The sequence below is a fragment of the Echeneis naucrates genome, chromosome 13 (assembly GCF_900963305.1).
Source record: "Echeneis naucrates chromosome 13, fEcheNa1.1, whole genome shotgun sequence".
In the NCBI taxonomy this organism is placed as follows: Eukaryota; Metazoa; Chordata; class Actinopteri; order Carangiformes; family Echeneidae; genus Echeneis; species Echeneis naucrates.
Genome location: NC_042523.1, coordinates 4,428,419 through 4,500,507, shown reverse-complemented (window position 1 = coordinate 4,500,507; position 72,089 = coordinate 4,428,419). Strand labels below are relative to the sequence as shown.

Sequence of the window (72,089 nt, the reverse complement as noted above, 5' to 3'; positions counted from 1 at the left end):
TATTTTAGCAGTGTCTCTATCTATATGACAGACGAGGGAGAAGCAGAACCAATACATACAGAAACAAAAAAAGGAACAGCAGCATTATCGGTATCAGCAATAGCAAAAGGAGTGGCAGCAATGCCACAGCAGGATCAGCGATGCCACATACAGGAGTTACATTAATAGTAGGACTTAGATGCAAGTAGTTACAACTGGAAAAAGTAGTCTAAGCACCAGAGAAGTAAAACTACTACACTACTATACTTTGGTCGTGGATTTTTGTGCTTACTTGTCTGTTTATTTTATACATATATAGAAACCATACAGTTCAAGACGTGAAATGTATACAGTTTTCAGCCTGAAGCCACATGAATATAGATGCAAAGCATCTTTGAGGAAGGCTGATGTATGTGCTGTACCTCTACATAGCTAAAAGCAGCCACAGCGCTAGATCTAGCAATGTCAGTAAGTTGTAGTATTTGTCTAGTTGCACCGCAAGTTGAAGTCTTGAAGTACAGTGACTGTGCTGCATTTGTATAAATACAAGGATTGGATAACGCCGCAGAAGTAATGCTGTGTTTTATTGATCTCCAAGTGGGAAATTCACTCCCCCTGCTGAAATACCGTAAGTGACATAACACACAGAATAATCAGGGTGCAGATCCCTGCAACTGGAAATACTGGGACTGGACCCAGGTTCACTGTGGGAGTGGGTACTAAGTGCATGCACGTGGTCATCTTATACAGGTGTACATATGTGACAGTCTGTTACAGCCGAAGCACTCATTGTTATATAATAATTTTTATTGATTACTTGGATGGCTCCAATCAAGAGAGCTGGATTGTGAAGGTGATTCACATTGATCTCAGTGCTGTCAAGCATAGAAGTTTAGAGAGCACTGATAAGATGTCCTGAGAGTGACCTAAAAGATCGTTGCCATGACGCCCAGTGTCACCTTTAACCTCAGGCATTTTAGCTTGACTTCCCCTAACTAGACATGAGGGAGACAGATGTGTGATTGACACCAGGAATTTATTCAAAAAGGCGAAGAATTGAGGATCAGCTGATCTATAGAGGAACATCCACAAAATCAACAATAAATTAAACCTCTCCCACTGCACACACGAAGTGCTGCTCACACTGCACTGTCTCCACTGGATGTAATAAAAAAAACGAGATGTTTACAGCTCTGAATTACTTCGACTAGGTAACTTCAATAGATTCTAATGATGTGAATTCAAACTATTACTGCAGATTGTTACTTGAAACTCTCAGGTGGGCCAAATCTTGTTTGGCCAAACTGCAGGAACTTCACCTTCTTAAAACGCTTGTCTCCATGATGTGTTTTCCTTGAGTTTTAACTGAACAAAAGCATGCTTTTCACCCAACAATGCAGAAGAAATCCTTCGCATTCATGGTCAGGGTGTAAAGCTTAGGGTCAAAAGCTTGAAGGGTTAAACAAATGAGGATGTAAAGACCGACCAGAGGACCACCTCCCTCTTCTTCTTCAACTCCTCTTCCCACATGCAGACCTGGTTCGACCGGACTGGGTAATCAGTTACCTGCTTTAGCTGACCTGTACAACTCACGCAGCCTAGCACAGCTCCCCCGATACTACAGACACACATACACCCCAAAGTCCACTTGAAAACTCAAGCTGCTCACATTCAGTGGGAGATAAAAGCTCTTGGCATATCCAGTCATATATTATTTTGTGATTGGATTATAAATGTATTATCCACACCTAAATTTCATCCTTCCTAATTTCTTCAATCTTGTTGTTTTATGTAAATTGCCCAAATGTAGAAATCTAATCAATGAATAATGAATAATTTTCTCTAGCATAAACTCCATCACAGCTTCAAATATATTTTCTATAACTGCTTTGATGACTCCCCACCAACCCTCCAACTGCCACATTCACTTATTAATTGTAAGTTTTTTTTTTTTTTTGTTTGTTTGAAGAGATTTCATATGCTGTTCTTCCACCGTGACTGATTTGGTGTTGGTCTGTCTGATAGTTTAGATAAAATACTCACACTTTTATATTTGTTGTATATTTCCTCTCTGTGAGCGTTTTTCTGCCTTTTTGCCCTTACACATTTAAACCTTTGCCCCCACGTATGAGCTCCTTCCCAAACCTGACAATGTGTATCTATCAGTTTAAGGGCTGATGCTCTGGTGATATTTTGCAATGAAACCTAGCAAAAAAAAAAAAAAAAAAGTTCAGAATTACTACATTATAGACCTCCATAGCCCCTAGATCAGTATCTGGGCTAGATGTCAGCCTTCACCTGTGGTTGGACAGCCTGTTCTCTTGAGCTCTGCTCATTGCCCCTCAGCTCACCATTGTCCCACACATTCCTCCCCCATACTCCCCCGCCCCTGGTCACAGAGTCCAGCTCAGACAGCCGTGGGTGGAGGGACAGAACGAACTGGCCCCCTGTCAAAATCGATTTCTTTACTCATTCTCTACTGTCTAGTTAATCCACTGAAATATCAGGTCTTGACCATGAACAGAGTCGGACATGCAGCTTATATATAGTTGTTAGTCGCGAAAAAAATAATAAGAGTTTGTTGCTTTCATTTGTTTGGTGTTGCATTTATGTAAAGATTGACGCTACATCAGACAGAGGTGGAGATAGTGTATAATCTATAGAGGGAGGAGTATTTATCAGCAGGGCAGCAGACTGGACAGAGCACAGGTTTTCAGTTTTCAGTCTGTTCATAAAATGTTATCATGTGTTGAGCAATACTGCCTTGTAGGGCTGTTTAATGGAGACAGACAGCACTTGGAGAGCAAGGTGTGTTTCAGGTAATTCAGGCCTCTATATCCATCTCTGTGAGGACTTAAATTTGAGACACTGCGAGAAGGGACTATGGAAAATACAGATGTCCCTCTTTCCATAATTAGAGTTTGTTGATGGTCAGGCGAAGTGTTCTAAGGTTTAAAGTTAAAATTCGATTTAACTTTGGGCATCAGTTCCAGAAGATACGGTTTGAGTCAGGGACAAGTCAGAGAGAACCTGCTTCCCCAGCGGCCAGTTAACAAGTCAAACAGTAAGTCAGTTAGTTGCATAGCCTCTCAACCAGCCTGTTAGTCAGCCAGTTGGGTGGCGACTGGTTTATAGCAGCTCCGACAGTTGTTCCACTTCCTTCTCCACATCCTATAACTGCGCAGGTGACTGGCTCTCCTAAGATCCTGGAAGCTCTGTGTGTGCTGACTAACTGCCCATGTGAGAGAGAGAGAGAGAGAGAGAGAGAGCAAGCGAAAGAGAGAGGGAGCTGGAGAGAGAACAACAAATCAATAGCAAATGACTAATGAAACATCATGTACAGTCGTGAGTCACTGCAGTACTCAGGTACTAACCCGTGGGCGTACACCTGGAAAAGTAAAATAGAAATAATCTGTTGTCAACAGGCTCCTAAACCATGAAGTCAATCCCTCCACAATTTGGCTTAATGGGATCAAATCCCTATTTGAGACACCAGGATCAGGTCATAGGATGTATGTTCCTTCATAGGAGGTCACAAAAAAAAAAAAAAAAAAATAGAATATAAAAAAAGAATATAAAATCTGAGACAGAACAGCAGTAAATATTCACATATTCAAAGCTAGGACCTTTGGTTATGTTACATTTTCCCTGAAAAACGACTGATAGGATTCATGAATCATTAAAGCAAATGCTGATTGTTTGTTGTTGATCAACTGACTAATCATTTTACCCATTATTTATTTATCCATTAATCCAATAATCGGTATTTTACAATTCACTTAATTATTTGTTTAAGGTTGGCTACTTACCTTGTACTGTCTAACAAACTAATGTGTTTAATTTTACAAATGCAATAGGCACCAAATCCTAGAACACAGGAAGCTGGAACCAGCAATGAGCTTCCCTTCAAGCATGACCTACATGATAAGCAGATAAAATTTCAGACATTGTCTGTTAATGCCAGAGCTTTTTATGACCAACTGAGCCATAAATTAGCTGACTCAAAGAAGAAGAAGAAAAAAGAAGCATTCTTTGTATAATCTAAAATTTGAAGACAGGTGTGATACATTTTACAGGAAATAAATTGTTTTGATTTCTAGGTATTTGCTCAATCAACGTAATGAAGTTGAGACACTGAGCTCACATCACAAATGCAGGAAGACCCCTGATTTCAGACTGTTTCCGTGACCAAGGATATAGATGATCAAATGACGCACTGAACCTCCCCCAAGTACAGCGGTGGCCGCAATTTCACAATGACAGAGTCACACATTATACGCCACCTGTATTTCAACAAAATTGTTTTCAGTTTAAGTACGCGAGCATAACTGCAGACTTGTTGTTGGAGAACTAGTTACCCTGATGCAAAGAACAGAGTCATTTGGGTAAAAAGTTTCTCTGAGGGAAAAAGGGGAAGTAAGCAGTGACAGCAGAGGCACAGGGGAGTTCAGGTGGCTGGTCAGTGACATAAACACACCTACTCTGGGAAAGTAAGCAGAATGAAACCTTTATGGCACATTAATCCACTGTAAGCCCATCCTCTGTCATTCTGGAAGTTAATAATAAAGGGAAGGAAAATGGAAAATGTGGCCTTAATAGCTGTGCCGCGATATTACTGATGTTGCTAACATACTTGTTGTTAGGTTGTATTTCAAAATCTAAGCAGTTCAAATGCAAGGACGTTACTTTATTCTCCCTTTCATATATCATTTGGGGAAAAAAAATTTTGGATTAGAAAAGACGGTGCTCAAACATCCCAACTAAAACCTAAACCTTCAAGATGGGTCTGCTGTGTGCGCAGGTGACAGTGAAAAACACTGGTGAGTCAGGCAACTGATGGGTCCCCATGAACCAGTGAAGCATGGCAACTTTTTATAACCTCACCAACTCTGCCTCCGTCGCTGTAAAAAAAAAAAAAAAAAAAAAAACTATCCAGGATATTTTTGGGCTCGTCCACACAGACTCGCTTAATACACAAAGTGTGAACTGAACAAACACATTTGAAAATACATAGCAATAGCACAACTGTACTTTAACTACTACTACTACCGCTGCTAACGCTGTTTGATGGGGCAAAGGTTTATATTGGTCAATTATACAAACTAAAAAAATTGAGCTGCAACAGTGAGAGCGGAGGGGAAAAGGAGTGTGTGTGTGTGTGTGTGTGTGTGTGTGTCTAAATTCTTTCACTCAGTCTGACTCGCTCTGTCTTATCACACAGATTTCAGTGGTAATTAAAGGAAATATGATCAATAACCTTTTCATAAATGGCACAATTCAGTAATGGGTGTTATTTTATTGTACAGCATAGGTGGGAACATAATAAACAACAAACCATAAACTACACTCTCTGTTCCCCCTCTGTCATCCTGCCAGCCCAAGGTTGTGCTTGCACCATGGCGCCATCTCTTGAAATGTAACCTTACTACATATGGTTAACAGGCTGAGCAAACAGATCAACCTGGTGGAGTTTTGAGGGAAAACATATCAATTTGTGTATAGTGCACGGACAAAAAACCCTGATGATTCCTCTTGTCTGTACTGACAGAAGCTGCTCAGCTACAGAATCAGTTATTCAGTTATTCGTATCAGTTTTTCCACCTGTTCCACATGAAGTTCATAATTACAGAGAGGCATGCTCCATGTTGATAAATGTGTTATTCTGGCTTGTGAAGTTACAGTTGTAGTGCACATATTTTTGGGCAGACTAGTGTAAATCCACACTGTCACCACAGCAACATTTCACCTGCCAACCAGTGCAGTGTAGCTCACTTGTATCATCAGCCTGGGAAGAAAGCAATCATGCATCAGGTGCTTCATCCTCACATCAGCCATGGAAGATAGCGCTCACTGAACGCACAACTTTCTGCAATATGCAAAATATACCTACCCACCTCAAAGGGTTTGCATCTCCTCTCACTGTATTACATGGATAAAAAGAATGACAAAAAGCTTTTCACAAACATGTTTCAGTTCACGACACAAGCTAATGAAATGTAATTTTGACAAATAATGGGACTTCTTTGACTAATGGCATGGAAATATCTGAGATACATGTAAGAATTCTAATTCTATGAAGTTGCATAAATTTAACAATTGTCAATATGATATTTTTTAAACTAGAATATATAAAAGGAAAACTTTTGAATGTCAACATGAAAATACAGTCTGCGTGTATTGGTATCAATTGGAATTGCACATTTTGACACTACAATTTTATTCTATTCTATGCAAAACTGCTGAAGGTTTGAGAGGTTGCACAGGGATTGGGTGTTGACAACAAATTTCAGCCAAAAATTCTCTATTGGACTGGGATCAGGGCCTCACCTTGTTGTCTTTAAACCATTAGTCGCTACCACTGTGTGCCTCGGGTCATTATCTTGCTGGAAAATAAATCTCTCCTCCCAAAGGCCGACTCTATCTCAACCTGATGCTGCCACCACCGTATTTCATGGTGTATGTGATGGTGTGCTTGTGGTCATGGGCAAACATAGCATCTAGTCTAACGGCAAAAACTCTATTTTGTTCTCATAATACTGAAGAACTTTCTTCCGGTTGACCTTGAAGCTTCCTAAATGCCTTAAGGTGAAATTTCGATTTGACTGCAGTCCTTCCTCACTCTGTTGTTGGAGTTTCTTCAAAAGTAGCTTTCTCTTTTCCATTTTCCTATGAAGCTTTGGATGGTGAAGATCTCCTTCAGTAAAGTCACAGTTGTCTTGGTGGCCTCCCTCACTAGTCGCCTTCTTCAAGTTCACTCAGTTTTTGGGGACAACCTGAGGACAAGGCAAATTTATACATGTTCCGTATTCCTTCAATCCATTTCTCAATGATGGATCTAATTAAACTTCTCGGACTTGGAGTTGTTTTGTTTCCATCTCCGAACAACTGATGCATTCCAGCGACCTTTTCTCTTAGTTGCCAGGAATACTGCATAGAGAGTGACTGGTGTGTTCACTGTACTCAGGTGATCTCCATTTTGCTAACTGTGAGCACCAATTGGCTGGACTTCTGATAAATTAGGTCAGCCACTCTAAAGGTAAATATTTATGCACTTTTTTATTCTACATGATTCATTTTGAACTAATTCACATTACCACATTACTTAGTAGAAATCTGTTTTCACTTTGACATTAAAGACTTTCATTTAGTAAATTCTTGTCAAAGAGACAAGCAAAGACATCCAAGGTGATGGATAGTCCTTATAGGCACTGTATTTATCCTTTAAGAAAACAGGACTTAATTTTTCCTTCTCTTATCCATGAATTAGTACTTTTTCTCTTTACTCATCTGAACCAGCGGCGATTCAATGAGATGAACTCAAAGGAAAAATTCTGTTAATCAGACACTATGTAACAGGTTTATATACTCTCAGTATGTGCTCTAATGGAACACGCCATGAATTATGAAGATGCAGGCATTTAGAGCACAATGCAGAACAAAGTCAGCACGAGGGTAGGGGGATTTTTTCTTTAATCTATATCTTTTAGATTTATTCATCCATCCTTTATACTACCTATCTATCAGGGTCAGATCTCAGCTGACTTTACTGTGTCATTGTTGTGAACTCAGGTCATTTTTACCAGTTACATGGTCCCATACCACCTCAGGGGTGCGCCTTGTCACCTTTACTGTTTATGATCTACACAAATGATTGTAATGATTGAATTGGTTTGTTCGAATCAAGGTTTCTAATGAAATTCCCAGATGGCCCGACTGTCAGCCTCTTGCAGGACCATGAGGTGGGCCATGGACCAGTCCTGAACTATTTTGTGAGATGGTGTGGTGACTTCTACCTGCGACTTAAAATATCAAGAATGAAATAAATGATCCTTGATTTTCAAAAGAAACCACCTGCCACAGCCCAACCTTTGTGAAAGGACAGCTGTCAGTCAGTACAAGTATTTGGGCACCATCCTGGATGATAAACTCTCTTTTCAGACGTTAGTTGTGTCAGTGTTTCTGTGTGTGTTTGCAGTGCAGCCATTGTTACTCTGCCCTCTGCTGGTGTCAGGCTTGAACTGCGCCACCGAAACGTCTCGCTACGTCATGCGGTCAGCTGCCTTCCTATTGGCTGTTCGGCTAAGATCACCTGACCATACTTCTCTGATCATACTTGTTTTTTGTTGCTCGGCCGTATCGGCGGTGGCGATGTTACCGAGCCGCTCTTTTGACTTTTTATACATTTGGAAATGAAATAGTAACCTTTAACGTTATTTTGCGTAAAGTTCAGGCATCAGCACCTTTAAGCGTTGGATTTTGATCGGCCTGGACGCTTGATATACGGTGGGTTGAACGTTTTAGCTGGCTGAGAAGGACTGTTTTTTTGGTTTGTTTTTGTTTCAGACTGTCAGCGACTCTTCGGCCGCCCCGTTAGTTAGTTAGTTAGTTAGTTAGAGTTCGTTAACGGGAAGAGTGGAGCACTTTGTGTGTACTCCGTATAGCTGCTGTTTCAACGTTTGTTGAGCTGGCTGTTGCTGTAGCTGCTCTGAAGTCACTCATAAAACATCTTTAACATACTCTTCTCGTTCGTAGGTGCAGTCTGGATCATATGTTATTCTGAAGGTTTCAGACACAGTTCTCACTTTCAATCCAGGGTTGTCTCGTTTTCGACATCACACTGACTTTAAACGCTCATGTGTTTTGTTTTGTTTTGTGTGAGCATTCATGTGCATGTAACAGACTTCACTAGGATTTGTTTGTCTTCGTAGAGGTTTGAGAAAAGCAAACATGCTTCAAAGACAAATTCACAGCATTGACATAAATAGTCGGTATGGTCACTTTCTCCTCTGCACTTGTTGGTTGATGTAGCTGAATAACTAAAACCCAGTTTTGAGGAAAGCTTGACTCATTTCCTCTCTATGCGCAATCCAGATCATTTTTGTTATGACCCTCACCTGTTATGAGTCGTGTGTTTCTGTAAGCAGATGATGATTCTTGTGACTTCCTGCGGTCTGCTGCTGTCAGCAATTAATTTGCCAAACTTCCTCTGTCTGCGAATTATAAATCACAAGACGTCTTATGCCAGTAAAGTTGATTTCCCCCTTTTTTATTCTAAACATCTTTTCCAGGGTTTTGGGATCAACCCGTCAGCAGCTGGAGCCACACATGTCTTTGTTTCAGGTTATTCTCTGTCTCTGATGGTGAAAAAATCTAGAAGCCTCTCTTTGTCAAGATTGTAAAGGTTTAGCAGAGGTGTGTGTTTGTATGAACAAGAGGCAATAGTATTTGACATTGCCATATTTTTCACAACTGTGCAACTAAATTAAGTTAAAGTTTTATGATATATGATTCTATCTGAGCCACCAAGTGTAAGGCGGCAGTTTCAGTAAGTCTTTAATCCAGCCTTTATGTTTCTTTAAAACAGAAACATGAAGGCCTAATGTGAGTTTTGTTTCTCTTTTAGGCCTGTGAGCTGCAGACTGAACTGAGAAGACATGACTGTAAAGATGGACCTCACTTACAACAAGGTAATGTAATGGTTTTCCTTTTTGTTTTGTTTTTTCATGGGCTATTTAAATGAAAGAGTCAGTGTTCAATCATTCCTATCTTTGTCTTTGATTATTTACCTAAAGCTGTTTCCATGTGAAAATACCAACTTTTACTGGGCACATGAAAAAAAGGACTGATAAATTAATTAGGAATGAGTTCACAAGTTGCAGCTATCATGATTTTATTTATTAACAAAATAGTTCATGAAGAAGTTCAGAGAAATGAATGAATGAATGAAAGTTAAATAGAAACGGAGCACTTCAGAATAGGTGATAGTGCTGCAATTTAGAGAGAGCAGTTCTATATTCATGATACTCATTGACGAATGACTACATTAGATTAACAAATAGACACAATAAATCAGGTTAAGAGAAGTTCCTCACATGGTCAGTGAATGGCTGCTGTATCTGGTAAAGATCAGCCAATGTTCCCCCTTGTGTGTGGAAATCAGACTGTTCAGACTGTTATTTGTCATTTGACGTTGTGATAGGATTTTCATTTTAAGTTGAAAGACTTTTTTTCTTTGAATCACAGGTTTTTATATTCTGTCATTGTGCTAATGTATTCCTTTGATGTCTGTAGCTGGTGGATGTGGAGCAGAGGAGACAAGACAACAGAAAATCACAGCTGGTACATTACACGCACACATTAACATTGGAAATTAGTGGAGATTTTTACTGTGGAGGAATGCACAGACATATTCAGAGATAAACATGAATGGCTCAGCATTGACCAAGACTCTCTATCCAGTATTCCAGGTGTGCAATAGCTCTGGCTGGTGTAGCTGCCGTGTTGTTGGCTGCCATGGCTATCCATAACCTCCTGAGTCTGAGGCTTTCCTCTCCCACTCCTGACAAAGCCTTCTGCCGCATTCTGCCCCATGCCCCGTCCTGCTATGATCCTTGCAAGTAAGGAAACACAACAAGGTTTAGGTTAACTTCCATTTAAGGACTATGGAGGCCACAGTGCTCTTAGCAACCTTAAGTGCAGGAGAAATTCTTTTGTAACCTTGGCCAGATTTGTGCCTTGCCACAGTTCTGTCTCTGAGCCCTTCAAGCAGTTCCTTCGATCTCATGATTCTCATTTGCTTTGCCATGCATTGTAAGTTGTAAGGTCTTGTCAGTCTACTTAAACATAGCTGTACTCTAATGAAGCTGTAGAACCACCTGAGTTAAATATACAAGTGTCACAGCAAAGGGTCTGAAAACCTATGGCCATGTGATATTTCAGTTTTTGCTCTGTAATAAATTAGCAAAAATATCTACATTTCTGTGTTTTTTCTGTTTTCATCAGCAGACTCAATGCTTATATCAATCCAACTGATACAGTCAAAAGAGTTTTATATGTTAAAAAATTATACTGAGTGAGACATTTTACATTTTGACAATAAACATAATGATGTTGTCAGCTCTTAAATGATACACATTCGGATTCAACAGTCAGAACCAGGAGGACAAAAATAGTTTTGAATTGTTATCATCAAGACATCCCCTCTCTTCCCTGCCAGGATTGTTCTGGTGGAGAGCATGCCTGAAGGACTGGAGTTTAATTCCAGCACCACTCACCCCTCCATCTTCCAGGCTTGGCTCAATCTGATGAACGACGCTCACAGCAGTCTTGACATTGCTTCCTTCTATTGGACACTCACTAACAAAGACACCCACACTTATGAGCCGACAGCCAGTCAGGTAGGCTAAAGCTGCAAGTGGCAGGATATGAATTGGGAACACGTCAGTGCTTGATGAATAAATCATTCAACTTGAAGATCTTTTACTGATGTACATTGTATATTTTGTTGAGGATAAAATTATGCAATAGTAAAATGATCATATTTAGATTTATTTTGGCTTTAAGACTTCAGCTTTATTACTCTATTGCTATCCTGAAGAAAACAAGGATTGTAGGAGGCATCAAAAACACACAAAGCTAGCATATGGATGGATGGCACTGAAATTAACAATAACTAATATAGGAATTATTGAAAAAGAATGTGAAATTGGTGCAGTGAAATGCAGTGGCATGACAGTACAAAATATAAGATATGATGAATAATATTACAGGTATGATGAATATGAAAGTCAGTCAGTTGGAGCTAAACACAAACTCCTGCTGTAGGTGCTTTTATGTTACTAGATAAGGAGCGGCAACCAAACCAGGCCACAAAACAGTGTGTAAGGAATGATTGACTGAAGAAAATGCTTAAATGAAACATGTTTCTTTGTAATGGTATAATGTTGAAAGAGAGTTTTGTTACTGTGTTAATAGGGTGAAACTATTCTGAAGAAACTAGCTGAGGTTTCAGGGAGGTTGTCTGTTCGCATTGCAGTCAATGCACCACAGGAGAGTCAGCCTCAGCACGACCTAAGGCTGCTCAATGACTCAGGTATTTCTCTCTTTTATTAGTTGTAATTGATTGGGTTATACTGATTACAGTAATTTGTCTACTTTTTGTTAATTCTCTTGATTGAATGAAAAAAACTTTTTTCCATGTTTTTCTCAGAACTGTAAACACAAAACTCAATACTTAATCTAATGAAAAAACTTCCATCCAACCTTAGACCCTCGTAGAAAAAAGTACTGAAAGTCTTCAACTTTTGCAAACAGTAAAACTTCAGTGACACAAAAGACAAAAATGGGCTAAGCCAAATGAACTGCAAAACATTCATTATGCTGTAAATTTAACTGCTGAATAAAACTCGGATATAGAATAATTCTGCATAACATCCCGTCTCGGTACTGCGTGAAGTTGGACACTTTGTCTCGATAACAAATATTTGATTTGTTTGTGTGTGTGTATCAGGAGCTGATATAAGGACTGTTAATATGAAAGAGCTCACCTCAGGGGTCCTTCACACCAAGTTCTGGATTGTCGACAAGAAGCACATTTATATTGGCAGCGCCAATATGGACTGGAGGTCCCTCACACAGGTACACACACATAGGTTAGCAAGACTAAAGTGAAAATAAAGGAGCCTGTTTCAGAAACATAATTTTCAGTTCAAAGACATGGTGTAGGCCAAGATCAGTTAAAACTCTAAAATCATAACTATTACATTGAAAAAAATGTATTTGAATTAAATAGCTATTATTTATTCACATTATTTTGTCAAAAGTCACAGGGAGCTACAGCAGAGGGATGAAAGAGCCACAAGTTTCTGACCCCTGGTATAGGCAATGGATTAGACTGATCATTCATTCATCCGATTTGTAATTTCTGTGAAATCCTAGCTTTTTCTGTGTTTGCATCACCAAGGAACTTTACTGTCAGAAACCTGTTCCCTTCTTTGGATTTAATCCTTAGAATTACCATTTAAATCCCAAATTAGATATTTTTGTATACATCCTTTTTTTTTCCCCCATTTTGACAGCATTTTTCAAAAAGTCTGTTAGCAGTAAGAATGACAGGGAGAATAATGATCTGCTGTTTGTGTGCAGGTGAAGGAGCTGGGTGCGGTGATCTATAACTGCAGCTGTTTGGCGACAGACCTTGGTAAGATCTTTGAGGCCTATTGGCTGCTGGCAGAGAGCACAACGATTCCATCACCTTGGCCCTCCAGCTTCTCCACACTCTACAACAAGGACACGCCAATGCAGCTGCAACTCAACAACACACCAGCCAATGTTTATCTGTCGGTGAGATACACACACAGATCAAAAGTCTTGAATGTTAAATGCAATATTTTCTTTTTTTAATTTAGTTTAACAGTTGTTCTTTTCAATTTTATGTAGAAGTCTCTAGTGCTCTCCCCTCAATGCTTTACCACATCTACAGTGCACCTCTAATGACGACAACTTCCTTATATTCATTCATTCATCTTCTACCGTTTATCTGTTTGCGCTTCATGGGGGGTGCTGGGTCCGATCCCAGCTACAGTGGGGTACAGCCTGGCCACCATGCCGCCATTTTCATCTTAATGTTATAATCTTCATTTATAAAGGTCATCCTGCAATGATTGAAAAACAAACAAATCATTTGCGAGTCCTCTAATTGTCTCTTTTGAACACTTTTTCTATTACTATTTTTTTTTTATTATTATTTATTAGTATGTGTGTGAAGTATGACGTTTACTTTGATGTTTGTGTGTTTTTAAGCAGCCAGCGGCATGAGTAGCACATACATTTTGTCGTGTATTTATTATGCAATGACAAAAAAAAGGAAATCTTGACATTTCTCCGTCTTCCATTAGAGTTCCCCTCCATCTTTCTGTGCAGCCGGAAGGACTCCAGACCTTCAGTCCATCCTCAGTGTGATCGAGGATGCCCGGAGCTTCATCTACATAGCTGTGATGAACTACCTGCCCACCATGGAGTTTTCACATCCTAAAAGGTGCACAAGTATAGGTGTTAAGAAGTAGTTGAAAAGAGTCAGAATGGTGAAACGTTTAGCTGCCTGTTACCAGGTACTTTACTTGTTATCTTTGATAAACCTCAGGGATTAAGCATTTCCGTTTCATCCTAAAAGTTCATTTTAACCACAAAGTACTCCCAATGTATTTGTGAGAAACGTGAATAGAAGTGTGACTTAAGTATAAACGCTTGAGGAAAATTTGAGTAATCACACATCCATCTGTTCATCATCCACACTGCTTATGCTTATTGTGCCATAGTGGGCATAGAGCCAGCCCCAGCTGACAACTGGGCAGCGATTAAGTAGACCAGGAAGCTATGTCTATGGGCCTAAGAACTCTACACTAAAAGCCCCAGAGGGGTATACTACGAAGCAAGATTATTGCCTTAGCAAGCTATGTTGAGCCTAAAGCCAAGCTTTCCCATGTCACGAAGGTGGCTCTCTTTTAAGATGACTATATCACCAGGGTAATTTATGCTGCGAACAAAAACTGGTTGTGACCAGTTTTTGTTCTGACTTTCGGCTTAAAGTCCACAATTAAATGCGCTGTCCCTTCACCGATCATCCTGCTTGAACATGGTATCCCCATTTGTAGAGGATCCAGTGGATTTAGGTGCCCGAATTGTTAGAGGAGCTCTTCAGTAGGAGAGAGCTCTTCCAGACCGGAGTGACCCGTTGGCGTTTTCTAATGATATTCTCTATGAGCGATACAGATTATCAGCTCAGGGAATATGTTACATATGCAATGTTGTTGAACCATATGGAAGTAATGCAACCAAACAAAGCCATGAACCACCAATCACAGGATGTGTTTTATTATTTATTAAAGTTCTGCCTTTCCTGGGAAAAGGAAAAGTCATAAGTATAAAATGTCAATCATGCTTAACACAACATTTTAAAGTAGCATTTACTGCAGTACCCTTTCCCCTTTTAGTTTCATGATTTCCAGTGCTTTATCCAGCTCTAGATTCCTTTTGCTTTTGCTAACCCTCACATTGTCTGCTCCAACATGTATTAATAGGACATCAAGTAACAGAGATGAGTGAGATAAACTTTTATGTTGGTGTACTGTGTTCATCATTCACTTATGAGTTCTTGGTAAGGATTGGTTTAAAAAAAAAAAAAAAAAAAAACCTTACCCCTTGTGTTTTTTTTCTGTGAGCCTAGAGGTGGATACCAAAGGCTGAAGGGATGGCTGCACACTGTCCCCTCCCTGTGGAATTAATGAGCAAAAAACTTAATTATTTATAATTTTAAACGACGATATAAACGATATTATTAAAATATCTACCACAAATATATCTCTGAATACACTGAAAGTGTCTCCTAATCATCGATCTCCACCTGTGGAATAGTTTAACAGAAAGGAATAAAGCGGATTCAACACAGCAAACAAAGAAGAGTACATGACAACTTTCTTTGACAGTTAACTCTGTGTGGGGGTCAGCAAGGGTGCGTGTTGGTGGCTTGAGCAACTCTACAGTGTCTCCTTCACCCGTAAATTAGATTAAGACTTCTCTCATCTGATGAAAAATAAATATGCATTTAGTATTTTACCACCAAAGCACTTATACATGCCCTGGACAAAGAATAGCTGCTGGGAGCTGCCAGCCCCTTGTATCCCAGCTCCTCTGAGGCTGTGTAATCTGCTGGAGCGGCCCCCTCCAGTCTTTCTCCCCTCATTTTTCTTCTTGTTTGCTTCGGATAATATTACAGGTAATATGTTACACAGTGTATCATCCACATTACACTAAAAGAGTGATGACTACATACCACTTTGGATTATATTCTTGTGTTTGGTCAAGATTGAGCCACCGTTGTGATACTCGTTATCTCTGTTGGAGCTTTCAGCTTTGTCGAGCCAGCTCACCCAAAGAAAGTCCTGCTCTGCTGAGCTTCCTCGTAGTAGTACACCCCTCAGGTTAATTCTCAGAAGATTCTTGTTGTGAGGCAGTAGTGATGACCACTGCTCCTCAGTGCCATTCTGTTATTAGAAGACTCATTTTAGGAAGTGCTGGAACCAATCCCAGCTCACACTGGGTGAGGCAGGGTCACCATGGACACGTCACCAGTCAATCATAGGGCCAAAACACAGAGACAGTGAGAGACCAACAGCCACTCAATTTAGAGTCACCAGTTAACCCAAACGTGATGTCTTTGGATGGTGGGAGCAAACTGGAGTACCCGGAGGAAACCTACTTCCTTTACATAGTGTATAATGGAAATTTAAAGTAGCTGTAGCAGCATTGTTTTGAGAGTTTCCTTTGACAATGGATTGAGTGTTAATGAACAGAAATACATCTGAAAGGAGACTGATGTTGACCCACATCCTCATACTCTGGATGCTGTACCCTCTGCAGGTATTGGGCTGACATCGACACCCAGCTGAGGAAAGCGGCATATGAGAGGCGGATCGTGGTGCGGCTGCTGATCAGCTGCTGGGCTAGCACTCAGCCAGTCATGATTCCCTTTCTAAAGTCTCTGGCCTCAGTATATGACCCTAAAAGCAAACTAGACATTCAGGTGGTAAGTAGCTCTTCTTTATGCCTTTATGAAAAAAGAAAACACAAAAATGATATTTCCTGTATTCGAAACAATGACCCGATGACATTGTGTTTGTTTCATCCAGAGGCTGTTTGTGGTGCCTGCCACCCCCAAGCAGAAGGAGATTCCCTTTGCCAGAGTCAACCATAACAAGTACATGGTGACTGACAAGATTGCATACATAGGTGAGGCTACAGATGCTCTCATTGCCACACACTTGGCTAGCATATGTGCTGAGTAAGTAGCCTCTGGGCACTGACTGCATATTAGACTAACTAAAACCATGACTCCATAACTGAAAAGTGTAATCAAGCCTGAAAAGCCTTCAATCTTTATTGTATCTAATGACCATCGCGGGCAACTCCATTGGTTGTAAAAACAAGTCTCATGTAGTGAGATCTATGGAACAATAACACTATTTCTCACTTAATTTTTTAGCTCAGTAAGCATATTAAGTTCCTCAAGTCAATTTCAATACAACTTGATGGTTATTTTTTAAATTATCCTCTCATTTAGAGGAAATAAAAAAATAAAATTTTTTGTTTTAGGACGTGGCTACTATGATTTACAGACTGCCCCACATATGGTGTCCTGCTGGGCAAACAGGAGTGCAGAGAAAGTGCAGAGCAGGCGGGCTCCTCCCTCCCCTGCTCATTAGCTCCACCTTCTCAAAATTTGATATCTCACAGTTTCAAAAAACTGCAATGGCACCAGCCAGAGTACACACCGGATGCTTCAAAACAAAACTTCAAAAACTTCTACAAAACTTCTAAATCAGCTTCTCTTTAGCTTTAGCTAAATTCAGTAAGCAAATATAGAAAGAAAATTCATCAAAATTCTCACCACAAGTGTCGGTATTTGCAGGATTCCCTTTGCTGCATCTCATGTTTTGGGAACTAGACCGGCTGACTTGTCATTTTTAAACATTTCATAAATGGGCTGAAATATGACCTCTGACTTTCTGTCTTTAGGCACATCTAACTGGTCAGGTGACTACTTTGTGAACACAGCTGGCTCAGCGTTGGTTGTCAACCAGACTTCATCAAAGTCAGAGGAGCTAACTGTCCAATCACAGCTGCAGGCTGTGTTTGAGAGGGACTGGAACTCTGACTACAGCACTCCTCTCACCCAGCACTCAAACCTCAAACACTATTGTTAGTTTCAACAGACACTTTTATGAGCACTATTTATGTCCATGTGATTTTAGCAGTGTTGCACATTTAAGTTTTCACGTTCTTATGTACTATACAAGTCATCTGAGACAAGAATTTCCTGTGCTAAAAATTAGCCACGACTCCTGGCACTGCTTCAGTACCAAACTTCACGGTGATGTGAACTCAAATCACATTTTTGTGACACCAAAAAGCCCAAAAAAAATTTTTACTGAAACACAAGATAAGACTTATAAACAGTGTAAAACATTGATCTCACGCAGCCACACTGTCTGTATAATCATGCTGATATATGCTCAGGCACAATCAGGTTTTCAGCATTTCCATCACTCTCTGATGAGAGCTATCACTTTCTCGTATTTGATGTCAATCACAATGCATATCTTTCATACAACTTCATCTTTTTTTTTGCTATCCCAGCTTATCTCAGGGAGTACAGATTGTACAGTGTGTTTTTTCTTAATTTGCGGAGTCTCGATGAATGTGTGCTGTGCCTGTGGTGCTGTAAATAAGATGAGATTTTTAATTCGCTCTCAGTCGTCCAGACTGTTTTAGTAAAATTTCATTTAATACTGAAGTCAGTATCACATAAAACAGACTGGAAGTAAGTGCAGCAGCAGTAAATGATGCCAATGGAATTTCCACTGTGTGGGGTGATTGAAACTACTAATTATTGGATGAGATGGTTGTTATGGCAACTGTCTCTACTGAAACATGTTTATTAGTAGCAACATGATTATGAAAAACCTCTGAAGCAGTTTTGTACATGTTTTTATCTCCTTCCTTATACGTGATTATTAATAAATGTCCAATGAAACCTGTTTAGCCTGTTATATGATGTTATATATATATATACAGAAAGTCAGCAATGAGCTCCTTTCTCAGACGAGGACCCTATAATTAGATGTTATTAAAAGGTTAGGAACCTTGGAAATTCTCAAAAGACACACAAGAAAGATAATAAACCCATAACTTCTCTCAATTTTCAAATCTGTGTTGAGAATAGGCAGAAATGAACTCGACTGTTTTCATGTGTCATTGCAGTGGCAGACTTCTAACGCTTGTGTGCAGCATTGGTGCAGATTTAAACTGACAGACACACATATTTGTGCTCTCCTCAGTTACCTCCTGGAAGCTTCTCTGGGATCCAAGTGAAAATATCAATCCAGTACGAGTAGAACGCTGATGTCTGCATGCTAAACTCACACAGAACCAGTCTGCTGACTGCAGACCAGCCTGAGACGTGCTGTTTCACAAACTCACCCACTGACGCAGACTCACAATATTACATTGTATTTACGTATCATCTTTGTCAAACTCATCACTTTACAGCTTTCAGCATTTTTCAGCCTTGACAATCAGAACAAATAAGAGTGATAAGTTTCCTAGTTCTGTTGCTCACAAATCTAACTAAAACAGGATACACAGACAGCTACATGCAAGCCAGGTGGTCTATTCAAAAGCCAATAATGGCATAAAAATGGCTAGATGATGGATGACAAACATTAAGAAACTGAAATTTCTCATGTTTTGTAGAAGCTCCTCTGAGAGCAGGATGGCCTTCAGTAGTTTTTGGGCCTGGTATACAAATGGAAAGCTCAGTGTTTGGAACAAAGCCTCAATGATTCAGTTTGTTGTCTCTTCAGACAAGATCATCTTTTTCTTTACAGTGCAATTTGACAAACTCATCTGTCAAGTTCCTCTGTCTTTACCCTAAAGGTCTGACTGTTGGAGGGCTGCTGAGTTATCTACTGCACATCACAACTTTGCGTGCTATAACAAGTTTTGTGTTGTTGGCTTTTTTTTTTTTTTTTCCAGCACTTGCAAAACAAGTTAGTTGGTAATTTAGGTGTAATTGTCAGAGCTTACATGTGCATGCGTTGACAGTGGAAATGGGCGTGAGTTCTGAATGAAAACTCCAGTCCTGCGGAGCCACCGCCCTGCATGTTTTTGCTCTTTCCCTGCTCCAACACACCTGATTCAAATGAGTGGCTCCTTATCAGACATTGGCAGAGCTTGATGACTAGCTAATTAGGGAAACGTCTAAAACATGCAGGGCGGTAGCTCTCCAGGGTCAGAGTTGAATGACCCCTGCTTTAAAGGTTCATAATTCAGGAGTTTTCCATGTGGGCAGTTGGTGCAGTTCATCTTTGAACTTTCCAGAGTAGTTCTACAAAACTATTACCAATAACCTAATATTACAGACAAAGCAAACATCGTTCTTGGCAAAGAAAAAGGTATGTTGACCATAATGATGGCTGAATGAAAAACACTAAGCATATTTATTTATTTATTTATTTTAAGTATTTGGCTTTCCAGGTTGTAATAAAACCATTGTAACTGATGTCTCACGAAAACATGAGGAATCCACAACATTTCCGTAATGTCTTATTTGATAAAGTGATTCCTTCATCAGGCATTTAATCACTCATCTACTGAGTCACTAGCTCGGCAGGTATAAATGGTAAGGAATCATCACTCAGGGTTCTTCCATTATAATTCACCAATGTGCTTTTCACAAATTAATGCAAATGATAGTAATACTATGATATTATGTTCCATAACTGCACAGGATCTGATGGTGAACCAAAAAAAATATGCATCCAGTATAAACAGTAGCACTCTCATGGCTGTTATATGTAGACCGCATGGAAAGTGTATTTAGGAGGAATAAAGCTTATATACTGCATTTATTAACAAACCAAAGAGCGCTTGTCCTCTTAGATGGATGAAATTATAATATTTACATTTTTTATTTGTTCTGAAGCTGCCAGTAAGCAGTAGCAACAGTATGACTAAAAGAAAACCTGACTTGTTAATGAACTGACCTGGTGCATTAAAAAAATCATTAAAGGATATCTTCTGATTGATAAAGTCACAAATGATAAGATACAGTGACCTGTGCTGCTGAAAATAAAGCTCCTGTGTCTTTGCGCTCATTCCCTCTTTTCCTCCACCCCTGCCCCTGAATATAATCAACCAATTTAGACCAATTTCCTCTGCATTAGGCCTAAATTCAGTTTGCCATTGATGGTTATTAGGGACTAACAACAACCTGGTTCTCCAGGTCTCTGGAGCTTTAAGATTTTCACAATTGAATGGATGAAACACCTCTTGAAAAAAATCGCTTCTACTCTTTGATGCTGAAGGGGGGAAAAAAACAGGATACTGCTCTTCAGTAAAGGACAAGTATTAGCAGCAAACCTCTTTTCTTTGACGCAAGTCAGTAACAATCATTTCACTAAGAGTGTATTGAGAGCAACAATCATTTGTTGAGGCATGATTTTCAGTTGTGGACATATATGGAAGGGGACTTCTGCTTCTGCAGAGCCCAACATGAAGACAGTCCTGTCAAAGCTCCCTGTGTCCCGGTAATGGCCTGAAACAACTGTGAGAGTCAGTTTGACTGCATACCCCTCTCTCTCTCTCTCTCTGTCTCATGGCTGTAGTTATGTCTTTACGAAAATGACAATTTAAGACTCAAAACTGACCATTCATCTGCCTGAATTGTGGCAAAGCACGTGACAGATTGTTCGAACTTAATGGTCTTAGCTGTGAGTGGGCATCAAGTGAACCTGCATGATCCCTCTGAGTCACTTTTTGCTCAACCCACAGGATTCGTGGCGCTTTAACTGTGTGAGTGTGTGTGTTTGACATGCTGGCTCCATCCTCGATGACTCAGCTCTCAACTACTCTGCACTCTGCAGGGATTAACAGAGGCATGTGGCACACAAACATCTCTCTCTAATAAGAACAGAAACTGTATTTTTCACGCAGGCACATGATAAGGCATCACACTTTCTCCGTGTGAGTCTCTGTGGGGTGTAAATCACAGAGTTGTTAAATTAGCACAACACGCACTCATAAAAATGATCAATGGCACAGATTTAATTCAGATTCCGTTGCTTTTGTGAGAGCATTAAAACAAATCGCTATGTGAAAAATATCATTGTAAGAGGCATAATATTGAAGCATTGAAGATATTAAACTAAATTGGTTTTAGTTAGTGTGGCACTTCAGATGTCTCTGTTGGTCTTAAAAGTTTGTCCAGATTGAAATACTTAACAGCTATTGAATTGACCATGATGGCCTTTATCCTCAGAGCATATTTACTATCTGATCTGGGGCTGCAAATGTTTCACTCATCTCATTGTATTAATGTAGAAATTTACTGATCTTACCAGAGCAAACATCTAGCTGCTGCTGTGATTCTTCAGTTTAAAATTTAGCGTCAACATGTGTGGCAGAGCTGAAGTTGAAGGGTTGATGAGCGCCAGGAGACAGATTCAAAGATGGAATACAGCACTGTATCGTCTGTACAAAAAGGTTTGATTTGCAGTTTGATCAGGTTCCTGTGAATGGTTTAATCACAAATGAGTTCAGATTGATGGGGGAGCTACCCCTCTTTACTGTGAATATCTACAAGCAACAAGCACATCTTCCCCATTGTAATCCATTCATTCATTTATATTCAACTGCTTATCTGTTTCCAGGTCATGGGAGTGTAGGAGCCAATCCCAACTCACACTGGGTGAGGGTGGGGTACACCCTGGACAGGTCACAAGTCCATCACAGGGCCAACGCACAGAGACAGACAGAGACCAACAACCACTCACACTCACACTCAGACCTACAGACAGTTCAGAGTCACCACTTAACCCAAACATGATGTCTTTGGATGGTGGGAGGAAACCGGAGTACCTGGAGGAAACCCACAACGGCACGGGGGGGAACATGAAAACTCAGAAAGGCCCCAGGCCCCCTTTGTAATTTATATGCAAAATTTATTTAAATTCATTAATCACAACTAAATAAAGTAGGCTGGAGCAAGAAGATAGTAAAGCTGTTTCCAGTATTCACTCCTTTTTTGTAAGTCAGACTCCTATGGTTGCAGGATAAATCAGATTATATTATGCTTTTTTTTTTTCTTCTCAACAAATCCCATGAAAACATTGAAAGTATCAACATTTGTCAAATCTTTTATTTGTGCATCAAAAGCCTAGTTTGTCTCATTCCCGGGAGCTTCAGAGCGGCATTGTTTCCAACGCATCATGTTACTGTTGACTTGGATGGCACGCTCAGGTCTCCACACACCGCACTGCTGATGGAAATGATCCTGTTGGAATAATTCTTTCTAAAAACTGCAGAATGTTCGTTTTTTTCATTGCTGTGTGCACCTCGGTTTGACATGACGCTGAATACTTGTGAGAATTTCGTAAAGCTAAAGCTATATTATATTATTGGAACCACCGTGCACGAGAGAAGAAGAATGTACATTTAAAGGCGTTTTCCGATCGCTCTGTGATAAACTGCCACAGACAGAATGAGTTGCTGTGTGGTTGTGTCTGACTGGTATCCAGTGTCCAGTCCCTCTAAGCCCAGTAACAAGGCCCCGCTGGACCACAGCTAAAGCTTCCTAACCCAAACAATGGAGCAGGGCTTTACAGAGGGTTGGGGCAAACTGCTGACAGTCCACTAGTGCTAATACACCCCTATTCTCTCCTGTCTCATTGCTGTCGCCTTTCTCTCAAGCTGTCACACACACGCAAACACAGTGTCCATGTCCCAGTCTGTGGTGGTCTACAGAAGAAAAAGAAAGTTCAGTGGTCCAAATGTTGACAAGTACACACACCGATGAGACAGTCCCTCTCGTCTTCTCTCTCTCTGTCTCTCTATCAATGCATCCACCCCACCCACACCTCTCCATCTGTTGTTCTACCACCATCCATCTATTCATCCATCCATCCATCCATCCATCCATCCATCCATCCATCCATCCATCCATCCCCCTCTCACAGCCCTAGAACCATCCACCCACTCTCTCTCTCTCTCTCTCTTTCTTTCTTACTTTCTATTTGTGATCCACACTGACAGTATCGCTTGGTTTCCCGTGGGCCCAAACAGTCAAGGCAACCCCTGGATCACCCCGGATGCCCATCTGCCTCCCCCAGCTCTACCACACAGCTCTCCCAGCCCTACAGCCTGTGCCTGGCTCCTCCAACTGTGTGTTTCCTCCATAGGCCTCCTGCTGTGGACCATGTGTGAGTGTCTGCGTGGAATATTTAGAGTCACCTGGACACCCTCCTCCAATGCAGGTCAGGATGAATAATTGTATAAGTGGAACAACGCAACCTCCCATTTTTGTATAGAAACACAATATATACAGTAAATATTAAATGGACTAGATGGCACGAACATTATCATTGTCACACAGAGAAATGACTTCTGTTATTGATGAGCTTGCAAACTGCCTTAGTTATGATCAGGGTGGGTTTCAGTTAGTGGCTATGGTGTGTGAATAAACAGTTTCTCCTGTAAAAATTAAAACTGTCTGATATGAGTTGATGACCACACCTATTGTTAATCATCACAGCACCTTTTAAACAGCACAGGAATGGATCATATATAATATTTGCCCTAATAGCAAGTGATGCTGCCATATATGTCACCTATCAGGGGATATGTTACTACAACCAATATAAATCATTTGGATATATGAAGATAACAGCTCATAGCACATATAAAATACCCATCTTTTTATGTGACATATATACATATATATATATATATATATATATATATATATATATATATATATATATGTATATGTGTGGCTCATTCGTGTGATCCATTTGCTGCCACAGATCTCATATACGTAGAGAAACCTGCAGTGATTAAGTATATATTTAGACTTGTGGAAAGGGACAGAAAGAGAGCTTTGTCAGATGTGGCCAAAAACTCAACTCTTTGTCAAAGCTACAGTGTACAGCATGACCACTTCAGTAGCTAATGCTCTTCTGATAAAACAGATGAAAAGTCACGAGACGACAGTGATCAGTTAATTTGTCAAAATATTCTGGATGGAATTCAAGGTGTGATAATCTGCTGTCATAAGCACAAAGTGTATCGAGTATATGTTTTAAATGTAGCTATGCTGATGGTGAAAGTTGTAGCCAGTTGTTGACAGAAGCTGTTTGCCTTCTAGTTGGTTCTTCTGGTTCACACTGATTTCAAATGTGTTGACTGACATCAACCAAAGAGCGCTTTCGCCAGCTCCAGCTTTAATCAAAGTGCTTTTGTTGCCTAATCCACAGACTGGATGATGAATCCAAACACTGGTGTCTGGCATCCCAGTCATGAGTAATGTACGACTACCTTCTGAAACCTCCTCCTGACAGCTGTAGTCTGATTAGAGAACATAACGCGTCATTCATTTAAAATTTATAGAGTCCCTTTTAAGTGGACTTACTAAGGCCTGCTACTATGTGCTACTAAATGCTACTATGACAATTTCTCTCTGAAGACATCAGAACCAAGTGTCCACCTGACACCCAACATTAATTGCGCATCCGTTGCATCACTGCATTCACAGCTACACAAATAACCTCTAACTAACTAACTCCAGTCTTTGACAGCGGGACACTGTCACACCTTCGAAATCACAGAAATAGTAACAACAGCTGGGAGTCCAGCTAGCTTTCATACACAATACCCTGCTGCCGCCATCAGAGGGCAGTAAATTACACACAGGCATCAGCTCCATTATGAGACAGAAATGTTTCTGAGATCAGATATAAAGACACATATTATGTCACTGCACCTATCATTTAATTGAAAATCCATTTTTAGAGTTAACCTGGCAAGCACTGCTCACTTTGCTCGCTCTGATGGGGCGCCTTTGGGATGTTGGGTCTCTGCTCCAAAGAGGCGAACTGAGTTGGTGATGTGAAAGGAGTCATTTTCCTTTTGAGCAGGAAAACCTTTTACCTACATTTAAAACAAAACTGCTAATACTTAGTAATGATGGTGTAGGAGACAGGGTTGAGGGGGCTCTTTTATTGCGATGCTGCATCAAATGTGATTTAGCGGTATTTCTTCAGTCTCTGTAATCAGATGGTTGTTTGGTCATGTTTGTTGTGTTGATGCTATAGCTGAGGTTTTGTCACTTCTGAATCAGTTGTGAGTCTTATACTACAACTGGGGATGATAATAAAAATGATGATCGCATCTAACAGAACTTTTGGCAACTGACTGTTATTAGCAGCAAACACAAATCTCGCTTCATGTAATTCACATGACTGAGACTGCATACTTTCTTACAATGTAGCATTGGTGTACAAAAAGTAATGGCAACAAGACAATGACCGTGACAAAGTAAACATTTTGTACAAAAAACTTCATGCTGTACATGTTTGGCTGAAGCCAAAGCAGGACACCCATCTACTGAGTATGCAAAGCTACTTTAAATCAAATCAAATCAAATCAAATCAGATTTATTTGCATAGCGCCAAATCATAACAAAGTTACATCAAGGCACTTTACATATAGAGCAGGTCTAGACCAAACTCTTTATAAATTTATTTAAAGAGACCCAACAGATCCCCCGATGAGCAAGCACTTGGCAACAGTGGCAAGGAAAAACTTCCTTTAAGAGGCAGAAACCTCGAGCAGAACCAGGCTCAAACAACTGTTTAATTTTTGTCAGTAAACCATAGTAAGCACGACCACGCATGACATTAGTTTCAGGTTAATTAATTTATTTAATTCCAATAGACACAGTTCTTTCAACTTTACATTTTTGGACGTGTCCACACCACGCTCAGTTTGTCCAATAAAATAGGCTTGAAGTGGAGTTCATTCATGATTTACAACATAATTTACATTTCAATTGTTGGTCATTGCTAATGTAAAAACTTTCTGGTTGTGTATACAACTTCACTATGGGCATCCAACATGAACATACTGTACACACATTGCATACTCTGGTGTTGGGAAAACTGGCCTCCTGATATTCATCACGATGAACACCCAGAGGTCAGCCCATAGAGTGGTTGTTCAGCTACAGGTTAAACCAAAACCGAGGGAGGAAGTCAGCATTGAGTCACTGAAAACATTTTTTAGTTGCCTTTTGTGTTTGTGTGTTGATACACTATGAAGGATGGAAGTGAAATTTTCTTGAAAACACCACTTTCATGACTTTGTCTATGAAAATTTACATGAAGATTTCCTTACATCTTTGTTGTGCTCCTTGTATAACATTGACATTGACACAAAACCACTAACCCTTATTTCAAAGACAAGACAATCAACCGCCAAAAGTGTTGTGCTGCCATAGCAGTCATACTTTCTGTTTCAAAATGTTCCCCTTAAATTTGTGTATTTCCATTTTTGCTCACCTGCTTAGTATAACTTGATGTTTATTTTTCTTCACTCATTTGTCCACGCGTACCTCCTTGGACATTGTTGTTGGTTCTGTGAATATGCTAAAACCAACTAGGACCTGGAGTAGTATTTTTTTATATATATATAAAAAATGGCTTGTTCTCCAGTTACAAACAAGCCTGTTCTGTGGTCAAAGCGGACATAAATTGAAGTTAATACCCTCCTCAGAGCTGGTAGCTGTCCTCTCCCTCTCAGACCAGACAATTTTGCTGTAACACACAGACACACAGACACACAAACTCAAGCGCACACAGCCTGCTCCAGTTTCTTGGCCCATCTAAACGCTGACGACGGCATAGCTGTGGTCTGGTGGTACCTTGTGGCCAATGCCAGCTGAGCTGTTCCACATCCCTCTACCCCGTATCATCATAATTGTCCATTGATGTGGTTGTTTGCCTGTCAGGCTCGACTGAAGTGACTTATTTCTTTCTTTATCTGTAATCAGAAATCATCTTATAACAGAATTTTGCAGCTGTAGAAAACCCCTTCAGGAGTTTCAGTTGCAGACAGCCAGGCTTGATTCAGTTCTGCGTGGGATTTACTTCACAGTGTCAGCTAAACTCTTTTGATCCAGATGAATTACTTCCATCGGACTGAACTCCTCTCCATTTCATTTCCCTTCAGCAAGCATGAAGTTGTGCAGGTCTTTCGCTGTTTACGTCAATTCCACCTTGAATGTTTTATTCCTAAAGATAAAGATACTGAATCCAGTCTAGCTTATTGGATGACCTCTGACCTCCCTGTTGGGGAGAAGGCTATTTAGATTTCCTCCTCAGAAGGTGATCAACAGAAAAAAACAAAAAACAAAAAACGACATCAAAGTCATGTATGTAAGGGGTGACTTTTAATGTGTTTTCAGAAATTAGAGAAATTAGAGAAATCTTGGCTGGTACCTCTATACCTTCTCATATTTACCTCAGCTCTGCAGCCAGTTGTTTTTGCTACAAATCATCTGTAAATATCAGGAGGGAGACAAACAGACACAGACAGACAGAGACTGACGTACAGAAATCCAGACAGTGATACACAGAGGCGAGCTAGCAAATAAGCACATATCCACACGCACACGCACACGCACATACCTAGCTCACACATTTTCCAAATGACATCCAATGCCTGCTATTCCTATTTTCAGCCATTTGAGACAAAAATAACATCCCAACAACATCACTTATTGGAAAGTTCATTCAGACATTTAAAAGTTTTATTAGGACCTGTCTTCTGGTTTATTTTGGGGTCCAGGTTTAGCTTTCTCAGCTCAGGGACAAAGAAATATAAACAGTTGATAGCTTAGTGGACAGAAAATCGTATAATCCGTCGCATTTCATAAAATAGCTGATTTTTATCATGCACAGAATTCTATGTTGTTGATTAACTTGAGCTACTAAGTTAGCACTCACATTAATGACTATGGCAGATCATAAATGAGGAGGAGCATTATCCAAATTAGAAATACTTGCTTCTGATCTTTTTCATAGCCTATAATCAATAAAAAAAAACACAACTGATAAATTATTTGCTCAATATTAAAAATAAAGTCAGGTGTATTTTGAAAATGATAAATGTGCTGATCTGTGATGTGCTGAAGTAAAACCTTGGCCTCAGATCATTTCATATTAATTCACCAGTTAGTTTAAAAACTTGAGCCATAATTATTTTTCCTGAAGAAAATTGCCCATATTGAAGATCCAAGCAACAGAAAGAGCAACAGTCAGTAGCCTCATTACTCAGACAGACTCTGTAGTACATCACAAATTGTTATTGTTATCTTCTTCTCCCTCCTTTATCATAGTTGTGCAGCTCCACCTCTTGATGTCCTAATATGGAGCATCTCTCTGCCCTCTGGCCAATCGAGGGGGCTGGATGCATCCCTCCCAGTAATGCCATGGGCCTGGGCCAGGCCTGAGGTTTCAGTAAAAGGAGTAAAAGGCTGGTTAGTGGCAAGGGGCAACGTCTTTAGACAGAAAGAGGGGGAAGATTTTAAAAGCACCACCAACAACAACAACAACAAAAATAAGTGAAGGAAAGCAGCTGAAGACAGACAAGAGGTGGATGTCAGAGAGGGGGGGGTCATTGGAGGAAAAGAGAGAAGAGAGAGGTTGAGATTGAACTCTGCTGCTGAAGGTGGAGGTCTGTTCCCTCTGAAACACTGGAGGAGCTGAAACTGAAGCTGAGAATTAAGGTAGGCTGGATGGATGGGCTTCATTGCAGTCTCTGTGTTGATGACCCGGAGCAGTGTGCTGACACCTGGCAGGTTTCTTCTCCTGTTTTTGGAAAATGTGCTGCGCAGGTTCATGGTTTGTAGGTGCAGAGGAGAGAACATTAGTTAGAAGTGCCACTGACCGCTTCGTTGCTGAATGTTTGACTGAGTTAGCCCTAATTTCTTTTTATTTTCTTAAACATTGCTTTAGCATTTGGCATCCTGGGAGCTACTAAGAGCTTTGCACGACAGTTTGTGTTGCAGCCTGTTGACTCCATATTGCTGATTTTGGAAAGCTTAACAATAGCAAGCTGTTCAAATGTATAAGGAGTTTAAGCAAGACAGCTGCTGCCTCTGTTTATTCCAACATGCCACTTACTAGTTACAGCTTTTAGAGGTTTATGGTAACTATTTGTAGCGTGGTATGTCACTGCGAATCCAAGTCCAGATGAGTGTTTTGTAATGATATCAACAAGCAACAACTGTCCAAACCTCTAGCAAACTCAAATGACTGGGGCCTGCCTCACCTGCGGGTACTACAGCATTTACAGAAAAAGACCTAAACTTCCAATATGATCAAAATCATAAAGGACTGTCTTAAAATTGTTTTTAGCCTCGCTGCGATCAACATGATTGAAGTTTTGTGCAATCTTTAGTTTGCTCCTGTTTAAAAAAAAAAAAGCGAACTGTAAACTACTCATGTGATCCAATCTTTTTTTTTTTTTAAATAGAGAGTTACCCTCTGCTCCGCTGTAACAAAACAACTTAGTGTTGCTGAGCAGAGCTGTCAAAGCTGTTGGTGGTTGTACTCGGTCATTTAGCTCCTGTCTTAATGTTACACTCAAGCGACAGCTGCAGTGTGACAGTCATGGGATCCCTTTGCCCCCCAATTCCAGCTACTCCACAGAGCTTGCCCGTCAGCCCGGTATGTAAGTTGGCCAAAAGTGTCTTCAGAGGCTGATGGCATCAAAACACCCCTGCGTCGTGACAGGACAACTAACACACGCATGGTTGGTTACATAATGCATGCACTGCATTATTTTGGATTGCTGTTTATATTGCTGTTAGTAATGGTATGTCAATATACTGACTTTCTGTTTTTATTATGACTTAATTTCTCATAAGCAAATTCTACTCTACAGCTAAATTTCAACGAGTAGGACTAGTAGAGTCCTACTAGTCTCGTGGGTTTGTTGATTTTGTTGTTGTAGCTCCAAAGAACTGTTGTTCATTTAAAATGGACAGGTTTGGCTTAAATACAATGTTATCTGCTTTTTAATGTCTGTTTAGTCCACAAGGGCATCATCTACCTGTATTAAGGCATGGAGCCTAAATACATTCAAATTCATTCTTTAGCAGTGTCAGTGAAGTATTCATCAAGTTACAATGAATGTGGAAGTCAGCAATAGCTCAGGCAGGGACCAATGATATGGTCATATGGTAATGGTCATTATCCATTCAGATGGAATATGGCACTGCACTAAAATACAATAACATCACCCCATCAGAGTGCCCCAAAACACCTCCTTGACTGAACATTTTTCTTCTGTGCAGTTAGCCAAATGAAATGAGCTGAATGGAAGCCAGATGCCTGTTACAGGTGTGAGTCTGATGCTACATATGAAGCCTGAGGCGTCACACTTGTGGCTTTTGCTATCAAGGCACTTGAATCCTAACTTATTTTGAGGAAGACGTGTGGAAAACAAACAAACAAAAAAAAAGCAGCAGGTGTAATTTGTGTGCACAACCGTGAACTAAGCGACGTCAAAAGTGAAATGATGGATAATGATAGCGGTTTCCTGGCGACAGACTTTGGGTGTTGGTGGTTGTAATTGTGGGTGGTAAATTTAGAACAGGAAGTAGGGGTCAAGAATTTATTACGCATTTGAAGGGGGAGACCTCATGAGGAAACACTGCTTGATGTATGTACGGGGGTACACAGAGTGTAGAGAGGATTTTACAGGAAGGAAGACTCATGCGGCCGACCCGGTAGCAAATGCCCTTTAATATCTAAGACAGAACGATATTTACTCTGAAACACTTGAACTGCAAAGATTTCCAGTCTGTGGGAATTTTAGATCCTCAAATGGCCAGAGCTGGGAGTGTCTCTCTCCGTGTGACGGATGTGATCAGTCCTTAACATTTCTGTTTCCTGTTTACATGGAGGCATTTCCTGTCCAAAGGCCCATGCCTGTGGGTGGGTCAGTTGTCTTATGTCTATTTAATTTCTCAAATGGTCAGAAGGCCTACGGGGATTTCTTTCACTAATCTTGAAAGGTTTGCGATGTTGTGCTCAGCGCAGCGTTCGTGCAGCTTAGATGGTTCCTCCAGGCGTCAAATATGACACAGGGGGGTCTTTTACAGATGCAAACAACAGCTACAATCTTTGATTTATTATCATATCTTGTTAGTTCAAATAAGAAGCAGTTAAGAAATGGGTCTTACCAGGCATGTTTGTTTGATACCGCAGCAGTTGGAATTGAAAACAATTTCACCTGTCAGGTACACAGCGATGGAAAACGTCTGTTGTCATCATTCAGGAGGAACATGACATAACATGACATAATACAGTCCTGAAAGTAATGCACCAATATAACATGTTATTGAATCATATTCATATAGATTTACAACAGATAGAGCAAATTTAGCTAATCTTAAATACTGAGGTACAGGATATTTTTACCAAAAGAAAACTACTACAGGCGAGGCACAGAAATCACATTGCCCTTAGTTGGGAAACTGATAGAGCCATCGTGAGGCTGCATAAAGGGGAGCAGAGAGTTTTGGATTATGCTCTAGTTTCAGTCATAGCTGCAGAACCAGCTGGCCCCGCTTGATGCTGATTTGTTTGCCCCTATAAAAGCGACTTCCCTGGACCTTCCAATAGATTTAGATACCCATATTGCCCTAGCTATAACCATTCAGCATCTGTAAAGCATCTGCGTGAGAGAGAATCCCCCCCTGCAGCCCTCCACCAGAGACTCGGGGCATGCCTGACCCCATCGGCACCTCCTCCACTTTCTGTTGGAGGTCCCTCATGGACATACGCTGCACTACCAGAAGAACAATTGCAAATTACCAAATGTGTGGATTGCTCCAGAGAGACAACATTGTCTAAAGGAATGATGATGGATCTACCGCTCTAAAGTCAGACAGTTAATCTCTACCTGTCGGCAGGTGCCTCCTCTGGCCAGTGACTAACCCCACCTCCCTGGTAACACTCACTTTTGCTGATAGCCACTTTGTGACAGCACTCCCAGTATCAGAGAAGCTCATTACTGTTACATTTCATTTCATTTCTGCCCAAACTCCCCTCTGCCAAACAATCAGAACAGTTGAAGCAGCAGCTGGAGAGCGGCCTTTGCTACCAGCTTTCTTGAAATCCCAACTCCTGGAGTAATCTGGCCTGTATAGTACAAACAATAAACTTTATATTTCATTAATTCTTTCACCTTCTACCGCTTATCTGTTTCTGGGTCACGGGAGGAGGAGAGACTTTATTTTTCCCTTTGAACTCAACTCTGCACCCATTAATACCTCAACAGTCACAATGACCATTACAGACAAATAACAAAACGATAAAAACAACAATTAAACAAATCATGCATCGCTATCTGTACCACCAGCATTTAATGACCAACTGCCTGAGAACTGAGGCGCTTAGGTACAGCGCGGGGGAAAAGGTGTGGCTGGTGATCAGGGATCTTCCGTTATGTGTGGGGTCACATAAGTTAGCTCCTCTCTTTGTTGGCCTATTACCGGTCCAGTGTCTGTGAGACAGAAACTCCCCAGCTCCATGAGAGTTCATCCCATGTTCCATGTTAGTTACACTGAGCCAGTGAAGTCCCTTGGTCCTAGCCATGCCCTTGTCTCATTGTTGGTGGTCTAGCTTAAATTGTCAGGAAATTGCCGACAAATTTGATGGCAGGGGCCTTTATGTGTTTGTAACTCCATGCTTCTCAGTGAATGTTTGTTCAGCATTCATGTTTACTGTCACATGCATTTAAAGCAGTACATTCATGTACAAATAAGAAAGAATAAATGCCAATACCAACTGTGTGAAAGTGTTGCTATATTTCCTCAGTGTGTGTATGCTCTTATGTAACTGTGTGTGAAGAGAAAGCCTATTTTTAAAGATATCTGGCCTAAGCTGATATTATCTACATACACAAATAAATCACTACTTCACATCCTTGGCATTGTCCCATGTGGAGAAATATTATCAACAGTTTCAAGAACAGACTGGTGGTTGTTCTTTTAGGGTGGACACCTGATGCTTGAGTCATGCGCTTGCCAAGCAAATTGTACCATGATTAACTTGTCCATCTCTAGAATGCCTGTTGTGGCCTGGGAACAGAATTAGCGTGGCAGGTTCAATTTCTCATGGCTACTGATGCAAGTGAGAGCAGGAACACAAAAGCTATTCAGGTCACATCACAGCATAACACCTGGACTAGTGTCAGAGATCACAGTGATCCCCAATGCTTTTAAAGCACTCACCAGAAAAGGGACAGCGGTTATGGTTTCCCAACTCATGGCAATTGTGAAAATACATAATGCCCCATTGTTGGCTTGCGTACCAGAAAAACGGACCGTGTTGGTTGTGTGAAAGGTCACACAAAGGTATACTGAACTTTATCAGCTGTAGTTTGGGTCTGGTTTGTGTTCACACTGACTGAGAACATAACCCTATGACAAGACGAATTAACTGTAGAATCACTACGTCATAAACTTTTTCGGGAATTTCTTAATTTTCTTAAGTGAATAGAATAGGACTCTATTATGGGTTAAATTATTAAGATTGTCCCCTGAACCATTCAATAGTTAAATATAACTGTTTGAAATCCTGCCAAAAATGATGAGATTCGGTCATTTGATCTCAGAACACCCCAACCCTGCTCCTCAAGCTGGCTCACTGCAGTTAGATCCATAGCAAGGATACGTTGCTATTAGCGACTTGGTATTGGCAATAAGTGTGCTATTCAAGAAATGAAGTATGGATATTATGTTAATAATCGACATGTGGTAATATTCTGATAGCAGATGTGGATCTTTACCCTTTTTTTAGTCAGTTCATCTGGTTGCCTTCTCACTGGTGTTATCTTTTCATTCACATTTGTACAGTTACTGCTGCAGACTGTCTACCTCCCTCCACTGTTATGTTATTATATATTAATATACAAATTAATTCTCAAAAAAACAAAAACAAAACATACACACAGTAAACAAGCTGATGAGATGAATCCAATGCTGACTTCCTTCTTACTTATTTGCCATTATATTTTGGTAGTGTGGTTTCACTCATTCATTTTCATTCATTCATTCATTTAGGAAGAGCTACAAGTATTTTCACATGAGACAAGAAGACAAGCTAAGATAAGATGTTTAATGTCACTATATGCAAGGATTTAGCGAAATGGTGGGTGCTTTTCCATAACGACATTAAAAAGAAGACACTTTATATATATACACCCATTCTGTGATGTCGAAACTCTTGGTGGTTTCTTGAAAGGTGCTCTTTTATTTTGAAAGTCCTTGCTTTTCCATTGGTTGTCACAGTCAGATCAGCCACGTCTTCCCAACAACAGAACGGAACAAGCTGTATCTCACTTCGCCAGACTTTGCCACACTCTTGAAAGGAAGCCTAACATGAAGAGTTATTTTCTGGCTTTCGTGCAGAAAACAAGAGGTCAGGATCAGGCTGAATTAGCTCTGTTAGTGCTGGTACCTCCCCACTTCTGGTGTGTAACAAGCCTGACCAAATCCGACTTGTGCTTGGCTCCAACACTATACATCACAGGTCCAGACCTAGTCGGCAGCTTACTTGGAGTATTAATGTGGTTTAGGCGTGAGCAGGTAGCCATCATCGCAGATATTGAACAAATGTCCCACAATTTCATTGTCGGGGGAGGACCAGCAGCGGCACAATGTCATGACCGGCCAGAACCCTGCAGAGGTTGCCACCAGGTCAGTGCCTTCATCTTGACTCTCAGACACCATCTAGCTTACAGGTCCAGAGCTCCTTACACATTCCATAGAGACCATCACAACTGAAGAACCATGTGACCTCATAAAAGACCCAGACACGGATGTGGAAGTTTGATGTCACACTGCCACATCTACAGAATCTCATAGAGGTAAAACAACATGACAAAGACTAACAGTTAACTGCTCAGTTTACTTCAACATCCAAGTCATCGTTCACCTTTTCAGCGCCAGCAAACTCAAGGTGTCACTGCATGCAGAGCCACACACACACGGGACAGAATACATTCATACACACAATACAATATATACATTGTATACGCGCACACACTAATAATAATGTTGCACAGATAATACAGAAAACAATGTGTCACTGATAAGAATATTGAACAGAAGTAAAATACTGCACGAATGCTGAAAAAGGGACAAGGGTTAGCAGTGTGAAGATAAACTCACGTTAGTGCAACATGGTAAGCAACGAGCACATATGTCTAAGTCTTCCTGAGCTATTTGGGGAAGATTTCTGCAGTTTGACAAACTGCATGTGTGTTTGATTCTTTAATAAGGCATTTAGCTGACTGGTTCAGTTCAAGAACCTACAGCACAAAGCTTTTAGCACAAACTTTGTTTCAGTTGAGGGGTGCCAGTTGAAGCCGATTTTTTCAGCAACCCACCCATCAAATGTATTCAAGACAACTTAATCCAGCTCCTACTGGACAAACTGCAAATGGTTGACAGCAGTAACGAGCTCTTGAGCTTCCATTTGTCCTTTCATCTTCAGATTTAGAGCCAGCCAGGCAGCAGGAACTAAGACTGTTTAGCTACACATGACTTCAGTTATTCGCTCTGCCTTTATTCATGTAGGTTATCAGGAACTGAAACTTTTTCCCAGTGTGCACTGTGTGTACAGGGAACATGCATGCACAGCAATAATAAGAAATTCACAATAAGAAAAATTCGTTGTTTTATGTTACATTCCATCCTCTGTCCATATGTCTATGGCCATTTACTTCATAGAAATGCTTTCACATTGCAGGCAAGGTCAGTAGGGAAGCTGCTGACCATTATTGTGGTTTTTTGAAACAGTCCTACACAGTCTAACATTCACATTTTCATGTTGAATATCCTGTTACCTGGCAACATATCAGGCCCAAAATTAAACTAAAGTCCAGTTAATTTGCCAAACTTTTTTAACTACTTGGCTGAAATCTGACATCCATTTATACATGTGACTGATGTTGAATATGAAAAGTGCTTTTAATATTTACAGTTACTACAACATGATTCAGCAGTTCTTGTCCTGTATTGTCCAGATTTAACCCACGAAAGTTCCGTCTACTCAGAGCAGTAACAGACACCTTTCCTGAAGTAAAAATAACCAGACAAACAACTGTTGGAACAAGCCGTTTATTAAACGTTTCTGTTCAAGTGTTTCTTTTTTATCTCTGTAATTTGCTGCAGACAAAGCCAGAAAGATGCCAATAGCCCAGGCACCTTGGATAGCAAATCTGGCAATGACATTTTGGGAGTTTGCTGTGACAAACCATCCTCAAATCTATGTAGCAGCTACCGACAATGCTTGATGGCACGTAATGGTATAGTAGTGGTGTACTCGCGTCCAGCATCCCCAAGCATCCCAAAGTATTTCTCAGAATTCTTTAATTGATGTCAAATTCAAGGAGGTCCATTTTCACAACCTGCCCCACCATTGGGGTAGTTTAAAACACCAGCATTTAAACTTTTAAAAGTTAGATCGCATCACAATTTAAGCATCTAAGTATGTTTATTGCAAATCTGCCATCTTTTCATGGTTCGCCAAGCAAAAAAAGGATTACATTTTAATACACTTAATTAGAAGGGGTAGGATGGAGAAAATGATTTTACTTTAGTTTATAATAAACTCTGTAACAACCACCCTTACTCCTGGAAACCATTGTGTGGATAGAAGTGTTAGCATGAAAAGACAAGCTGAAAGGTCCAAACATTTTACCTGGGAGACGAAAGTTATATAACTATAAGCAAAATTTTAAATAATAATTAAATAATTTTGGCTCTAAAATTTTCTCACCTCTTATCACTTCTGTGGAATATTGCAGACAATGTTAAAAAGGAAGTGATTTTAAATAAACGTAATCACTTCCTAAGCACTATCGCAATTATCATAAGGCAAACATTTGTGAAAGTGATACAACCTTCTTAACTGAGACAATTACTCTCATGGCATTGTGGCATTAATGATCTACAGGGGATATCTTCTACTACTGTGTATGTGTAGCTATAGGCTGGGCTGCTATCACAAATTATTTCATTGCATTCACCTTCAAGTGAATTGTGGATTCGGTGATAAAAGAAATTTGAAATCATGTCTAATATGATTCAATAAAATATTCAATTCAGGCCACCCAAAACCAAATGACGTGAGAAATAAAGCAAATTCGGAGTGAATTCGAGTTGTTTCATCCCTTAATTGGCCAACTAAATTAAATTCTTCTATGAGTTGGAAACTGTTGTGAACAAATATAGTTTCCCTGAAGTCAACATACAGTCAATCATAAATGGAATTTCGCATTTATTTTGATATGCTGACAATCAGTCAGCAGTGGGTAAACATTACTTGTGGAAAATGTAAGTTATGCAGGCGGTTGAGACTTCATATTGATCAGAGCAAGCATGTGCAGGCCTGTGGGGTCCTCCAGATGTGACTCTGGTCTATAATAAGAGTGGTCTGTGAGGCATTTGTGAGGCACTAACCTCCTCCTCCCCTTCCATTCCCTCCATTCCCTCCATTCCTTCACTCTGTCCAGGGAGTGCCAGCCCTCCACCTGCTGCTGTCACACAGAGCCACACTTTAAAGCCCAACTTCAGGTGTAAACCTGGGCAAGTCGTATTGTTTCCTATAATCACATTTTACATTTTTAGTTTCCCTCTAAAGGTGTGGCTGAATTATTTAAAAACACAGCTCAGGAAGTTTTTTGGTTTTGGTTTGAAAGCTGCTCAGCTACACCCAAAATGTCACTCACAGGCATTAGTGCAACAGTGGAGTGGATGCACCTGTTATTGCCGCTGTATCTAGTAAAATGCCAATCAGTCAGCACAAAAAGAGTATCTAAATGATGGAACATTTAGTATTCAAGATGAGTGAAATACCCTGCATATTTTTTTATGCATAAAAATCTCATTTTTTATTTATTTATTTATTTATTTTTTATAATGTTGCACACTATGAGGTCAGAGCGTTTTTCATTTAACTTTTGGCCTGTACTGTATGTCGTCGTGTAGACTGTCTCAGAAACCCGTTTCTTCTCCTCTGTGACTGATACAGGGAAGGCAGGGCACCACTGAATGTGCGTTATGTGTTCTTCTGGCCTGCTGGACACCCGATACCTCCAGTCCACCCAAAGCAGGCATGACATCCCCGTGGACGCTTTACCTACGAACACTGGCACATTCACGCACAAACACTTTGCACACACAGACGGGCTTTCCTCTTTGCTGCACATACAGAGCTAAATTAAGACAGTAATCACATGAAGGCAGGAATGACAGGTATGAGACTGCAGGGGGCTACTGCTATGTGATTCACAAACAAGCAAAGCTGCGCTGCTGATAGATGGACAGTTGACTGTCACATAAGTCGGGAGTCCCTACATGTGCACTTCTCTTAATGTATTTAAACATCTTCCTACAGACTGGACCCATCCCAGGTGTCACTATTTGCATAGCCAACCAAACAATAAGATGTGCTTACGTAATGCTGTTTAACTCCCATCACATTCTTTGCAATTCAGCCCACACAGCCCAGAGCGCAAAGGATCAATGGTGGAGTTCTTTAAATAAAAGTATTGAAGCCTCTCCTAAAGCAGATTTTCTTCACCGGCTGTTTATTCTTTCTAAACATGTGCTGAGGATCATTGGCTCTTTCAGGCATCAACTCTTCTTTTTACTTTGGAGATCTCTCCGTGGTGACTGGTATTAAATCTGTCATGACAAGTCTCTCCCAAATCAGAGAGGAGCCATGATCTCTGTTAATGTGGGTTTTGTGCAGGAGTCACTGATTCATCTGCCTTGAGTGAGAAGTAAAAGTAAGAAAAGTCAGGCACTTTCAATTGCAATGCGACAACCAGCATGCATCATCTTATTGTGTAGCACAACAACACGGCGATGTTTTATTTCTGTAATTAACGAGATGTGTTGACAGACACTGTGAAACTCGATTTGTTCCCTTTACACCAGCTTTTGGCTGGGTATTGACTTTTGTCACCTCCCGGACATCAGTCACTCCTGAGACCTGAGAATCGGTTGAGACTCAAATAGTTCATTTTCACTTATTGATCCTGAACTTTGCTAAATGAGATGCTTGAAAAACTAGAAATGTATGTTTTTGTAAAGAAAGATTGCTGTAATGCATGTGGCACTACGTCAAACCTGCTCGGGTAGCACTGTTAAAAAGACTGAAAGTGTATGAATGTTGGTTTTGTGTAGGAGGTCTGGGTGTGAGTTCAGAGGCAAGACCGTGGAAGGAATCCCAAGCCTGCCATCCCAGAAGCCTGTGGCTGATGGCCATGTCACTAAATCAGATATTTAAACTCCATATGAAAAAGTGTGACATGAAAACCTTATGCTGCACTTATTGAGGAATGCCCCTGGAACGAGTTTACTGTTAGCTGATACTGTCCTGTGCGGGAAGCATAGCAGGGTGGTGTAGGGACAGCAATGTGTAAAGCAATATCCACTGGGAAAAAAACATGCACTAATACAGCTCTTGACTTCACAAAGGCTTTAAATTTTGCAGGGCAAAAGCCATTAATATTTTTTATTACCTCATAGTGTATCATCCACGTATGCAGTGTGAGCTGTTTAAACGAGCCTCACAGTTAGAGCAAAACATTTAAGTGGAAAAAACATATTTTAAGGTCTTGAAAACAGTCAGAAAGTTTCATTGACATACAGTTTTATTGAGAAATGACTGATGAAATTCAGAACAAAGATTTTTTTTTTTTTCTTTATCTGTCATCCTTGTTCTTTCTTTTAGGTACTTCAGATTATTAGATGGGTGCTTGATTGACTTGTCCGTATGTGTATTCGCTTTCATCTGAAACTAATTGTGTTAAATGCCTTCAGCCAGGCCAGAGTGGGGCTTTTCATTTCAATTTTCTTAAATGCTTAACAAGACTCCGAAGTACATTGATGAAAAGCTCAGACAATGTGCTGTGTATTGTAATCTCTGATTAACTGAACCAGTGGTACAGTTTTTACACTGAAATAATAAGGGTTAACTCAGATTTGTTGGCTTTTCATTTTTCAGACTCTGACAGAGACCAAGAAGACAGCCATGCTTGCAGTCAGACCAGAGACCCAGCCGTAAGTAAACACAGGGCTCCTCCTGATGAGATTGGGATCTAATCATGCTAATTCATAAAACGGTAGATTAATTAAGATTCATTATACCAGAGTAAGCTGGTGTGGTGGTGAAGAGGAAAGTGCATCAGTATTCAATTACAAGGAGGTGATGCGTGTTTAATTTCTTCTCCTTATTCCTTTTTCAAAGCGCAATTTGTCCTGCACACAGTAATAACAGGCTACACTTGGCTGCCACTCTTTTATGTGACTGTAACTTAATCACTAAAACAAGTGTCAGCATATTACTGTTGTGTCTGTATGTGTGTGAAATTAATTACTACACTTAAGGAGGACTAAGACAGACATTTTAATGGTGCTCCTGATCAACATGTATTTTCATTGTGTTCATTGGTTGCTGTATGTGTGTATGTAAATGTCTGTGCTATGAGACTATTTATAGGACTATGTGAGACTATTTTCCTTTTGTATATTTGTGTATTTTTGATCATTTTGAAACAGTAACTTACCTGACTTTTATTGTCTGACGGTTTCAAAGTAGAATACCTGCCTAGATACCTATCATTATTTTAGGAACATAGCTCACAGTTTTCACAGGTAATTTGCAGTTGTCAGAGGTTGCTGCAATCTGAAAACAGGATAAGTGTTAGGACAGGATGTTTTTACAACATTAACTATGTGCGGGTTTATGAAGTGAGTCAAGGAAGGAGAAGTTGGGGAGGCTGGGTCATGACATGTTTCCTCTGGAAAAAAGGTAAGAGGTGAAAGACCTCACAGCCAGCTTAGTTTGGTTTAGGCCCACCAAATTTCTTCCATAAAGGGAATAAAACATAAATATTATAAATGAAAGTGCGTGATGGCTGAACCATAGTTGGGGTTCGAAGAATCGCCAAAACACATGTGCAGCACATCCTTGCGTGAAGTTCACAGTAGTGGGAGCACATGGCTTAACCTTTCTCTGTGGACAGGTAAAAGACAAGAGGCGGTCGCCCCCCTCCAACAGATCCCCCACCGCCACACAACGCATTCCTCACCACAGCAGCTCCACAGACGAACAGGAGAGTCCGGAGAGAGTGGTAGGACACAGTTCATTGCTAGCAGAGGCAAATACAACACACACGAGGGAAGCCATTGATACACTTCAATATTTCATGAATGCGTGCCTTTGTCCGCATGAAGCCGCATGAAGAAATAGTGTAATTTTATGTTTTAAAGTTTAAATATACTAAATAGGAATACTTACACACCATCATCATAGCTTTGTCATTTTAGGTATGTTAGCACATTACAGTGCCATTCAGCACAAAGCACCACTGTTACTGACTCGCTTACAACAGTGGCATTATCACTGACTGTGTAGGATGGAGGAAAGATGTCGAAAAATCACTTTGTTGGGAACCTTAAACTCGTCTGAAAGAGTTAACAGTCTAGTTTTCACACTTCTGCACATGATAACAGCAATGCCAGAAATGGTGGAAGCTGAGTCAGGAGAGATAGCTTCGCTCACTTTATGTGTAGCTAACCAGCTGACAAAGATCTGTGATTATCCTCAATGACGAACCCTCCAAATGAATCTACAAGCTTGATTCTTTGGTAACAGGACACTGTCACAGCCGTGAAAATGACATGAAATCAGGTTTACAATGGCTGGAGAACCTGCTGCCACAACAAGAGGTGGTCGTAGTCAGTAATATGATGAATGTAAGCAGGCATCAGATTGTTTAAGAGAAAGAAAGGTATTCTGGGATTGTCAGACATACAGATAGATAATACTTCACGTCAGTATCATACCAAAATGTACGTAATTGAAATTTTAGCTGGGCAAGAAGTGCTTAACCTGCAGCACGGGTGATGATGAATATGATAAATGACTGGAGCCCTGCATCAAGCAGCACAGGGGATGGGTTTGTGAAAGCATATTGTTTTATACACCAGTGTCGTGAAAAATGATCCATCATGACTTTCTTTCTTTCTTCTTTCCCCATCATAAGTGCAAAATATAAAAACTAGCGACTTCATCAGCAGTGACTGTCTCATGTTTTGGTGAGGTTTTATTGCGAATGGGATTTGCTTTATTTGGACTGAGATGAGCCCAGTAACATTAAACCCAGGACTTTACTCCCACAATATACAGAAATGTTAAAATCTTTATATTGGAAGATAACACAAAGCTTTGCCATCGGTCTCCTAATCCCAGCAGCAAACAGCTCAATGCAGACTAGATCACAATAGTCCATTCATTTGTTCCAGCACAGATAAGATGCTGCAGTAGCAAGTGAAAGCCAGCTGCTGGTTGGAGGGTCAACAACTATCAGCATCCTTTGCGCCTGATCTAAAACTGGACTCAGGTTATTGGAGACTGCAAACACTCTGGCCCACATCTATGGGCGGGAAGTTGTAAGTTAGCTTCTCTCAGATATTTTAGAAAAACTGTTTTTTGAGAGACAGTGACACCTACTGATTGAAACCATCAACATTAAACACAACCAGTGAGGCTTTTACTAAGCAACGAGAAAAAAAAAAAAAAAACAACACAAAAAATGAATAAAAAGACAAGAGTGGAAGGTTAAAACGTTCAAAATTTAACATTTAACTTAGTGAAGAAGGTCAAATAATGAACTATTACAATTTAAAATATCAATATAATAAAAAAGAATATCTAATATCTAATTGAAATTCAATTTAAGAAAAACAGCTGGCAAACATAATTTTATGGCTTTCATCATTTTCCTCAATGTACATAACTGAGAATTAAATTTAATTAATAACTGCTTTATTCGTTATTCTACATTGTGTTATCTGTGTTGTCTCCAGGTGCAGAAGGAAAAGCTTCATGCAGAGCTGAAACAAGTGTTGAGTCAGAAGAGAAGTAACCTTAGAGAGTCAACGTGCCGACTGGCTCAGCCCGAGATGGACTCAGATCCTACAGACGACCAGACGGTAAGATGGAGTCCAAGAGATTACCTGAAATCTTTATTATCTGTTTGGATCTGGTATTGTATGTTTATTTACCAGAAATTTTGAAAGATTTTGGATGTTGTCCCAGAACATTGTGATGTGTCTACAATAACAGTGCAAATGGATACAGGAAGCCAGTGAGTCCAAATGGTTGAATAAATTCAGCAGCCAAAGAATGGCTGTTGTGGTTCCTCTTGTACGTTCTACATTTCCTGGTTTATTTTGGACAAATATGGTTGTTGTTTCATCCTTGCTTGCTTGAACACTTGAGAAACAACTAAAGGTTTCTGAGAAAGCATTTTAGAGTTCCACATGCTCCAACTCACATAATATGATAATGAAACTGCCCCTCTCTTTACAAAAGTGAATTGTAAAATAATATTTTTATTTGTTTCCCAGGATTACTAGTATCTAGATTGTGAGTGTTAGGGCTCCAGTGAGATAGGAAAGTATAATATCCAGTTTTGTTCTTCATTAAATCTATCTATCCATGCCAAAATTGGTTTTCCTATCACAAAATGAGTGAATCGTTATAATCTGTTGAGCTATGTCACTCCACTCCACTGTTGTTATTGGTGATATTAAAGGTTGGCTGTGTGTGTTTCAGGGTGTGGAAGAAGCCTCAAAAGCAGTGGAAGTTGTGATGGAGACAGAGGCGGAAGCTGGAGCTAGTGGCTACAGTGTGACTGGTGGAGGCGAGCGAGGGATCTTTGTTAAAGATGTCCTCAAAGACTCTCCAGCAGCAAAACATCTCAGTCTACAGCAAGGTGCCTGCAGTCACATCTAATTCATTTAGGCAACACGCAAAATCGAATGTGCTTCAATTTGAATGATTCCACGAATAATTGTGTAACTTTACCAGCACTAGCATGTTAAATAGAAAGCCAGAAGCTTCCACTGTATTTTGCCATGTCACTTTCTGATCAAAGACAGTAAATAAAATATATATTAGTTGTTATTAATGGCTATTATAGTGAATTATTTATTACTACTTGAAATATTGCGAATTGATAATTCATAAATACTTTAAATATGAGTGAGTTATGCAATTTTTTTTTACAATTATAAGGAGAGGACGAAAAGATTTGTCTTATTTAGCTCCAAGCAGTGGCCACTGATAGGCAGTACAAAAAACAGCATCCTTATAGTAATATTTGATAAGGTCTTCTTCATACCTACTTCCCTCACATTGTATTTATACTATTTGTGTGTTCCAATCCAGTGCTTCAGTTCTTCACTGTGACCGTTTGGAGACAGTTTGCTGCAATTTGTACCATGAATCATGATTAGTCAAATCTGACCACACAGGCATGAGACATTTTTGGATTCAGTGTGGCATACATTTTTACAGCTTTGAATTTTCTCAATCGATAAATATCCATGCATACAGAATCAATGTTACACAGTGTTTTGTTTTAAACATTATGTGATGTTCATAATAACGTAAGTGACAACAAGTGTTTAGCATAACATTATATGACAGACTGTGTGGAACACGCAGTAACATGGATACAGATGAAACCCATATCCACTGAATGAAAATTAAATACTGACAATTGCTGCACGACATATTTGGTGTATCGTGCATCAAAACTGTATGCTACTCTTGCTTTGAATACCCAGACACTGATGTTAACTGTACATATCTGTGTAACAAACAAATATATATAAACTACATAGTGATAGATACAAAGGAAAATTTGGAAGGGGTAAAAAAAAATCCCTTTAATTGGTTGGAGCAGTGGACATATTCATTCATGATATTCTTTATGTGAAGGTGACCAGCTGCTTAGTGCCAAGGTCTACTTCGACAATGTGAGGTATGAAGATGCTCTGAAAATCCTTCAGTGTGCGGAGCCTTATAAGGTCAGCTTCCAACTGAAGAGGACCATCCCTGGAGCAGAGGTCAGCATACGGCCTCAAGTTCCTAGTGTGGAGGTCAAAGGTCCTACTGCCAAAATGGCCAAAATGGTAATGTTTTTGTTTCGTTTTTTTCAACTTTGAAATTGAATTTTAATTTGAACTATGCACACGTTTCCAAATTCCATTTATTTCAATCAATCTAAATATGAAACTATTTTACATGCTAGCCCTTCAAACATGCCTTGTCACACATGCGGGTCTGCATATATTTCAGAGTGTAAAGGGCAACAAGCCATTCAAGACCAAGAAGAAAAGAGGTGGTCGCTTCGGTCTGAAAAGGCTCAAAGAGAAGCGCAGGGAGGAGCTGGTGATAGAGGGAACACCACCCAGGTTGGAGATGAGGGATGTGGATGTGGAGTTTTCGCTCCCAAAAATGAAACAGGGGAGGAGTACACAGACTGAAGCAGCAGATGCGGGGAAGGCAAAGAGGAAGATCAGGTTGGCCTTCTTTGTCTTTTTACTGTTTATTTCCCATGTTGAAACGTAATAGCACTTATATATATACACTATATAACTACTATTACATATACATGTCATATATATAGCTTTAGAATGAATGTGATTTTTTTCTTATTTTACAATTGTTTTATTATAATACTGTTTTATACTGTTCCCTCAGGTTTCCCCATATCAAAGCAAAGGGAAAAAATGCGGGAACAGCACATAATGAGGAAGAGATTAACATTTTGCAAACTGAGATGCCACAAGCTAAAATTAAAACCCAAGAAAAGGGACACAAGTTTGGAATCACCCTTCCAAAGACCAAAAATACTAAGTCAGGCTCAGCTTTGGAAACTGGATCTGTGGAACTCAAGTCACCAAGTGTGGAAATCCAGTCCCCATCAGTGGAATACACTTTGTCTGGTGGTATTTCACCTAATGTGGAGGTTGCATTCCCTTCAGCAAAAGCTGAGGCATCTTTGCTTGTGATGAAGGGAAAGACAGAAATAAGAGTTCCTGAAGGTCACTTAAAAGGAGGAATTGATACAGCTGAGGGTAAACCAGATATAGACACAGGCAAAGGAGGCAAAGGAGATGCAAACCTCAGAATGCCAAAGTTGAAACTACCAAAAGTTAGAATCTCACGTCATTCAGATGAAATAGATGGTGATATCAAGGTAAAAGCTGAGGGGCTGAAAATGCCTCATGCTGACATAACACATCCAAAAGTCGAAATAAAAGGAGATGGAAAGATTTGCCTCCCTGATGCAAGAATAACCAAACCAAAGAATGAGGATGATCTATCAGGAAAAACATCTATTCATACACCCTCTGTTGATATTTCTTCGCTAAAAGGGAAGATAAAACCTGACATCTCAATTAACGAGTGTGAAGGTGCTGGGAAAACTTCTATCAAAATGCTCACCATTGGCATCGCAGCGCCTGATGTTGATTTGCAATTGGACGCAGGACGACAAGTTCCAGATGAGGTGGAGGGTACCTGTAAAAAGCCCAAAATCAGCATGCCAAAGGTTGATAACTCATTTACAAGCATGGATAATGAGTACCCAGAAGGTGGAAAGATCTCTCTCCCACAGGCAAAAATAGAGGGTACCAATGTGGATATGGATTATTATGTTGGTGGTGATGGGAAGTTCAAAATGCCTGATTTCAATATATCTTCAACAAAAATTAAGTCACCTGGAGGAGAAGTAAATATAAAAGGACAGGAAGTGGAAGTTGACATTGAAGGGCCTAAAGTGAAAGCAGGTGAATTTGAGTTGGTCACACCTCATATTTCTCTTTCCAAAAGCAAAACAGAAGGAGATGTTGAAGGGTATGCTGGTAAAGAAGGAGACACTAAAATGCCTGCCACTGATATTTCTTTACCAATGCTAAGACAACCGAAGGATCACAAGAGCATAGAGAGGCCTGAACTTGAGGGCAAAGGTCAGATCCACATGCCCTCGGTTGATATGTCTCTGCCAAGAATAAAGATCAAAGATGACACTGAAAAGGTTGGTCCATCTGCAAGAGGAGGGAAGTTCAAAATACAGTCACTCGATGTCAGCCTCCCTAAGGTTACATCACCACAGGCAGATTTAGGCATAAAGGGAAGCGAAGTTACAGGAGGGGAAATTAACATTGCTGCAATGGATATATCTCTCTCAAAGGGAAGTGCAGAACAGAAGATGGATATTGAAGGACCATCACAAAAAGACAGCAAGTTTAAGACACCTACGTGTGATATATCCTTACCAAAGGTAAATATTCCCAAGGGGAACATTGGTCTCGAGGCATCCTCAGTTGATATCTCTATTTCGAAAGGAAAAGCAGAAATTGACACAGAGAATAAAAGCAGAAGAGGACATTTTCATATGCCCTCAATTGATGTTTCTCTCCCCAAAATAAACTCCAAGCAAGGTGACATCCATATTGAGGCACCTGAAATCAAAAGTGGTGAAATCGAAATGCCTACTATTGACATCTCAGCTCCTCAAGGTATATTAGAATGTGGTATCAATGTTGAAGGTGAAGGAAAAGAAGGCATATTCTGCCTCCCATCCCTTCCTGCAGTGCAGTTCCCTGAAGGAGATGCAACAATTCAAGGTCCAAAAGTCAAAACTGGGGAGTTTGACAAAATGACAAAAATTGACATCTCAATTCCAAAAGGTGAAACAGTTGGAGACGTTAATATAGACATTCACTCTGGTAAAGATAGGGGTATTGTCATCCCAGCCTATGATATTGGACATCCTAAAGGAAAAGTAACTGGTGGCACTGATATTGAAGTTGTTGAAGGGAAAGGTAAAAAGATAAAAATGCCAAAATTTGACATTTCAACACCAGAGGTTAATTTTCCTGAGAGTGATGTCAAATTCAAAGCGCCAGACATCAAGGACAGGAAGATTAAACTGCCAGACATTGATATTTCACACCCCAAAGGAAAAGTAGAAGGAGAAGTTGAAACTGGGGGACATGGAAGTAAAGAAGGGAAATTCCACATGCCATCTATTCATATTTCTCTTCCTAAAATAAAAACTAAGGACAGAGAGCGCAACATAAAATGTTCTGAACGTAAAGGAGGTAAAATCAACACACCAGACATTGGCCTTTCAATCCCAAAAGGAAAGATGGATATGCCAGAAGGAAAAATTGAGGGTGACCTAAACATTGACAGACCTGAGGTAAACGTGACAAAAATTAAAATGCCAAATATTGATGAGCCTTTACCAAACCTGAAACTGCCAGAGGGCGGTATTAAAATGAAAGGACAAGAAATTAAGGTGGGGAAGATAGAGATGCCTGACACTGATGTTTCACTCTCAAAAGGGAAAAAAGCTGAGGAACTTGGAATGCAAGGACATGATGCCAAAGAGGCTAAATTCTATATACCCTCTGTTGACTTCTCTCTTCCTAAAATAAAAACTAAGGGACCAGAGATGAACATTGAACATATCCCAAATCCGGAAATCAATGTTGAGAGCTCAGATGAAAAATCAAAATACAAAGTAAAATTTCCCCAGTTTAAGTTGTCATCACTGTTGGAATAAATGTATATAAAGTGATTATCACAGTGCTGCTCAACTTTAACTGACCCTGCAAAGAATGCAGAAACCTGTGTTTTATCAGCAGGAGCAGAGGTCATACCTCCGAAGAGGAAGCAACAACCTTCGAAGAAGATTTATGAAGAAAGGGAGGATGTCGAAGCGAGATTACTTCGTTCATAAATTAACTCTCAATGAACTCTCAATGTGTTTGAGTTTCTTGTGACTTGTAACTTGAATATAAATCATTCACTACTTGCAGCTGTGTATTCTCATCTTTAGAGCTGCAAGATTTTGTAACTAGGGACCACCCTAAGGAAATAAAAAGGGGGAGAACAGAAGAGATACTCCAGAGCGGGTAGAGAGTGTCACTGAGCACATCTCTGTCTGTTCTCCTTGCAAGTAAAATGAGCGCTGTTGTCCTTTGTCTTTCTTCCCTATGTGTTTTATAATGTTCTAGGTGGCTTAAACCTGACATTAATTTGGTCCTTCGAGCCGGATACCAACAGACCGGAGGATTCCAGCGGGCGGGTGGATTCCAGGAAAACCGTGGCCACGGCGGACTCCTAAACCAGTGAGTCCGGAAATAAACCCTTTCCGGGACTGGGTATCGGCCCGCCAGCTGGGATCCAAAGGTTGACGGGATTCCGAGAGGGGAAAGACAACGGAGGTGAGTTGAGTCTTGACTTAAAAAGAGTGAGTGGCCACGGCGAATGACTAGGGGTCATTGCGCATGAACAAGCCCTGAATATTCTAGACACTGGCAGGTAAAGAATAAGAGAAAGAGACCAAGGGAGTCTCGTGAGACCAAGGGAGTCTCTGTAGAGGATGACGGAGTCCTGGTGTGCACCCTTAAATTCCGAGTAGGAGAGTGAATGTGAGTGTGAAAGGAGATTGACATACCATTAGGTATTTCATCTCATATAAAACAGTGGGATTTGTAAGTAGTCAACTGGTGTGGATGCAAAGGCAAGAATTCTCCACTCGAAAGAGTTGAAGTGAGAATTACCACAACAGGAATTTGAGAGACTACCCCACTGATAAAAAATCGACCTCTAGAATACCCTAAGTGTTGCAAAGGTCGAGTCAAATTAATAAAATGGGAAAGGGGTCGAGTAAAGAAAAACCAAGAGATAAATTGCAATGTCAAGATTGGAAATTTATAGAACAACAGGATCCATGTAAAAATAAAAAATTAGACAGATGGATTGTAAAACACAATTTTGAAGGAAAATTAAATACACAAAAGATAAGTGTATTGCAAGAAAGTATTACAAGAAAAACTAAGTAAAATAAAAAAAAATGAAGCAGGGAGGTTATGAAGAAACAGAGTACTGGATGAAAATAGCAGAACAGAGAGAAAGAGGAGAGAAAAAGAAAAAACAGAAAGAGCAGGAATGCAGACAAAAAAATAAAGACAAAGACTGTGAAAAAGACTTAATGTATCAGAGAAAAGAAGATGATGAGACAGGACCTAACAGACGACCTAGAGACGACCGAGACTTAGGCCAAGGGGCAGAAGGGGGGGCTGCAGGTCCAGCTCCCTCAGGACTAGGACGAGGACTTTACCCAGACCTAAATGAATTACTACCATATGATGAAACCTTTGAAGAATATAAGATAAGAATGACAACTAAATTCAAAATCCACAGTGGATTGCAAGATGATGGGAATGTAAATGGAGCATTCCAGCAGCAATTAAAAAATGCTCTCCATGCAGGATCAAGAGATGGAATACGTTGCTGGGTTAATAAACATTACATAGGATTTGCTACAGGAACCATGGAGGACTATGTTAACCATGCCCTCCATGCAGAAAAAGTAACAAAGGAGAAGAAAAGTGGAAAGACAGGGGAAGTGTTTTATCAGGAGAGAGAAGAGGAAAAAGAGGGAGAGGTGTTCTATCAGAATTGTGGCAGAGGTCAAGGAAATGGTGGATACAGAGGAAGAGGAGGTTTTAGAGGCAGAGGCCGAGAAGGAAGTTACAGAGGAGGACATCAACAAAACTCTAGAGAGTGTTGGTGTTGTCGAAAAGAGGGACATATTGCCAGAAACTGTCCACAAAAAATCAAGCAATTTGAAATGACTAGGCCAGTCAAGTAAGTAAAAAAAAAAAAAAAAAAAAAAAAAAAAAAAAAAAAAAAAAAAAATATTTGATGAGGAGGAATTTTTAAGAGTTGAGGAGATCCTAAATCTCCAAGACCTACTAGCATTAAACACAGTAAAACCAGAGGTAACTTTATATGTGAATGGCAAAAGCATCATCTTCCTGTGTGATACGGGGGCGTGTAGAACAACATGCAATAATACCAAACGCCAAACTTAGTGATCGAAGTGTAACTGTGCGATCTGCTAGTGGAAAGTTAACTAAAGCAGCTGAGTCAGAACCATTGTGGTTGAGAGACCCCCAAAGACAGACATGTTAGCTGTCTATTTTGTTTTTCCAGGAGTGCCCAGTAAATCTTTTAGGACTTGATGGGTTGTTATTGTTAGGATTAGCACTAATACCCACTCCTCACGGACACATTGCAGTAAAAAGACAAGAGGAAATAGAAAAAGGGGATCTCTACGTAATTCAGGGATCAGGCCAGCCACATTACTACTATTCACTTGATATTCCAAATAAACCTCCACATGAAACGGCTACAGCATTGATGAAAGAAGGCAGAAAAAATTGTATCGTGACTATAGGATCAAATGACTAAAAACAGTTTACACATAACCCTATGGTAAAGCAGACACACTAGCCCTGTTAAAACATTTAGCGGAAGAAGAGCGTAAAGTAAATAAAAATAAACTCCAAATATGTAAGACGCAAGTGAAATACTTAGGACTGTAAAGGCCACTTCATGACTGCCGTACTGGTGCAACAGTATGGTGATAAAATGAACCCAATTGCATATTTCTCGTCAAAACTAGATAGTGTGGCCTGTGCGCTACCACACTGTGTCAGAGCAGTCATAGCAGCATTGATGGCAGTAGAAGCGAGTGCAGCCATAGTATTGTTTCATCCACTTGTACTCAAAGTACCACATGCAGTCTCAGCGCTATTATTACAAACAAATATGACTTTTCTATCACCAGCCAGACACCTGTCATGTATGTCTATTCTCTTATCCCAACCTCATTTAACGATAGAGAGATGCACGGCGTTAAACCCGGCAACATTGTTGCCAGTACCTGAAGATGGAATGAAACACGATTGTCAAGATTTAGCTGAACAACCAGCTAAAAGTAGAGCAGATTTTAAAGATCAACCACTAGAAAGAGGAGAAGTGTTATTTGTAGATGGTTCCTCAAAGAAGAATGAACAAGGGAAAACCCAGACAGGCTATGCAGTACTTACACAAAACGCAGTGTTAAAAGCAGAAAAATTACCCTCCCACTACTCAGCACAAGCTGCAGAGTTAGTGGCATTAACAGAAGCATGTAAATTGATGAAGAATAAGGAAACCACAATTTATACAGACAGTCAGTATGCTTTCGCTACAGTACACACTTTTGCACAATACTGGAAAAACAGAGGCATGGTTACCTCTACAGGTAAACCAGTAACTCATGCTGAACTCTTATCAGGTCTGCTGCAAGCAGTGCAGCTACCAAAAGCCGTTGCAATATGTAAATGTGCAGCTCATATGACAGGCACAGATGAAGCCTCTCTAGGAAATGCATTTGTAGATAAAATAGCAAAAGCAGCAGCAGGACAGGTTCAAGTGCTGACTGTGGAAGAATGTACAACTTTAGAAAACACTACACTAAAAGATATGCAACAACAAAGTCCTCAATCTGAAAAAGATATATGGTTAAAAAATGGAGTGAAGTTACAAAACGACATGTATGTATGACCAGACGGCAAACATATCCTACCAAAAAATGTATACAAGTGGGCGGCAATATTGAGCCATGGTGTGACACATGTCTCAACAGGAGGGATGGTAGGACAGATACATCAGCATTATACCACTTATGGATTTAACTCTTATTCAAAAAATTTTTGTAGATCATGTTTAACATGTGCAAGACACAATCCTCAAGGGAATTTAAGGCCACGTAGAGGGCGATTCCCTACACCTCAATATCCATTCCAAAGTATCCATATGGACTTTATAGAACTAAATCAAAGTGAAGGAAAGAAATACTGTTTAGTAATAATAGACGCTTTTTCAAAATGGACAGAGCTTTTTCCAACGAAACATCCAGATACAATAACAGTAGCTAAGGCACTGTGTAAAGACATAATACCAAGATTAGGAATTCCTGAGAAAATATATATAGTGATAACGGCACACATTTTGTAAATCAGAAAAAAAGAAAAAAAAAAAATAGATTAAAGAAACGTCTTGAAGAAACAGAAAGATCGACATAGATTCATATAACGCACTGTAAAAAGGTCATTTAAGTTGAAAGCTCCGATAGGGGAGGTGAGCCAAAGACTGATAATAGGGTAGATCCAGACGTTTAGAGGCTGGATAGACCTGAAAGTCAGTGAAGTTTTTATAAGACACCAAACCAAGTAGAGGAGATTGATTTTCGACTAAAATGACTCCTAAGTGGTTATCACGGGCCATCAGAGGATGGTTGGTGACTATATTCCTTATAATAACCTTTCTGCTAATATGGCACTTGTGGAAGCCACCCCGAGGGGATGGAACAGATACAGTACAAATGTTAAATCAGATGAAAGAAGAAATCAGACGTAGTTCAAGATCAGTTCAAAGACGATGGCCTAATCTGCCATACAATCCGTGTAATCGTCCCCATAATGGAGAAAAAACCACAACTGAACTTTATGTTTGTTACAATGCAAGTAAGTTTGTTAGCACTGTATACATACCCCGGAATTCATTTAAACTGGGGGGATATGCAGCAGATAAGTGGAAAGGATATATATTTTACCTAGACTCACAACAAGATAAAAATGAGAAAATAGATAGAGCTTACCAGCATGTTGGAGGGAACAGATGGGGCCAAGTGTTTGCATATAGTGGAAGTGGATGGTCACATGGTTCATACGGGTACCATCCACGTGCACAGAACTGGACTAAACGATTACAACTTGGTGTAGATAAAAATCAGATAATTTTGAAGTTTAATACCACCGCAGTTCCTTTACAAGATAATAGTGAAGATCATGCTACACAGGCCCCATGTCATGTTTTAAGCCTTTGTGTATATAGACAGTCTGCAAAGGACCCCTGTGTACATTTGAGTCTCTGCCCTAATATGACCAGCCCTGCTGAAGCAGGACAAACGGAACAGAAAAATGACATCATAGGAGGCCTCACAATTGGCCCCAAAGGTGCTGTTAACATACAAATTGTTAACCATGATGGTGAGATAAAAATTGATGAATGGTTCCAAGTTATAACAGGTATTACAGGACAAAGCAACAACTGGTTACTTATGGTAGAACAAGCTGCAAATACGACTAAAGGTGATTGTGTAGTGTGTATGGGTCCTAGGCCAATATTACAAATAGTACCTGCAACAATTGATAAAAAATGTGTTGTGGAAGTAATGAACAAAACAAATCCGAATACCACTTGTGCGAAGTGGGATTTTGTATTTCCAGTCACTATATCAGAAAAGGAGAAACCTATATTTTCCAAAAGAGTTGCATTTGGAAACTTTACTTGTATAAATATAACAGGAGGTGGAAAGCTTTTAGGCAATCTCTCCAGTGAATGGTGCTCTGAGATAATAATTGTGACTGGACATTTCAAACCGGTGCCTCGAGGGGACATTTGGTGGTGGTGTGGTGATGACAGATTATTTGATAAATTGCCTAAAGATGTGAAAGGATTTTGTGCTTTAGTAACACTATTACTACCAGTGTCCATACACTCTATCTCTGCTAAAGAACTTACTGTTAACTTGTCTAGTGTTTTACCTGAGCAATGGCACCGCAAGAAAAGATTTGCAACTTGGTTATCAGATGGTGATCCTACATATATTGATGCAATTGGTGTACCACGAGGTGTTCCGGATGAATACAAATTAGTAGATCAGGTGGCAGCAGGATTTGAGTCATTTTTATGTTGGTGGTGTACAATTAATAAAAATGCAGACAGGATCAACTACATCCACTACAATGTTCAAAAGTTAGGTAATTGGACACAGAGCGGCTTCGAGGCGGTACATGGACAGTTGTCTACAACTTCTCTAATGGCATTCCAGAACAGGATAGCCCTGGACATGTTGTTGGCTGAGAGAGGAGGTGTGTGTGCTATGTTCAGAGAGCAGTGTTGCACGTTCATCCCCAACAACACAGCTGCTGATGGCAGCCTTACTAAGGCCATAGAGGGACTCCGAGCTCTCAATGGCAAGATGAAAGAACACTCTGGGGTTGACACCTCAATGTGGGATTCCTGGATGGATGTCTTTGGAAAATATAAAGCTCTAGTGTCCTCTGTTTTGGTCTCTATAGCAGTGTTTGCTGCAATCTTAACTTTGTGTGGATGTTGTTGTGTACCCTGCCTGCGTTCTCTTATTAACCGTCTAATTACTACAGCAATTTCACCCATGGAAGATAAAGTGGCTCAAATGTATCCCTTGCTTGATAGTAATTCTCAAACTGACGAGGAGAGTAGTGGAGAAGAAGACCCTATTAAAAACGTACTGGATTTGTTCTCAGGTTAAAAAGATTATAAATGTTAAAGACATTACCTCCGAGTGTAAACTTATTTGTGCTCATAAAAATGATCTCGCAGTTGAAAATCTTAATGAAGTGACTGAGCAGAGTGATATGAGAAGTTGAGCAAGAATGTGATAAACAGGAGGGAAATGTTGGAATAAATGTATATAAAGTGATTATCACAGTGCTGCTCAACTTTAACTGACCCTGCAAAGAATGCAGAAACCTGTGTTTTATCAGCAGGAGCAGAGGTCATACCTCCGAAGAGGAAGCAACAACCTTCGAAGAAGATTTATGAAGAAAGGGAGGATGTCGAAGCGAGATTACTTCGTTCATAAATTAACTCTCAATGAACTCTCAATGTGTTTGAGTTTCTTGTGACTTGTAACTTGAATATAAATCATTCACTACTTGCAGCTGTGTATTCTCATCTTTAGAGCTGCAAGATTTTGTAACTAGGGACCACCCTAAGGAAATAAAAAGGGGGAGAACAGAAGAGATACTCCAGAGCGGGTAGAGAGTGTCACTGAGCACATCTCTGTCTGTTCTCCTTGCAAGTAAAATGAGCGCTGTTGTCCTTTGTCTTTCTTCCCTATGTGTTTTATAATGTTCTAGGTGGCTTAAACCTGACAATCACCAAAAGGTCAGCTGTCAGAAGGACTTGTTCATGCTGACGTGGAGGAAGATGTGGAAGGGAGGAGTGGTTTACATGGACCCAACATTAGTATGAAGTTACCTAAATTCTCCATTCCAGGATATGGCTCCAAAGAAGAAGATTTAGGGAGGCTAAGTAGTGACCTTGATGCAAAGGGGAAGATCAAGATGCCTAATGTTGAGCTTTCATTACAAAAAGCCAAGACACCAGAGACTGAAGTTCTTCTCCCCAAAGCTGAAGTTGATGTTTCAGAAGCTGATATCAAAGGTTATGAGGGAAGCCTTAGTATTCCTAAATTGCCAACAACAGGCTTGGGTGTAACCTTCCCAGAAGGAGAAGGAAAGTACCCAAAAACAGAAGGACGGAAAATGGAAATAAAGGGAGGTGGCAGAAAATTTAAAGTTCCTCAAATAAACATGCCAGGTTTGGATATTGATCTTCCGAAAGGAAAGATTAAAAGCCCAGAAGTGGAGATGAAAGAGGACAGTAGAAAATTTCAGATGCCACACATCAACATGCCCTGTGCTGATATTTCACTATCCAAAGGGAAGGTTGAAGGTCCAGAGATGAAGATAAAGGTGGAAGGTGGAAAATTCAAAATGCCAAACCTCGGCATGCCCTCTGTTGATATCTCTCTTCCAAAAGAAAAGCTTAAAAGTCCAGAAGTTCAAATGGAAGTAGGCACTGGAGGAAAGATCGATATGCCTGAAATGAAAATGCCAAATTTGGATATCTCTCTGCCTAAAGGAAAGATTGAAGGTCCAGAGATGGAAATTAAAGGGGAACGGGGAAAATTCAAGATGCCACACCTCAACATGCCCTCTGTTGATATCTCTCTTCCAAAAGGAAAGCTTAAACATCCAGAAGTTGAAATGGAAGGAAGCACTGGAGGAAAGTTCAAAATGCCTGAGATGAAAATGCCAGATCTAGATATTTCTCTGCCCAAAGGAAAGATTGAAGGTCCAGAGATGGAAGTTAAAGGGGAAGGTGGAAAATTCAAAATGCCACACCTCAGCATGCCCTCTGTTGACATCTCTCTTCCGAAAGGAAAGGTTGAGGGTCCAGAAATTGAAATGGAAGGAAGCACTGGAGGAAAGTTCAAAAAGCCTGACATAAAAATGCCAGATCTGGATATCTCGCTGCCTAAAGGACAAATTGAGGGTCCAGAGGTGGAAATTAAAGGGGAACGTGGAAAATTCAAAAGGCCAAGCCTTGGCAGGCCCTCTGTTGATATCTCTCTTCCGAAAGGAAAGCTTAAAGGTCCAGAAGTTGAAATGGAAGGAAGCACTGGAGGAAAGATCCATATGCCTGAGATGAAAATGCCAAATTTGGATATCTCGCTGCCTAAAGGAAAGATTGAAGGTCCAGAGGTGGAAATGAAAGGTAAAGGTGGAAAATTCAAGATGCCAAACCTCAGCATGCCCTCTGTTGACATCTCTCTTCCGAAAGGAAAAGCTGAGGGTCCAGAAGTTGAATTGGAAGGAGGTACTGGAGGAAAGTTCAAAATGCCTGACATGAAAATGCCAGATCTGGATATTTCTCTGCCCAAAGGGAAGATTGAAGGTCCAGAGATGAAAGTTGAGGGGGAAGGTGGAAATTTCAAGATGCCACACCTCAGCATGCCCTCTGTTGATATCTCTCTTCCGAAAGGAAAGCTTAAAGATCCAGAAGTTGAAATGGAAGGAAGCACTGGAGGAAAGTTCAAAATGCCTGACATGAAAATGCCAAATTTGGATATCTCTCTGCCTAAAGGAAAAATTGAAGGTCCAGAGGTGGAAATTAAAGGGGAAGGTGGAAAATTCAAGATGCCACATCTCAACATGCCCTCTGTTGATATCTCTCTTCCGAAAGGAAAGCTTAAAGGTCCAGAAGTTGAAATGGAAGGAAGCACTGGAGGAAAGTTCAAAATGCCTGACATGAAAATGCCAGATCTGGATATCTCGCTGCCTAAAGGAAAGATTGAAGGTCCAGAGGTGGAAATGAAAGGTAAAGGTGGGAAATTCAAGATGCCACACCTCAGCATGCCCTCTGTTGATATCTCTCTTCCGAAAGGAAAAGTTGAGGGTCCAGAAGTTGAATTGGAAGGAGGTACTGGAGGAAAGTTCAAAATGCCTGAGATGAAAATGCCAGATCTGGATATTTCTCTGCCCAAAGGGAAGATTGAAGGTCCAGAGATGGAAGTTGAGGGGGAAGGTGGAAATTTCAAGATGCCACACCTCAACATGCCCTCTGTTGATATCTCTCTTCCGAAAGGAAAGCTTAAAGATCCAGAAGTTGAAATGGAAGGAAGCACTGGAGGAAAGTTCAAAATGCCTGACATGAAAATGCCAAATTTGGATATCTCTCTGCCTAAAGGAAAGATTGAAGGTCCAGAGGTGGAAATTAAAGGGGAAGGTGGAAAATTCAAGATGCCACATCTCAACATGCCCTCTGTTGATATCTCTCTTCCGAAAGGAAAAGTTGAGGGTCCAGAAGTTGAATTGGAAGGAAGCACTGGAGGAAAGTTCAAAATGCCTGACATGAAAATGCCAAATTTGGATATCTCTCTACCTAAAGGAAAAATTGAAGGTCCAGAGGTGGAAATTAAAGGGGAAGGTGGAAAATTCAAGATGCCACATCTGAACATGCCCTCTGTTGATATCTCTCTTCCGAAAGGAAAGCTTAAAGGTCCAGAAATTGAAATGGAAGGAAGCACTGGAGGAAAGTTCAAAATGCCTGACATGAAAATGCCAGATCTGGATATCTCGCTGCCTAAAGGAAAGATTGAAGGTCCAGAGGTGGAAATGAAAGGTAAAGGTGGGAAATTCAAGATGCCACACCTCAGCATGCCCTCTGTTGACATCTCTCTTCCGAAAGGAAAAGCTGAGGGTCCAGAAGTTGAATTGGAAGGAGGTACTGGAGGAAAGTTCAAAATGCCTGAGATGAAAATGCCAGATTTGGATATTTCTCTGCCCAAAGGGAAGATTGAAGGTCCAGAGATGGAAGTTGAGGGGGAAGGTGGAAATTTCAAGATGCCACACCTCAGCATGCCCTCTGTTGATATCTCTCTTCCGAAAGGAAAGCTTAAAGGTCCAGAAGTTGAAATGGAAGGAAGCACTGGAGGAAAGTTCAAAATGCCTGACATGAAAATGCCAGATCTGGATATCTCGCTGCCTAAAGGAAAGATTGAAGGTCCAGAGGTGGAAATGAAAGGTAAAGGTGGAAAATTCAAGATGCCACACCTCAGCATGCCCTCTGTTGATATCTCTCTTCCGAAAGGAAAAGTTGAGGGTCCAGAAGTTGAATTGGAAGGAAGCACTGGAGGAAAGTTCAAAATGCCTGACATGAAAATGCCAAATTTGGATATCTCTCTACCTAAAGGAAAAATTGAAGGTCCAGAGATGGAAATTAAAGGGGAAGGTGGAAAATTCAAAATGCCACATCTCAACATGCCCTCTGTTGACATCTCTCTTCCGAAAGGAAAGGTTGAGGGTCCAGAGGTGGAGGTAAAAAGGAATAGTGGAAAATTCAAGATGCCCCATTTCAGCATGCCCTCTGTCGATATTTCTCTTCCGAAAGGAAAGCTTAAAGGTCCAGAAGTTGAAATGGAAGGAAGCACTGGAGGAAAGATCCATATGCCTGACATGAAAATGCCAAATTTGGATATCTCGCTGCCTAAAGGAAAGATTGAAGGTCCAGAGGTGGAAATGAAAGGTAAAGGTGGAAAATTCAAGATGCCACACCTCAGCATGCCCTCTGTTGATATCTCTCTTCCGAAAGGAAAAGTTGAGGGTCCAGAAGTTGAATTGGAAGGAAGCACTGGAGGAAAGTTCAAAATGCCTGAGATGAAAATGCCAGATCTGGATATTTCTCTGCCCAAAGGGAAGATTGAAGGTCCAGAGATGGAAGTTGAGGGGGAAGGTGGAAAATTCAAGATGCCACACCTCAACATGCCCTCTGTTGATATCTCTCTTCCGAAAGGAAAGCATAAAGATCCAAAAGTTGAAATGGAAGGAAGCACTGGAGGAAAGTTCAAAATGCCTGAGATGAAAATGCCAGATCTGGATATTTCTCTGCCCAAAGGGAAGATTGAAGGTCCAGAGGTGGAAATTAAAGGGGAAGGTGGAAAATTCAAAATGCCACACCTCAGCATGCCTTCTGTTGATATCTCTCTTCCGAAAGGAAAAGTTGAGGGTCCAGAAGTTGAATTGGAAGGAGGTACTGGAGGAAAGCTCAAAATGCCTGACATGAAAATGCCAAATTTGGATATCTCTCTGCCGAAAGGAAAGATTGAAGGTCCAGAGGTGGAAATTAAAGGGGAAGGTGGAAAATTCAAGATGCCACACCTGAACATGCCCTCTGTTGATATATCTCTTCCGAAAGGAAAGCTTAAAGGTCCAGAAGTTGAAATGGAAGGAAGCACTGGAGGAAAGCTCAAAATGCCTGACATGAAAATGCCAAATTTGGATATCTCGCTGCCTAAAGGAAAGATTGAAGGTCCAGAGGTGGAAATGAAAGGTAAAGGTGGAAAATTCAAGATGCCAAACCTCAGCATGCCTTCTATTGACATCTCTCTTCCGAAAGGAAAAGTTGAGGGTCCAGAAGTTGAATTGGAAGGAGGTACTGGAGGAAAGCTCAAAATGCCTGACATGAAAATGCCAAATTTGGATATCTCTCTACCTAAAGGAAAGATTGAAGGTCCAGAGGTGGAAATTAAAGGGGAAGGTGGAAAATTCAAGATGCCACACCTCAGCATGCCCTCTGTTGATATCTCTCTTCCGAAAGGAAAGCTTAAAGATCCAGAAGTTGAAATGGAAGGAAGCACTGGAGGAAAGTTCAAAATGCCTGACATAAAAATGCCAGATCTGGATATCTCGCTGCCTAAAGGAAAGATTGAAGGTCCAGAGGTGGAAATGAAAGGTGAAGGTGGAAAATTCAAGATGCCACACCTCAGCATGCCCTCTGTTGATATCTCTCTTCCGAAAGGAAAAGTTGAGGGTCCAGAAGTTGAATTGGAAGGAAGCACTGGAGGAAAGTTCAAAATGCCTGAGATGAAAATGCCAAATCTGGATATTTCTCTGCCCAAAGGGAAGATTGAAGGTCCAGAGATGGAAGTTGAGGGGGAAGGTGGAAAATTCAAGATGCCCCATTTCAGCATGCCCTCTGTCGATATTTCTCTTCCGAAAGGAAAGCTTAAAGGTCCAGAAGTTGAAATGGAAGGAAGCACTGGAGGAAAATTCAAAATGCCTGAGATGAAAATGCCAGATCTGGATATTTCTCTGCCCAAAGGGAAGATTGAAGTTCCAGAGATGGAAGTTGAGGGGGAAGGTGGAAAATTCAAGATGCCACACCTCAACATGCCCTCTGTTGACATCTCTCTTCCGAAAGGAAAGGTTGAGGGTCCAGAGGTGGAGGTAAAAAGGAATAGTGGAAAATTCAAAATGCCAAGCCTCGGGATGCCCTCTGTTGATATTTCTCTTCCAAAAGGAAAGCTTAAAGGTCCAGAAGTTGAAATGGAAGGAAGCACTGGAGGAAAGATCCATATGCCTGAGATGAAAATGCCAAATTTGGATATCTCGCTGCCTAAAGGAAAGATTGAAGGTCCAGAGGTGGAAATGAAAGGTAAAGGTGGAAAATTCAAGATGCCACACCTCAGCATGCCTTCTGTTGGCATCTCTCTTCCGAAAGGAAAAGTTGAGGGTCCAGAAGTTGAATTGGAAGGAGGTACTGGAGGAAAGCTCCAAATGCCTGACATGAAAATGCCAAATTTGGATATCTCTCTGCCCAAAGGAAAGATTGAAGGTCCAGAGGTGGAAATTAAAGGGGAAGGTGGAAAATTCAAGATGCCACACCTCAGCATGCCCTCTGTTGATATCTCTCTTCCGAAAGGAAAGCTTAAAGGTCCAGAAGTTGAATTGGAAGGAAGCACTGGAGGAAAGATCCATATGCCTGAGATAAAAATGCCAAATTTGGATATCTCTCTGCCTAAAGGAAATATTGAAGGTCCAGAAGTGGAAATGAAAAGTAAAGGTGGAAAATTCAAGATGCCACACCTCAGCATGCCCTCTGTTGATATCTCTCTTCCGAAAGGAAAAGTTGAGGGTCCAGAAGTTGAATTGGAAGGAAGCACTGGAGGAAAGTTCAAAATGCCTGAGATGAAAATGCCAGATCTGGATATTTCTCTGCCCAAAGGGAAGATTGAAGGTCCAGAGGTGGAAATTAAAGGGCAAGGTGGAAAATTCAAGATGCCACATCTCAACATGCCCTCTGTTGATATCTCTCTTCCGAAAGGAAAGCTTAAAGATCCAGAAGTTGAAATGGAAGGAAGCACTGGAGGAAAGTTCAAAATGCCTGACATGAAAATGCCAAATTTGGATATCTCGCTGCCTAAAGGAAAGATTGAAGGTCCAGAGGTGGAAATGAAAGGTAAAGGTGGAAAATTCAAGATGCCACACCTCAGCATGCCTTCTGTTGATATCTCTCTTCCGAAAGGAAAAGTTGAGGGTCCAGAAGTTGAATTGGAAGGAGGTACTGGAGGAAAGCTCAAAATGCCTGACATGAAAATGCCAAATTTGGATATCTCTCTGCCGAAAGGAAAGATTGAAGGTCCAGAGGTGGAAATTAAAGGGGAAGGTGGAAAATTCAAGATGCCACACCTCGGGATGCCCTCTGTTGATATTTCTCTTCCAAAAGGAAAGCTTAAAGGTCCAGAAGTTGAAATGGAAGGAAGCACCGGAGGAAAGATCCATATGCCTGACATGAAAATGCCAAATTTGGATATCTCTCTGCCCAAAGGAAAGATTGAAGGTCCAGAGGTGGAAATTAAAGGGGAAGGTGGAAAATTCAAGATGCCACACCTCAGCATGCCCTCTGTTGATATCTCTCTTCCGAAAGGAAAGCTTAAAGATCCAGAAGTTGAAATGGAAGGAAGCACTGGAGGAAAGTTCAAAATGCCTGACATAAAAATGCCAGATCTGGATATCTCGCTGCCTAAAGGAAAGATTGAAGGTCCAGAGGTGGAAATGAAAGGTAAAGGTGGAAAATTCAAGATGCCACACCTCAGCATGCCCTCTGTTGATATCTCTCTTCCGAAAGGAAAAGTTGAGGGTCCAGAAGTTGAATTGGAAGGAAGCACTGGAGGAAAGTTCAAAATGCCTGAGATGAAAATGCCAGATCTGGATATTTCTCTGCCCAAAGGGAAGATTGAAGTTCCAGAGATGGAAGTTGAGGGGGAAGGTGGAAAATTCAAGATGCCACACCTCAACATGCCCTCTGTTGACATCTCTCTTCCGAAAGGAAAGGTTGAGGGTCCAGAGGTGGAGGTAAAAAGGAATAGTGGAAAATTCAAAATGCCAAGCCTCGGGATGCCCTCTGTTGATATTTCTCTTCCAAAAGGAAAGCTTAAAGGTCCAGAAGTTGAAATGGAAGGAAGCACCGGAGGAAAGATCCATATGCCTGAGATGAAAATGCCAAATTTGGATATCACGCTGCCTAAAGGAAAGATTGAAGGTCCAGAGGTGGAAATGAAAGGTAAAGGTGGAAAATTCAAGATGCCACACCTCAGCATGCCCTCTGTTGATATCTCTCTTCCGAAAGGAAAAGTTGAGGGTCCAGAAGTTGAATTGGAAGGAGGTACTGGAGGAAAGCTCCAAATGCCTGACATGAAAATGCCAAATTTGGATATCTCTCTGCCCAAAGGAAAGATTGAAGGTCCAGACGTGGAAATTAAAGGGGAAGGTGGAAAATTCAAGATGCCACACCTCAGCATGCCCTCTGTTGATATCTCTCTTCCGAAAGGAAAGGTTGAGGGTCCAGAAGTTGAATTGGAAGGAGGTACTGGAGGAAAGCTCAAAATGCCTGAGATGAAAATGCCAAATTTGGATATCTCTCTGCCTAAAGGAAAGATTGAAGGTCCAGAAGTGGAAATGAAAAGTAAAGGTGGAAAATTCAAGATGCCACACCTCAGCATGCCTTCTGTTGGCATCTCTCTTCCGAAAGGAAAAGTTGAGGGTCCAGAAGTTGAATTGGAAGGAGGTACTGGAGGAAAGCTCAAAATGCCTGAGATGAAAATGCCAAATTTGGATATCTCTCTACCTAAAGGAAAGATTGAAGGTCCAGAGGTGGAAATTAAAGGGGAAGGTGGAAAATTCAAGATGCCACACCTCAGCATGCCCTCTGTTGACATCTCTCTTCCGAAAGGAAAGCTTAAAGATGCAGAAGTTGAAATGGAAGGAAGCACTGGAGGAAAGTTCAAAATGCCTGACCTAAAAATGCCAGATCTGGATATCTCGCTGCCTAAAGGAAAAATTGAAGGTCCAGAGGTGGAAATTAAAGGGGAAGGTGGAAAATTCAAGATGCCACACCTCAACATGCCCTCTGTTGATATCTCTCTTCCGAAAGGAAAGCTTAAAGGTCCAGAAGTTGAAATGGAAGGAAGCACTGGAGGAAAGTTCAAAGTGCCTGACATGAAAATGCCAAATTTGGATATCTCGCTGCCTAAAGGAAAGATTGAAGGTCCAGAGATGGAAATGAAAGGGGAAGGTGGAAAATTCAAGATGCCACACCTCAGCATGCCTTCTGTTGACATCTCTCTTCCAAAAGGAAAAGTTGAGGGTCCAGAATTTGAATTAGAAGGAAGTACTGGAGGAAAGCGCAAAATGCCTGAGATGAAAATGCCAAATTTGGATATCTCTCTGCCTAAAGGAAAGATTGAAGGTCCAGAAGTGGAAATGAAAAGTAAAGGTGGAAAATTCAAGATGCCACACCTCAGCATGCCTTCTGTTGGCATCTCTCTTCCGAAAGGAAAAGTTGAGGGTCCAGAAGTTGAATTGGAAGGAGGTACTGGAGGAAAGCTCAAAATGCCTGACATGAAAATGCCAAATTTGGATATCTCTCTACCTAAAGGAAAGATTGAAGGTCCAGAGGTGGAAATTAAAGGGGAAGGTGGAAAATTCAAGATGCCACACCTCAGCATGCCCTCTGTTGACATCTCTCTTCCGAAAGGAAAGCTTAAAGATGCAGAAGTTGAAATGGAAGGAAGCACTGGAGGAAAGTTCAAAATGCCTGACCTAAAAATGCCAGATCTGGATATCTCGCTGCCTAAAGGAAAAATTGAAGGTCCAGAGGTGGAAATTAAAGGGGAAGGTGGAAAATTCAAGATGCCACACCTCAACATACCCTCTGTTGATATCTCTCTTCCGAAAGGAAAGCTTAAAGGTCCAGAAGTTGAAATGGAAGGAAGCACTGGAGGAAAGTTCAAAGTGCCTGACATGAAAATGCCAAATTTGGATATCTCGCTGCCTAAAGGAAAGATTGAAGGTCCAGAGATGGAAATGAAAGGGGAAGGTGGAAAATTCAAGATGCCACACCTCAGCATGCCTTCTGTTGACATCTCTCTTCCAAAAGGAAAAGTTGAGGGTCCAGAATTTGAATTAGAAGGAAGTACTGGAGGAAAGCGCAAAATGCCTGAGATGAAAATGCCAAATTTGGATATCTCTCTGCCTAAAGGAAAAATTGAAAGTCCAGAGGTGGAAATGAAAGAGGAAGGTGGAAAATTCAAGATGCCACACCTCAACATGCGCTCTGTTGATATCTCTCTTCTTAAAGGAAAGGTTGAGGGTCCAGAGGTGGAGGTAAAAAGGAATAGTGGAAAATTCAAGATGCCCCATTTCAGCATGCCCTCTGTTGATATTTCTCTTCCAAAAGGAAAGCTTAAAAGTCCGGAAGTTGAAATGGACGGAAGCACTGGAGGAACGATCCATTTGCCTGAGATGAAAATGCCAGATTTGGATATCTCTCTGCCTAAAGGAAAACTTGAAGGTCCAGAGGTGGAAATGAAAGGTAAAGGTGGAAAATTCAAGATGCCACACCTCAACATGCCCTCTGTTGATATCTCCCTTCCGAAAGGAAAAGTTGAGGGTCCAGAAGTTGAATTGGAAGGAGGTACTGGAGGAAAGTTCAAAATGCCTGACATAAAAATGCCAGATCTGGATATTTCTCTGTCCAAAGGGAAGATTGATGGTCCAGAGATGGAAGGTAAAGGGGAAGGTGGAAAATTCAAAATGCCCAACCTCGGCATGCCCTCTGTTGACATCTCTCTTCCGAAAGGAAAGTTTGAGGGTCCAGAGGTGGAGGTAAAAAGGAACAGTGGAAAATTCAAGATTCCCCATTTCAGCATGCCCTCTGTTGATATTTCCCTGCCCAAAGGAAAGCTAAAAGGTCCAGAAGTTCAAATTGAGGGAAGCACTGGAAGAAAGATTGATATGCCTGAGATACAAATGCCAAATTTGGATATAATTCTACCTAAAGGAAAAATTGACGGTGCAGAGGTGGAAATGAAAGGTAAAGGTGGAAAATTCAAGATGCCACACCTCAGCATGCCCTCTGTTGATATCTCTCTTCCGAAAGGAAAAGTTGAGGGTCCAGAAGTTGAATTGGAAGGAAGCACTGGAGGAAAGTTCAAAATGCCTGAGATGAAAATGCCAGATCTGGATATTTCTCTGCCCAAAGGGAAGATTGAAGGTCCAGAGATGGAAATTAAAGGGGAAGGTGGAAAATTCAAGATGCCACACCTCAGCATGCCCTCTGTTGATATCTCTCTTCCGAAAGGAAAGCTTAAAGGTCCAGAAGTTGAAATGGAAGGAAGCACCGGAGGAAAGATCCATATGCCTGAGAAGAAAATGCCAAATTTGGATATCTCGCTGCCTAAAGGAAAGATTGAAGGTCCACAGGTGGAAATGAAAGGTAAAGGTGGAAAATTCAAGATGCCACACCTCAGCATGCCTTCTGTTGATATCTCTCTTCCAAAAGGAAAAGTTGAGGGTCCAGAAGTTGAATTGGAAGGAGGTACTGGAGGAAAGCTCAAAATGCCTGACATGAAAATGCCAAATTTGGATATCTCGCTGCCTAAAGGAAAGATTGAAGGTCCAGAGGTGGAAATTAAAGGGGAACGGGGAAAATTCAAGATGCCATACCTGAACATGCCCTCTGTTGATATATCTCTTCCCAAAGGAAAGCTTAAAGGTCCAGAAGTTGAAATGGAAGGAAGCACTGGAGGAACGTTCAAAATGCCTGAGACGAAAATGCCAGATCTGGATATCTCGCTGCCTAAAGGAAAAATTGAAGGTCCAGAGATGGAAGTTCAAGGGGAAGGTGGAAAATTCAAAATGCCAAGCCTCGGCATGCCCTCTGTTGATATTACTCTTTCAAAAGGAAAGCTTCAAGGTCCAGAAGTTGAAATGGAGGGAAACTATGGAGGAAAGATCGAAATGCCTGACATAAAAATGCCAAATGTTGATATTTCACTGCCCAAAGGGAAGATTGAAGGTCCAGAGATGGAAGTTAAAGATGAGAGTGGAAAATTCAAAATGCCACACCTTAGCATGCCCTCTGTTGATATCTCTCTTCCAATAGCAAAGTTTAAAGGTCCAGAAGTTGAAATGGAAGGAAGCACTGAAGGTCCAGAGGTGGAAATGAAAGGGGAAGGTGGAAAATTCAAGATGCCACACCTCAACATGCCCACTGTTGGTATCTCTATTCCAAAAGGAAAAGTTGAGGGTCCAGAAGTTGAATTGGAGGGAAGCACTGGAGGAAAGTTCAAAATGCCTCACTTTAAAATGCCACATGTTGATATCTCACTGCCCAAAGGGAAGACTGAAGATCCAGACGTTGAAATGGAACAAGGAGGAAAGTTCCAAATGCCTCACATGAAAATTCCAGTTTTTGATATTTCACTTCCAAAAGGAAATGTTGATGCTCCAGAGGTGGAGGTAGAAAGGAATAGTGGACAATTGAAGATGCCACACCTCAGCATGCCCTCTGTTGATATTTCCCTGTCCAAAGGAAAGTTTGAAGGTCCACAGATGGGACAAGCTGAAAAATTTCAGATGCCACACATCAATTTTGCCTTGACACCTAATAAACATAAACAAGAAACAGAGGCTCATTTGGGAGCAGATTTGCATGTTAAAGGAGAACACAAAGACCTGGAACCTGATATGCAACGTAACAAACAAGAAGGAAATGAAGATCGGAAAAAAAATAGAACTACCTGACTTAAACCTCAACACAGCAGGAACTAGTGGTAAAGTAAAAGGGCCTAAAGTCAAAGGTACAAAGTTCAAGATTGGAATTCCAAAAAAGAAAGGTGGCAGAGATGGTACAACAGAGGCAAAAATTTGCCAAAATTGTGGCAGTCCGGAGTTAAGTGGTCAAGTCAAGCATGTATGCAACGTTAAAGAAAGATGTAATTATGCTGTTGAAATTGAAACTGACAATGGACATAAAGAAGATAAAGATCGTATTAATGTCCCAGTGCCAGAGGTGACATTATCATATGTACAGAGTCAGACAACCAAACAGAACTCAGCCATCCAAGAAACAGAGGGATCACAAAATGAAGACAATGGCAAAACTGAAAAAGACAAGAAAATCAAGATCCCTAAATTTGGTGTCCCTTTGCCCTCTATTTCTTCCCCTGATGGGAGAATATCTGGTCCAGAGATTCAGTATGAAGGCCCAAAAATTCCCAAAGTAAAGAAAGCTGTTTTTGTCTTGGTAAATCCTCCCCAAATAGACGAATCTCCTCCATGCACAGAGATTGTAGAAGAGGAGCCAACTACTGAGGCTGGGACAGGGACCATCAACATAACATTGCCTGAAAATAAAATGAAGCCAAACTATGGGAAGTCCAAAGACAAATCAAGTGCTGTGAACACAGAGAAAGAGGGAGAAAGGGAGTCAAAGGGAGGGAAGATGAAAATGCCAAAAGTGTCATTTTCTCCTGGCAAATCAGGATCCTTTGATTTCAGAGGAGAAGCTTCAACTATCAATGGTCAAAAAGACGCAAGTCCTCGCAAAGGATCTAAGGAGGAAAAGGGGACATACAGTGGCAAAATCAAACTTCCAAAGGTGGAGTTCACCAGTCCATATAGCAAGACTGCTGCAGGGGAGGAAGACACAGAGATTAGTGTGAACCTGGGAAAAGGCTCATCAACAAAAGAAGTGGGGGGAGATACTAAAGGTGTACAAGAAAAATCAGGCAAGATGTTTCCAGATCTCAGTCAGGAGAAAGATGTGGTATTATCGCATGCCAGAACGGATATGCTCGACAGGGACAGCTCAGAGTCTCCTTCTGGTTCTTCTATGAAGTTCAGCTCAACACAGGTCCATACTTGGAGTGAAGTGGAGAGCAAGAGCAGAGAGCCAGAAGAAAGAGAGTCCTCACCCTGGTTTAAGGTCCCTAAATTCTCCCTGAAGCCACACTCCACAGGTAACTGCAACAAACATCTGCAGCAGAGATGGCATCTTTGACATGAATGCTGATTGCACATGTCTTGCCATGTCTTGCCATGCACTGAAAGCCTACATAACTTGACTCCTTGTTTACTATGAATATTTTGACATTACATTGGTTGCCCATAGTATAGAGTAAATTTATTTGAAAGTCAATTCATTAGTCACAGTTAATTCCCCCGTGGTACGTCTTCTGTACCTCTGGTGGAGCTCTTCAAGTATCTGATAATAATCTCAAGTTTATTAACATATCTCCTCTTTTGTCTCTGCTACACAAGACTGAGTTTCTTTTCCCCTTTCTTCTCCTCTTTTCCTTCTTTATTTCTTCATCTACCCCCACCTTGTTTCCTTATCTCTTCCTGCCTGCCCTTGTTCCTGCTCCTCCTTCCTCAGGCTTCCTTCAGATAACCCCAGATGGCTCTCCTAAGGCACAGCGGAAGGGGGAGGTTGGTGGTGAGGTCGACGTCTTGGGATCTTTCTGCCTTCACACATCAGAGTTTGACCTCAGAACCCAGGAAATGTCAGAGGAGCACCATGTCTCCTCCACCAAAGAGGGATCTGTGACTATGGTAACCAAGACCACCAGAATGACCCAGCATGCGGTTGCCACAGAAACGCGAACAAGCTCAACAGTCACAACGACAACTCAGCAGGTGTCAGAAGAAAACCACTGACGATGCTGTAACTGAATCTTAAACGTCTTCATTTTTATGTTTTTCCACGTTGAGGTTGTAGTGGTCTTGTGAGCTAATTGCAACTTGGCAAATGTCTTTATTTTATATTTCAGTGAAGTAAGAATGTGATGAAAAACGATCACATTTCATCAATCAGTAACATCATCATTTTTACAGAGTAATTTATTCTTTCCCTTTTACTTTTTAAATGTGACAATTTTTGTTAGTTTAGTCCAAATAATATATCAGATTTTGTTTGGTTTGAAAGATTTCACCGAATATAAACATGTAAGAATTCTTAATTATTTATTGTTGTCTGTGTGGGCAAAATATGCTGCAGTGAGTCATTTACTTACACTAGCATCATGGTTCTAACCATGATTATATGATTCATTCAAAATAATTAATTGAACTACCACAATAGTGGCCAGATTAATATTATATGTATATGTAAATATAACTATATCATTGCTTTTTTGAAGCAGTAGCCCTTCAATCAAAAATGTACTTATTTTCATATTCATCAGAGTCTGGAGTAGAGTTCATATATATTTTTGACCTGATAACATATTTTGTTGGTTTTGAAGTAAAAGTGTGAGCTTTTTGAGATCATGGCTTCTTTTGAATAACTGCCATAGTTTTATATTTTAAGTATTTAATCGGTGCTGTTACCTGGAGACTGTCACAGTGCGTGAGCAGGACACTCTGGACTCTATCCGCTGTGGGAACACTGAGGCCAACCTGCTGCTAATCCATTTTTATATTGCTCTTCTTAGTTACACTGCCAGAAAAAGGCACCATTGTATATTTTGTTACTGAGTTCTTGGCTTCAAGACACATCACAGCATCACCGCCTGACTGATGCTGATGCTGTGATAATAGGTTTCAAAATATCAACAGTATCTGCAAAGTTGGAAGAAATTCGGGGATTTCGGGATGATGATGAGAGGTATTTTCACAAAATAAGTGAAATGTGTTTAAAGGTAAAACTATAACCCCTTTTCTGGTAAACCTTTAAAAATATCTCTCCAAAAATCATGTCGCTATAAGGGCTGCAACAACGACGGACGGGCAAAGAAGCGGCAAGCTTTGATCTCACACAAATTACATTTTGTATCAGAATTTGTCCGAGCAGGGCATGTGTTCTTTTGGATAAAAACGCTTTTATTCACCTGACAATGTTCTGTTCATTATATGGATATTTCTGATGATGTTACAGAATAATAAGACATTAAAATGACAATGTCAGATCAGTAGAAGCATTTTTAATACCTTATTTGTCTAAAATGAATGTGCTATGTTTGAAATATGATTTGCTTTGAAATGCAGGGAGAAAAGGCCTCATGCTTTCATTTGGATATATTTATTTTATAGTTTTGAGTTTCACTCTAAAATGTAGTAACATTTGTTTGAAAACAGCCACCACAGCCAGTAATGTTGCCAGCATTCATTTAAAGCTTTTACTGAAGTATAGCGCTGATTTTATTCACTTTTCAGACTAAACACTTCACCTTGGTTTACTTTCTTTGGTTGGCAGCAGCATGACTGTGTGATATGTTTCATGAAGAGGTCCTGAAAAACCCTCTCTCACATTTTACATTAACATCTTTTAACATATTGTCTGTTTTGCCAGCGAAAAATTGATTTTTAAAAGCTGGAACCAGATTAGTGACATGCCAAGGTAACATGCACTGAATAGTATCTATGTGCATAGAGTTATTTACTTCACTGGTTTCATCAAGTTTGGAATTTTCTTTTAGATTATAAAGGGTTACAGTGCCACGTGTTTTTGTCAAAGCTGCATAGGGAAGGCCGCTGGTTAAAATGTACATCAATAAAATAATATTTACACAAAAAATGTTCAGTGATGTCTTGACCTTCACAGTTGCTGAATTTAATATTTAAACAGCCAAGGTATTTCGTTACTATGTCTGAGTCCAGCCAACACTTGTCCGCCTGGATCACTGATACATGTACCATCTAATCACATCCATCATGTTTAACATTTCCTTTTATAGTTGTTTTTGTTTTTTGTTTTTTTAACAGTCTCAAGAGTTTTACTCAGAGTTGACACAAACATGTAGCGCATCTGTGATCAACAGCTCTTCAGTTTCAATGAGAGGTTAGAGGAGACTGACCAGACTGGTCGGAGCTGACAGAAAGGCTTTGATAAGTGAGATCCACTCTT

At 40.5% G+C, this 72,089-nt stretch overlaps 2 protein-coding genes across 4 annotated transcripts; both read left to right on the top strand.

Moving 5' to 3' along the window:
• Positions 1 to 8,099: 8,099 nt before the first annotated feature.
• pld3 (phospholipase D family member 3) lies at positions 8,100 to 18,353 on the top strand. 3 transcript variants are annotated; one of them, XM_029517374.1, is made up of 13 exons: positions 8,100 to 8,262; positions 9,048 to 9,099; positions 9,383 to 9,446; positions 10,051 to 10,098; positions 10,219 to 10,376; positions 10,976 to 11,156; positions 11,734 to 11,851; positions 12,269 to 12,396; positions 12,904 to 13,101; positions 13,656 to 13,795; positions 16,177 to 16,342; positions 16,446 to 16,545; positions 17,332 to 18,353. In XM_029517374.1, exons 3-13 carry the CDS (start codon positions 9,414 to 9,416, stop codon positions 17,517 to 17,519), a joined length of 1,458 nt encoding a protein of 485 aa, XP_029373234.1. In that variant the 5' UTR covers positions 8,100 to 8,262; positions 9,048 to 9,099; positions 9,383 to 9,413; the 3' UTR covers positions 17,520 to 18,353. The 3 variants fall into 3 exon arrangements, with proteins under 3 accessions (XP_029373234.1, XP_029373233.1, XP_029373232.1); XM_029517373.1 differs by having other exon boundaries at positions 9,048 to 9,171; XM_029517372.1 differs by lacking the exon at positions 9,048 to 9,099.
• Positions 18,354 to 28,694: 10,341 nt separating this feature from the next.
• Positions 28,695 to 71,735, top strand: prx (periaxin). Its single transcript, XM_029517614.1, has 11 exons — positions 28,695 to 28,936; positions 40,245 to 40,300; positions 41,266 to 41,373; positions 43,112 to 43,237; positions 43,863 to 44,022; positions 45,033 to 45,226; positions 45,393 to 45,616; positions 45,798 to 48,662; positions 55,916 to 55,950; positions 56,502 to 69,204; positions 69,621 to 71,735. The coding sequence occupies exons 4-10, from the start codon at positions 43,208 to 43,210 to the stop codon at positions 67,985 to 67,987; spliced, it is 14,994 nt and encodes a 4,997-aa protein (XP_029373474.1). The 5' UTR covers positions 28,695 to 28,936; positions 40,245 to 40,300; positions 41,266 to 41,373; positions 43,112 to 43,207; the 3' UTR covers positions 67,988 to 69,204; positions 69,621 to 71,735.
• The last annotated feature ends 354 nt before the right edge of the window (positions 71,736 to 72,089 follow it).

What these genes read in the sequence shown, in the direction of transcription:
- pld3 (XM_029517372.1), top strand. Translation starts at nt 9,414, where the DNA reads ATGACTGTAAAGATGGACCTCACTTACAACAAG. An exon ending in CAGCCAATGTTTATCTGTCG is followed by an intron (nt 13,102 to 13,655) that starts GTGAGATACACA and finishes GTCTTCCATTAG; the next exon opens with AGTTCCCCTCCATCTTTCTG. An exon ending in GCAAACTAGACATTCAGGTG is followed by an intron (nt 16,343 to 16,445) that starts GTAAGTAGCTCT and finishes TGTTTCATCCAG; the next exon opens with AGGCTGTTTGTGGTGCCTGC.
- prx (XM_029517614.1), top strand. Translation starts at nt 43,208, where the DNA reads ATGGACTCAGATCCTACAGACGACCAGACG. An exon ending in CTGCCAAAATGGCCAAAATG is followed by an intron (nt 45,227 to 45,392) that starts GTAATGTTTTTG and finishes CATATATTTCAG; the next exon opens with AGTGTAAAGGGCAACAAGCC. An exon ending in CAATCACCAAAAGGTCAGCT is followed by an intron (nt 55,951 to 56,501) that starts GTCAGAAGGACT and finishes CACTATCCAAAG; the next exon opens with GGAAGGTTGAAGGTCCAGAG.